The following is a 72,089-nucleotide window of genomic DNA, read 5'->3' as shown; positions in this document are numbered from 1 at the left end:
CACCAGCAATATAAGGCTAATCTAAGCGTTAGGTGTGAAGATTACTTGAGAAATCACAATTCACATTTTGGAACCTAGTCATTATGCAGTAAGAAGTAGAAACAACACCTGTAAGAATCAGAAAATCAACCACAGACCTGAGTGTCTATTACTGAGCATCAGCCCCCAGAGGCAAGAAACTGCCACTTGCAGTAGCAAACAGCTCCAGAAAACAGAGGTTTGGGTCTTTATCTTGTCACCTGAAGAGCTTGTTAACCCTTCAGAAAGCATGTTTTCCCCTCCATGAGAATTTGTTTTACAGGCTTTGCAAGTACCATCAGATCTAAATATGATGCCAATGACACAAGTATAAATAGCACGTAAAAAAATAAAACGAATGGACCTGGAATGGAAGACCTGAGTAGGGTGGAAGGGAATAATTGGGAATGACACTAAGATAAGTCACAAAGACTAGCACTGCTCAGATGAGAAGGGAACTGGGGATTTAAGCGAAACATGCACCCATCCACTATGCCACCTCTATCACAGAGAATAAATTATAGGGTAGAATGTGAACATCTCTTGGTCTTAAACCATTGATCCCATTCATTCACTCTGTAATCAAGTACTGATCACAAGTACTTGATCAGGCCAGGTTTGAGAAATACATGAGTTAAAAGGTGTAATCCCTGTCCTCAAACAATTCATCGTCTAGTGGCAGAAAGAAACAACAACAATGACAATGCAAACAAGATGTGACAAGAGCTAGAATCACACGAGCCCGAGGGACAGTGAGAACACCAAGGGAGAGTTTGGGTTCTAACAAGATTGATCATGAAAAATTAAAAGTGCTGCTTAAACTGAGTTTTGAAGAAGAACTTGGGTCCCCTGCAAAGGCAGGATAGGTGCTCATGCAAAGGCATCGTGTCCTCTTTGTGACTCTGCGTGTCGTCTAGGGAAGAAGCACAGAAAATACAAAAGAGCAGAAGATGGTAAACCTCAGGGGCATGGGCATCGCACACCCTCCCTTTCTTGTGTATCTGCTAAGCATGCCTAGTACAACATTTGACACATGTTACCAGGAGATGAGTAGTTATTATTAAACCTTATTTTATCTGTAGGCTTGATTTCCATGTGTGACAGAGCAGAATCCGAAATATACTTTGTCTGTGGTCCGACGATAGGATGGAAGAACTCTCAGACATGGCTCCTTTTTATCTTCCAGCCAAATATTATCTGATGATGTAGTGTTCCTTAACTTGACATCTCCCACTATTCTCTCAAAAACTTTGTTTCATTCAAATTGTAAAAGTAATATGTATATTAGAGTGATGAGCCTACTATCAAGTTCTACCATGCCTTTTGGTATTCAAGTTTTGTGTTTGTGGTTTTGAACATCTTGATACCACATGATTGGCCAAAGTGATAACTTTTCACTTCTAATTCAGTATTCTTTGGGATCCCCAAGTCCTCAGTTTGAGAACAACTTAGTCTGGTGCAATCCCCAAGTGGAAGACAAAGATATAGACACCGAGAAAGGAGAAATGGCTTTATAATGTACTCAGGTTGTCAGTAATGGGGGCTAGAACCCCAGATATTTAAACCAACGTTCGCCCTGTCTCAGTTCGGCCACCACCCTTACGATGAGGCATCTGCAAGCCCCATGACTTCCAGGATCTTCAAGTGCAGATCCAAGCTCATAATTCACAATGGTGCAAATTGCTTTTGCAGTCAGAGTTTCAACTTCCTGTCTAGCTTGGACAAGGTCCGTGCCTCATCTCTCTGGGAAGCAAGCAGAAAGAGTCAGGATAAATGACTCCTGCTTAAGATAATAAAAAAAAAAAGCTTTTAAAAAAATCCATACTCTCTGACCCTCTTCTACTTCACAATTTGTGACTTCGTGCATATAAGAGGGACTTTTCTTGTATTCTAATGCGATGGTACCATGAAACATCTGACCCTAAAGTAAGTATTGCTTTAAAAAATTGGTTTCAATTAGAGTATACACTCAATGCTATTTTGTATTAGTTTCAGGTGTAAGTATTGCTTTTTTATTCATTTAAAGGAGGTAGTAATTGCTTTCCTATTAGGAAATATTAAAAGAAGAGCAATCAATCAATTTGTGCTGTGCTTTGTATAAATTTGATACTTAGTTATCATTTATTACTTATTATTATTAAGTAATACTACTTATTACTGAATGAATAATAAAGTGATGTCACCTAAAACACCCATTCATGCAATAAATAGTCTAACTTGGAACTGGGAGGTGAGTGAACTACAGGGTGTGAAGGTTCATTGAACTTTTAAAAACCTGGCTCTTCAGCAGAATCACCTGGGGAGCTTTTGGACAATGCAGCCTCTGGAACCCCACCCCAGACTAATTGGATCAGTATTTCCACAGGCTGACACCCAGAATTCAACATTTATAAAAAGCTCTTCCCACATGAACTCTTGTCATATTTTTCAAAGCAAAAGATTTCTGAATTGAAATGATGGAATCAGCTATGGTAGTCAGTTATGAACTACATGAGATACAAGAACTTCCAGCATCAAGGTAACTGGGAGCAGTTGTCTCTTTCCTTCTTCTAGGTATTTCCTCTGCTTGGGATCCTACTTATTCATTTATTGAAAAAATAATGACTAAATGCGTGCCATGCTAGACCTGGAAATACAGTAGTGAGCACAATGTAAGTAGCCATTTGCTCATGGAGCCTGTAAACCCCCTCAGCTGAGTACTGCGGGAGTTCTCTCCAGGGCCCTTTCCTGGACTTATACACTTGACTTTCATTCCTTGGTATCTCCTTACTTCTCACCCTTGCTACAGGCAAGCCTATTTGGCTTTCCAGTCCAAATGATGGAAAGTAACCATTGTCAACAGCTCTGAGATTTACATCTCCTCCATTCAAGAGAGTAGTCAATTTCAAAAGAAACTCACGGTCTCAGTGTGGGCGGTGTAGGCAAAGGGGTCCTGGACTAGCCACTGCGGACTGGAGGAGAGGAATCCCATTGGTAGCTCCAGAGGAGCTATATCAGCAGAGAGAGGTCGGGGGGATTCCATTAGAAAGAGATAATGGACAGACAATTCGATACATTTCCACCACAGTTCTCTGAGGGCGATCCCTGCACTTCCGAGCTTGAATGCTGTGCCATTCATTTGGGTTACTTAAGAGTTTTGTTCTGCTTACTGCCTGAATTTTGGCTCTGTTCAGTGAATTAGGTTATTATAGTGAGTCTTTCATTGTTCACTCATGAAACATTTATTAGGCATTGACCTGGTCCTGGTCCTGAGGATTAGAAGAAACAAACATAGAGTTGTTTCTCTTGGCACCTAGAGTTTAGTGAGAAAGGGAAACATATAGATATATAATGATAATTTAGTGTGGTAGGGAAATCTTCACAGAATTCCTTAAATGGATCTTAATGCATACAAAGGACTTTTCTAGCTTAGATTGAGGAGGGAGGCTCCCAAACAAAACACACTATGAAAACAAAGTTAAGGTTTGTGTAGCAGAAGGAAGTTTCATGGTTGAGAGGTGAAGTAGTAACAGTGGCTAGAAGATTAGTCACTTTATAAGTGACTTCCCAGCCCTACCGCTAATGAGCTGGGTACACTTGGGCACATTGCTAAAAGTTTCTCTACTTATCTCATAGGAATGTTGTGAGAATTAATTTTTTAATGCACGTGAAGTGTTTAAAATAGTACTGATGTATCTTGAGTGCTTAAAAAATGTTTTATTATTGTCATCATCATCATTATTTCAAACAAATGTGCTACTCCTGAGTGTGTTTACTTTACTAGTGAGAGAGAAGAGCCCATTTTGTTTATCATCATACCACAGCGATCCTGACTTGGACTTGGCCCAGTGTACAAAGCAGTAAGCTGAAGGATTGCGTGCATTACATTGCTGACGAGGTCATGGTGGATCTCACAGGATTGGCAGAGGAAATTCCAGTGTAACCTCACTGCCCACAAAACTGCATGCTGCTTTTCAATCGTTGTATATTCTGATCATGAGGTGCCAATTCTACTTTGTTTGGGTAAAGACTCTTGCTGGCTACACCTGTCATTCAGCCCAGTCCCCACCATGGAGGCCATAAACCAGAACCCAACCACATTCTCCCAGAAAATTCTTCCAAAGCATGTGCCAGGCTTAAAAACACAACACCACATCACATGGACAGCTAAATTTCAACTTTAGAACTATTTCTTATACATTTTTAGGACTCTGGCTCAAAGGATGTAATCAATGCCCCACACCTCTTAGTTTTGGGTAGGAATTACAGAATTCTTTTTTTTTTATTGTTATTCAATTACAGTCTGCATTTTCTCCCCATCCCTCCACCCCACCCCAGCAGAACCCACCTCCCTCCCCCACCTCCACCCTCCCCCTTGATTTTGTCCATGTGTCCTTTATAGTAGTTCCTATAAACCCCTCTCCGCACTGTCCCCTCCCCACTCCTCTCTGGCTATTGTTAGATTGTGCTTAACTTCAATGTCTCTGGTTATATTTTGTTTGCTTTTTTCTCTTGTTGATTATGTTCCAGTTAAAGGTGAGATCATATGGTATTTGTCCCTCACCACCTGGCTTATTTCACTTAGCATAATGCTCTCCAGTTCCATCCATGCTGTTGCAAAGAGTATAAGCTCCTTCTTTCTCTCTGCTGTGTAGAATTCCATTGTGTAAATGTACCATAGTTTTTTGATCCACTCATTTGCTGATGGGCACTTAGGTTGCTTCCAGTACTTGGCTATTGTAAATTGTGCTGCTATGAACATTGGGGTGCATAGGTTCTCTTAGATTGGTGTTTCAGGGTTCTTAGGGTATAATCCCAGCAGTGGAAAGGAATTACAGAATTCTTTCTATTTCTTCCTCTCCTTTCTCTGTCTCTAAAATCAGATACCAACAATGAGGAAAGTAACATTGGAACCCAAAATCCATCCCAGAGGCACATTCTTTGCTACTTCTATTTTACATTTTCTCCTGGCTTGGCCAAGGATTCTAATCTTTCCAGGCTTGTTTCTTCTATATAAATAATGTTCTCGCTGGTACATCTGCCAGTCACCGTACAAGCGGTTGGAAATGCAGATATGAAGGTCATGGTCTTTGTGCGGTAGCGAAGTCAGACGATTAAAGATAGATCCACACAATGGGGTAGGAAGCAGCACAAGGCTGGCACAGAACAGGTGCTCAGCTGTGCATGTTCAGCTAATACCAGTTTATTTATTACACTGAACCATATGAAACTAGTGATATTTAGCTGGTGTGACATGAAAAAAAAGGCAATTATCCGTGAGTCAACCTAAGGTAGGTTCTGATAGGATTAAGCATTGGGTTGTGTGAGAACACAGGGAAATAGTTACACGGACCAAGGAGCTGCCTTTTTAAAATACAGCATGCCTTTTTTTTTTTTTTTTTTTTTTTACTGGTTAGAAAAGCACCTTATCAGAGAAAAATCTTGAAGAATGAATTCCGTTGTGCAATCTCTGTTTCCACTGACACTTCTCTTAACCAATTCACCATCACGTTTTACCTGGCTGACTCCAAGAGCTTCCTACCTGGTCTCTCCACTTACATTCTTCTCCAGCCTCTTTTTACACAGCACCCACATGAATGATCTTTAAAAATCTCATGACATAATGTTCCTCAGCTACTTAAAATCTCTCTGTGGTGACCATTTGCACTTTCAATAATATCCAAACCCCATCAAGGTACTCGTATGATCTTGCATCTGTTATCTCTTCTACTCTTCTCATGCCTCTGCCCCACTCTCACTCAAAGACCCCAGGACTCAGGCCTTCAGTTTCAGTCCCTCCAACAAGCTCTTCATATATATGGTCTGTGGCTCAGGCCTCAAAGGACACTTTTCCATTTGAAGGAAAGAAAAGTTTATAAAAATTTCAATTTCATGTCAAAACCTTAATAACTAGGAGTTGTTATCATTATTTATGCTGTACCAACAAAAAAGCAAAGAAACATGACATTTTTATTAATCTTATGATGACTGTACATTTTCCTACAGGTATTTTTACTTTCTTTTTTTTAACTGAATTTTGGTTTTGATTCAGTTTGGTTTTTGCCCAGAATCAAAGTGACAAAGGGCATGTAATGAGCCCTGAGCTGGTGTTATTTTCCTGCCCTACTCCACCTGTCTGACCTATGCCCTCATTTGGGCTGCTCCTCACCTTTGCACAGAAGTGATAGTCTTCCCAGACATTAGAGCTTTCATTGCATCTCCCTTGACCAGTACGACATCATCTGAATCAGTGAGTATTTATGGAAAACAGGAGAGGGTTCAACTCCAAACCATGTGTGTGGCCTATTAAGATATCTGAGATAAGGACCTGCCCAACAAGAACATTTAATTAAATGTGTTGGAGAGAGGTGGGTGAACATGCAAGAGATTATATAATAATTGGCCCAGCAAATATTTAGCACCTACAACATACATATGCAAAGGCCCAGGATAACCAGCAAGGACTAAAGTCTAACAGGGAGTTCAGCAACTATGGAGGAGAAGCATGAGTCTCAGCGTCAGAAGACCTATGCTTGTGTTTTCAAGAGAACAGGATGTGTGGCTTTCGTCAAATGTCTTTCTGAATGTGTCTCCTCATCTGTAAGATGTCCCTAACACCTACCTCCAAAAGCCCATGGGGGCTGGGAAGATTAAATGTATGTGAAAGAGTTTTCAAAACACCAAAACATTTGCTGTGATAATGCTGGTGAAGAGGAGAATGAGGATGATGGAATGTTTGCTACAGGGGAAGCACTGTGCTAAATGTTTTCAATACATTATTCAATACATCTTCACAGTATCTCTATGAGTAAGATTCTGTCATAATATCCATTTTACAGATGAGGTTGACAGAGGTGACAAATGATTCCCAAGCCTGTCTAATAGTGGAACTGAAACGGGAACTTAACATCTAGTCATTTCCATAGTTAATAGTCAACTACCATGCTATATGACCAATCAAACTCCCCTCCCTTCAGGAGGTACTTTTATTAAAAGGTCGATAACCCTGGGTACAGCCTGGGTCTCTCTCACTTATTTCATGTACAACACTGAGTGAGTCCCAATCTCTCTGCATTTTATGTGTTAAATGAGGAGATTGAACTCTAGTTTCTCTCAGGATCATACCCTTTAGCTTACTTGACATTCTATGATCTTTGTTCTAGTTGATAGGCTAGACAGAGTTCATTAGGTAATTAGCAGTCCAATTTACCTTGGCTATGTGCCAACTGAATGGAGCACACTACAGATACCATTGGGAAGTGATAGAGAAAAATCTACAAGGGCTATAGCAGGTGGAGAAGGCTTTCTGGAGAGGATGGGCCTTGAACCATGTATTACTTTCCTCCACAGTCACTATACGTACAAAGATTTTACTTTTACTTAGCTTAATGCATGGCATGGCTTGGAGAAAGTAAGCATTACAGCCCCGTCAGTAGAGAAGTGCAATCCTATAAGCCCCAGAAAGGAAGGAAGGAAGGAAGACAAAACTGATGGCTGCATGCTTACTGCAGACCAGCACAGTACAGGGACAGCATTTTGTCATTAGCTGTGAGCCCAAGAGTTGTTTGGAGTTGAGTCTTCTTTCTTCACTGAGGCCCGTGGGAGCCTCATTTATCTACACCATCCTTGCCGTTGTGAAAATGATCACAAAAACCAGAGGTTCTCTGGGCGGGGGGGGGGGGGGGGGGGGGGGCGTGACTTTTGTCCCCCAGTAGCAATTGGCAATAACTGGAAAGACAGTTTGAAGGTCATGACTTGGTTGGGGAGGTGGAGACAGCTTTGCCACTGCCACCTAGAAAGAGGGTGGAGACCAGAAATGCTACTAAACATCCTACAACAAACACTCCAGACAACTCTACTCCCCAACCCCCAACCACCATAAATCACCTGGCCGAAAAGGTCAATGATGTTAAAGCTGAGAAACCGATATGTGGGAACAGAAATTACAACAAAGAAAAAGGCAGCTAACTCACTAAGGGCAGCTATAAGTAGAAGCATATTATTTCCCGCCTTCCCCCACACAACATCAGAAGAAAAGAAAATACCTTACTTAAGTCACTAGGCCAACTTGCACAAGGTTTTGGGGTAGGATGGGAAAATCTTTAAACTGAGTATCAGGCTGATTTTTAAACAACTTTTATTTTGAATTAGTTTTTTTAAGACTATCAGGAGTTGCAAAAATTATAGTATGAAGTTCCTGTGTACCCTTCACCTAGCTTCTCCCAATAATACGTTACATAATCATAGTTCATAGTCAAAACCAGAAACTTTACCATGATGCAATATTTATAATACAATTAACGCAGGGACAGACATTATTTGGATTTTATCAGTATTTACATGCAATGCATTTTGTTTGTTTATTTGTTTGTTTTGGTATATAGCTCTATGAAATGTTATCACACATGTAGTCTCAAATAACCATTACCATCATCAAGTTATAGAACTATGTCATCACCAAACAAAACTCCCTCATGTCACCCCTTGAGTCACACCCTTCCCACCCCACTAATTTCTGATAACCACTGATCTGTTCTTCAGCACTATAATTCTGTCACCTCAATAATGTAAGTAGAATCATACAGTATCTAGCTCTTTGAGGGGTTTTTTTCACTTAGCATAATGTCCCTGAGAGTTATCCAAATTGGTGTATGTATCAATAATTTATTCCTTCTTATCAATAGAATGAATTCATTGTAATCCATTGGAGTATAAAGTAGTCCATTGTATAAATGTACCACAGTTTTACCATTTACTTGTTGAAGGACATCTAGGTTGTTTTCAGTTTGGACCTATTGTAAACAAAGCTGCTATGAACTTTTGTGTTCTGCTTTTTGTGTGAACATAAATTTTAATTTCTCTGAGCCAAATACCCAGGAGTGCAATAGCTGCATCATTCATTTATCTTTATAAGAAATGACCGAACTGTTTTCCAATGAATCTGTACCATTTTACCTTCTCATCAGCAATGCCTGTGAAATCCATTTATGAGAGTGGTATTTTAAAATGGAAAGTGCCAGGTTTTAATAACCCAAGTAAGACTTTTAATAACTAAAATAACTGAACAACATCTGTCTGCAATCATATGAATGGAAATCACTGCCCAGCTGAAAGGGAGGTTTCAAGGAGCACAGAAGGAAATAGTTATTAAAGAAAATAAAACTATTTATCTTTGTGTCTCAACAAGTACAAACTCCTCAATTAAACATTATATCAGTAAATATTATTTTCTTTGAAAGGGAAATTTCTGTTCCCAGTTTTTATTTCTGAAGGACATAGGTAATTTCTACTTGGAGTCTCTGCTCACCATGTGATGACTTATGGCATCGTTGAAATAAATTCCAGACAAGTGCAAAGAACCAGACTCCTTCACAAGTCTTGCTGACCTTGTATGAAAAATTAGTACTTTTAATAAATCTGGAACTAGCAATTAATGATCTGGGAATGACAACAGGTAAACTATTTAACCTCTTCAATCTATTGCAAACTGTAGAAAAAACACTTCCTATATCATACTATTTATGCAATTTGATAACATATGTAAACCATTTAACACAATCCCTGAGATATAATGAATACTTAATAAATGTTTAATATTATTAGGAGAAAATGTCATATAAGAGGGTGGAATAAAAAATGATAGAAGTTTTGATTCCTGGCGATTCATTGGATAGAGCATCCAAACAAAAAATCCAGGTGCATTCAATCAGATGGAATAAAACTAGTTTTGGATGCATAAGCCCTTAAATTTAATTATAAAAACTCAAACCCATAAAGTAATAATAAATTTGAAGAGCTAAGTGGGTATGTAAATATGATTAAGATACATATATCTGAGCCCCAGTGCATTCTACAAAATGGAGCTGTTGATTTGAATATTAAATATGATGTAAGCTCAAATATTGATTAAAAAAAATCAATATGGAAACATTGACCTAAAAAACACATCAGATTATGTGAGCTTAATAGATATGGAGAACATTCCCTCCAAAAGCAGCAGAATACACATTCTTGTCAAGTGCACAGGGAAAATTCTCCAGAGTAGATCAGAGTTGACCAGAAAACAAGTCTCAGTAAATTTAAGTTCAAAATCATTGCAAGCATTTTTACCAACCAGAATGGTACAAAACTAAAAATCAGTTACAAGAAGAAAAGAGAAAAATGACACTTGAAGACTAAACAACATGCTACTAAACAACCTATGGATCAATGAAGAAATGAACACAACGTTCCAAAATCTGTGGGATACAGCAAACAGTTCTAAGAGAGGAGTTCATAGTGATACAGGCCTTCCTCAAGAAACACAAAAAATCTCAAGTAAACAATGTAACTTTACACATAAAGGAAACTAGAAAAAGAAAAACAAAACCCAAAGTTAGTAGAAGACAAGAAGTAATAAAGACTAGAGAAGAAATAAATGAAATAGAGCTTTAAAAAGAGAGAGAGAGAAAAGATCAATGAAAATAAGAGCTGATTTTTTAGAAAAAGAGATACAGCTCTGGCTGGTGTGGCTCAGTGGATTGAGTGCCAGCCTATGAACCAAAGGGTTGCTGGTTCAATTCCCAGTCAGGGAACATGCCTGGGCTGCAGGCCAGGTCCCCAGTAGGGAGCACAGGAGAAGCAACCACACATTGATGTTTCTCTCCCTCTCTTTTTCCCTCCCTTCCCCTCTCTCTAAAAGTAAATAACTAAAATCTGTTTTTAAATTCTTGTTTTTTTAAAAAATAAGTAAGTAAATATAAAAGAGATATAAAACTGACAAACCTTTGTCCAGATCATCAAGAAAAAAAGATAGAGGACCCAAATAAATAAAATCAGAAATAAAAGAGAAGTTACAACTGATGCCACAAAAATACAAAATATCATAATAGCTACTATGAACACTTACATGCCAACAAATTAGACAACCTAGATGAAATGGATAAATTACTGGAAACACAGCAACTCCCAAAAGTAAATCATAAAGAAAGAGAAAATCTGAATAGAGTGATTACCAATAATGAGATTGACTCAGTAATCAAAAACACCCAACAAGCAAAAGTCCAGAACCAGGCAGCTTCACAGGTGAATTCTACAGAACATTGAATGAAGCTTTAAAACCTACCCTTCTCAAACTACTATTACAAAAATGTAATAGAGGGAATGATTTCAAACTCAAAATACAAGGCCTTGATACCAAAGCCAAAGACAACACACACACATGCAGAAAAAGTTACACGCCAATATCCCTGCTGAACATAGATGTAAAAAATCCTTGATAAGATATTAGCAAACTGAATTAAACAATACATTAAAAGGATGATACCCAGTAATGAAGGGGATTTACTCAAGGGATACAAGGATGATTCAAAATATGCAAAATCAACCAATACAATATACCACATTAACAAAATGAAGGAAAACAAAAAAAAATCATATCATCATCTCAATAGATGTAGAAAAATAATTTGACAAAATTTAGCATCCATTTGTGATAAAAAAAAAAAACTCTCAAGAAAGTGAGTGTAGAGAAAATTTACCTCAACACAATGAAAAACCTACATGGCAAACCACAGCTACATCATACTCAATTGTAAAAAGCTAAAAAGCTTTTCTTCTAAGATCAAAAACAAGACAAGGATGTCCACTCTCACTGCTTTTATGCAACATAGTGTTGGATGTCCTAACAACAGCAATTAAGCAAGAAAAAGAAATGAAAGGCATCCAAATTAGAAAGGAAAAAATAAAACTGTCACTATTTGCAGATGACATGAATGTGTGTATGTGTGTGTGTACTTAAAGACTGCACCAAAAAAACTGTTAGAACTAATAAATAAATGCAGTAAAGTTGCAGGTTACAAAATTAAAATACAAAAAAACTGTTACATTTCTATTCTCTAATAGTGAACTATCAGAAAGAATAAAATACCTAGGAATAAATTATATAGTCATTTATCACTGTGTTTTCCAAGGAATATTTTACAGAAAGGGAATGTTAAATAAAAGTATTTCAAGTCAATAAAAGCAGAATTTGAAATAGTATTATGATTTAATTCAAGTTCTTTACTTGGGTTCTTGAACTCTATGCAATAACTCTAAAATACCCTTATTCTTGACCCCATGTCTTCTGGCTCCCTCCACTGTTCCCACATTTCTTTATTATAAATTCCCTGAAAATTTTACCCTCTGACACCGGTATGAGTGAATGTATTCTTTATTTTTTCTAACTCATATTAAATCTAGTTCCAGACCCCAAATGCTGGCACTTACATTGTTTAAGAAGCTCAGGGTTTACTTGGTACTGAGGGAATTGAGAGAAGATTCCCCAACCTCACTTTGTAGCCATCACCTTCATTACTGTGAATCACTCTGCTACACACAACTATTTTACCATTTACCATTACCATTGGTAAATGGTAATTCAGCATTACCATTTATTGATTCTTCCACTTTTTCATGTGTTAAACTAAATGCAGTTTCTTACTCCTCAGAACAACCACATCAGAAAGGTGCACAGTCCCTCCATTTCCCATTCATTTGCTGTATAAGTTAGGGCTAGTCACTTGCCTTCTCTGATTATCAGTTTTCTCTGATAAAGCAATATAAAATTAGGTGGCTTTTTGCAACTGTGACATTTGATTATTCTCTTTCTTTACTACATATAAAGATATCATACAAGAGACTATAATAAAAGAGATGGGAGGATTCCATCCTATAAATTGGTCCTATTTTTCTGGACCATCCCTGTATAAACATTTATTGGCCTAAACTTGTTCTAGCACTTGTTCGACATACTATGATCTTCTCTGGACAACTGGGGAGCACGAGTACTTCTCTGGATACATACACACATTCAAGTTCTGGGATACTTTCTGATCACTCCAAAATCCTAGTTTCCAAACACAGTTTCTTATTAACGTGAATTAAGTGCCTGATTCCAGGACTAGGGCAGCAAAAGTGAACCTGGGACATCATTTTTGTGCCAGGAAGTAAGAATGTGCTCAAAAGTCAATGGGAATGTATCAAATAAACAAGAAGTCAGCTTGAAAGTGTTTTCATTGGTTGTGAAAGGCGGCCTGTTTCAATAAATCAGCATGTTACAATATTTGCCCACACCCGACCCCATAAAACCACAGGGTGTGTTGAAAGGGTGTCTAAACACTTCTAAATGTGACCTCCATGTCCTAGAGACCAAATGACATTCCATGAGGTTCAGCAAACCTGGGGACCATGGGCCAATGGTCTCATGAAACCACATGGTAAATCTACAGTGTTTTCCAACACTGAGATGAGACTATACTGGGTATGACTAAGCAAGAGGCAAAATTTCCATGAAGTTTTAAAATAAACCTGCTTTAATGAGTTACTTGAAGCATGACCACCAGGGCATGCATTTATTTTCCTTGAATATTAGAGAGTCTAGGAGAAAAATTTTGAGAAGTCATGTCCATCTACACCATTTTTGAGTTATCTAACCCCTGGCACAATATTTAATCTCTCTGACTCTGATTTCCCCTGCCTGAGAAATGGCACTAATAACAAGCTAATGCTAACAATAAAGAAATCATAGCATTTTATTATTATTATTGTTATTATTATGACAGTAGTAATAATAGCAACAATAAGAAGAAGGTCACTGGCAAACCTGAGACTCAGTCTCATTCCCCTGCTCATTCGTTCATGCATTTATTCACTTGATTATAACAAATATTTAGTGACGACCTAGGTCAGACTCTACAACAGAGTGATGCACTGAACACTCAGAAATCCTGCTCTCCTGGACCTTAGAATTTAATTTCCTCCTCTGTCTTCTAGCCCTCCTCATTGCTTCTTTGACTAGTTGAACACAGAGTCTTGGGTATCTATGTTTCTTTTTCAGGAATGGATCTCCATTTCTCTTTTCTCTCCATGAAACAAGGCAGTAACTGAGACCACAAGAATAAGCGATTTTGTTGAGTCTGTGAGATTATAAGGCCATGCTGCCTGACTTGAAGCCTGCCCATGACAGGACCAGAGCCAGCCAATCTCCGGCTGCCATGGAGACTAGCTGAGCTGGGAGCCTCTGTGACTAAAGCAGTCCTGCCTGAATGTCTGCATGGAGATAATGAGACTTTTCAAAGCCAAAGCACCAGGAGATAATTGGGGTGTTTTTCAAACCAACTTTGTCCAGAAACTATAAAGCAGCATTTCAGAACAGTTGCCCTGGGGAAATGGGTGTGTAATTCATACTGTCACTCCACTCACACAGAGCCAGCCAGGGTGTGTCCCCAACCAAATGAACCCTTCTGGAACCCCCATCAGCCAGTGATAAGAATAGCTACAATCACAGGAATTTAAGTAAATAATGTCAGGCTTCGAGGAGCTCAAAGCACTTAGATAGGTAAGTAGATAGGGACTAATCATACCAAGTTAACAGAAGAATCAAATCCCCTTACACTCAGTCAAACATTCTGCAGGATCCTGTCATTAGTGGGAATGGGTATGTTTTTCTCTCTGTGGCACAATGGGTCCAGTTGGAATAGTTCCCAGGGAGAACTTGACAAATTTTGCACTCTCTGTAAAATCACAATTATCATAGCAGATGTCTGCTTTAAAACCATACTTCCACCTCTGTTATCTCTTTTGAGCCTCACAATACTTTAAAATACAGGCAGAATAGATATCATTATGCCCAATCTAATGGAAAAGGAAACTGGGGTCCAGAGAGGATAAGTGACTTCAATAAAGATACTCAGCTTTTAAGAAGAAAAGTATAAAAGAGGCATGATCAGTTCTGTCAATGCCAGGACCAGAGCTTGCTCACTCTTTGTGCTATTTTCAAAGTGCTTCTTTCTTTATTAGTAGAGTTTTCATCCCCAGCAACAAAAAGTAGCATAGACTGTCACAGAATTTCTTTTTAAATGTTTTTCGTTGTTACCTAAGAGAGCAGTGCTCTGGTTTTGAGGACATGATTATAGAATTGTTCATAACAGGGACCTTTCTCTTGGTTTATGACATTGTGGAGCTGAAGAACGCTCATGTCTTGATTTAGAAGCAGACAAGGAGCCTCCAAGGGGTAGAAGATGCTTCAGAAAACCAAGACTGTGAGAAGTGTGAGGAGGAAACTCAACCTGCTTCTTCAGTCTGTGGTCTGTACTTTTGAGCATTTTTTCACTACTTCAGTTACTGAAGTGATACATGCTTATCTCTTTTTCTTCTCCATTTGACTGTCTTCCTACTTCCTTTAAGAAACAAAAGGTATGTGCTAAGTGAAATAATCCAGTCAGAGAGAGACAAATACCATATGATTTCACTTTTATGTAGAATTTAATGAACAAAGAACAGACAAAATAGAAACAGACTCATAGACACAGAGAACAGACTGACAGCCGTCAGAGGGGAGAGAGGTTGGGAGGCTGGGGAAAAAGTAAAGGGACTGAGTAGGGCAAATTGGTAGTTACAGAGTAGCCACAGAGACACAGATTGCAGCATAGGCACCATAGCCAATAATACGGAGATGACTAAGCACGGGGCCAGGTGGGTACTTGAGGCAGCGGGGAAATAACTCTGTAAAGTACACGATTGTCTAACTACCTTGCTGTCCATCTGAAACTAATACAGAATCATATTGAACATAAACTGATTTAAAAAATAGAAAACAGAATTATGGTAAAGATGCAGTACCTGGCCATAGAAAGCACTGATCAGCTATTTGCTATAGTTGAATAACATGCCGACTCAGAGATAAGAGAACAATATGAGTAGCTAGCATTTTCACAGACCTTAATACATGCTGAGCACTGTCTTAAGCTCTTTACATGAATTAATACATTTAATCTTCACAAAAGAAAATCTATGAACTATTCAGTATTATGAGCATCATCCCTGGTTTAGAAAAAACTGAGGTTAATGCACTGAGCCTCACAGAGCTAGAGGCCAGAGTCCTGGATTTTGAACTCTGGAAGTCTGACTCTCTAAAAGAAACTAAAAGCTTGGGGGAGGGGGGGTACATTTTGTTTCCTTGTTTTGTTTTCAGCATCTCTTCAAGTGCTATTCATCTCTCATCTCCAGGTTATTTAGCATGACAACCAGAAAATAATAAATTTGTTGTAAACCTTCAATAAATTATGTACAGGGAAGAAGGTCCTTGATGTCAGGAGAAACTACTATGACACCTGACCAGCTTCAGGCTGAAAGGTAGGGGCGCTGGGATTCTGAAAGCTCTACCTTTGGTCTAACCTGTCTGGCCCCGGGGCCCTGCCCAGGATCTCCTGAGGAATTGAAAACATATATTCAAACAATGGGAACCCCTATTCTGGCTTCCTACAGAAAAATGAGGTAAAAACGTGCACTTTGTTTTTTAAAGGCAATAAATTCCTGGAGAACAATGACAGCCCTTTGGAAGCTACTCAGTACAGGTTCAGGTTAATTTATAAATAAATGAATGACCCACCCCCACTGGTAAAAGATGCTAGCTTTTCAAAAAGCCCCATGCCGATAACCAGAGACATTGAAGTTAAGAACAATCTAACAATAGCCAGAGGGGAGTGGGGAGGGGACAGTGGGGAGAAGGGTTTTCAGGAACTACTATAAAGGACACCTGGACAAAACCAAGGGGGAGGGTGGAAGCAGGGGAGGGAGGTGGGTTTGGCTGAGGTGGGGTTGAGGGGTGGGGAGAAAATGCAGACAACTGTAATTGAACAACAATAAAATAATTAAATTTTTCTTAAAAAGCCCCAGGCAGAATTGGTATTCTAGAATCCTGTCCTCACAAGAAGTCATATTTGTGGTCAGAACACTCTTCAGCATTACCTCTGAGATGAGGCACCTCATCTCATTTACTGCATTTCCCCAGGAAGCGTTAGAACAGGATCAGGAAGACACTGTTGCTAGGGAGGAGTCAGCTCACGATGAGGCTAGGGTGCACGCCTCCGAGTCTGGGACAAATCTCCACACAGCCAACACATACTCAAAATCTGATGGACTTGCATCCATTTTGAAAAGGAATGTTTATTGAGAGACAAGTATGATAAGGACCCTCTAGTCCCAATACTTTCTGAGCTTTGCACAAGAAGCGGGAGACAAAGTCGTGCCCAGTCACCTAATTTCAAGAGGTTCTGGCCCTCAACAAGCAAAAGCTCATGTGCTCTCCATCTGTGTCAAGGCCAGAATGGGAACTAGTTCTAGGCTGTCCCCCAAAACCACAGGAGGGCCCTCTAGAGAGGGCATGTTCATGCCTGCTGGCCGCCAATACTTTAGAGCTATTTATATATAGGGAACTGTTCCACATGTAGCCCAGCTCCCACTTGGAAAAGCCAGTGGGTTCGAGGTCCAGAACCCACAGGACCCACGCCCATGGACAGGTTTCCCCGTGGGAAGTCAGGCCTACATTGTACCTAGGCTGCTGTGAGACTTGCTTTTGCTAAAACTCCCCCACCCTGAATTGAGGCAGCAAGTGCTTACCACATATCTTTAAAGTAACTTCCTAAAATCTGAGCTAAACCTCCCAAGTGTGGAGTGTAACCGGTTAAACCACTTTTCCCTTTACATTTGCAAATATCCTTCTTCTTTGATGTAACTAGCAACATCCTCTCCTTTGTTTTCTGTAAAAGGTAACCACCTACAGCAAACCTGTGCATAGTAAATGAGAGCCATTCCCAATGTAACGTGCCCAGAAAAGCAATAAAAACCTGTCCAGGCAGGGGTCGGCTTTCTCGGGGGCTCTCTCTGGCCCTCACGCCCTCTCTCACTTAGACAGCAGCAGTGCCGTCCCTTTTTCTCTATAGGGTATCTGTAGTCCGTGTGAATTTGTGCATTGCTGCCCCAACACGCAGATCCCCCGGGCTGGGATCCACATCATTTATACACAACCTACACAGAAGCCAGTTGTCACATTCCCCAATAAAATGAGATCAGGAAAGTTTCCCTCACCTTTTCGTAGACTATTAAACTCAAAGCATTGTTGGAGCCCTGTCAATTTCAACTTCCCATGTTACATATGAGGAAACTAAGTCCCATCGAAGGGGCAAGACAAGCAGTTAGCTGGGGACGAAGCTGGGACCAGCATCCTAGTCACCTAGTCACTTTTTACCACTATAAGAGGTACTTCCTTTCTCTACTCCATACCACTTCCTTCTTTATCTACTCCCTCTTTTTTTGTCTCGTTTTATTACCAGCTGAAATGGGCCCCAGTCACTTGGTAGGTGTCAGCCAAAAGAACATTCCAAGGAACCTTATTGCCAGCCAGCAAGCAAAGAGTACACTGGGGGTCATTCCCTGAGCAGTGTCTCCCCAAGAACAAAAGACCACGTGGTATTACAGGGCTGTTGCTTACACCATAGTGAAGCAGGGTGCAGCCAAGAGGAGGGCCCCAAGAAGGGATTTGTAATGGGGTCCAGGACTCGGGGTGTCCAGGAAATATTAGAAAAATGTATATAGGATGTCCTCATCCCCACAGGCCTGAGCCAAGGGGGATGGGACACATGGAACAGGGCCATTCAGAGCTGTTTTGGGTAGCAAGAGCTTTGCAGCTAACCCCTGGCACGGTCATTTAACATATCTATAACCTTTAACTGGTTTCATAGATATGTTAAATAGCTGTGGCCCTGCTTTGAGCCAGGGAGATGGGAGTGACTTCCACCCAAGATTGGTCTAGGAAGCAACTCCCCCTGGTTACAGGGCCTGCGTGAGAGCTTGGAGATGATTGGCTCCATGCCATGGGGCCACACCTGCCCAGACTTACTATGGCAGCCCAGTAAAGCTGGAAGAATACAGGGATGCTGGCAGGTGTAGCTGACTGTAGGAGGAGTCAGAAATGGGGCTGCAAAGGAAGATGGGCACTGGGATTTAAACCTAGGCCCGGCAGCCATAGAAAGGAGTAGACCATGCGGCTCTGAAGTAAACAGGGAGAACCACGAGGTTCTGAAGCAAGTAGATAGATAGAGGTCCATGTGGTTCTGAAGTGGGGGAAAGGACCGCACGGTTCTGAAGGAGAGTAGAGAGGACCATGTGGTTTTGGAGTGCTTCCTCTTGCCACGCGGCTTAGGCAGCAGGAGAGACTTTGCAGCCATAGAAAAGGGGAGAAAGGACTCTTGCTGGTGGGCCATGAGAAGGTGCCACATGGCTTTGGATTAACTGGAGATTGCAGCAGCCGCACAGCTGATGGTGCCGGGAGCCTGAATCACGGACTTCTACTTCCTTTCCTGAGACACGGTACCCCGGACTGGGCACAGGGAGAGGGAAGGACTGTGCATCTGTGGGTATTCTAGAGGACTTTAGTATCTTATTGAAGACATTAGGTCATTATTCTAAGTTTGTGTAACTTTTAAATAAACAATTCCTTTCCTTTTCACCAGTCTCTGGCATTGAGAGACGTCTTTCCTCTGGCGGCGGGCATTGCGAACCTAGCAGGTGGGTGTGGGGGAAGGAACCTCCAGAGACAGAAAGGGGGAATCCTTTCTGTAATAATTTATCGTGAAGGAACCACCCCCCCTCTGCTCTGTAACAGTAGCATGTTAGGTATGTTTAGGGTGAGCATGCACAGTAAATGGACATGAGTAGACATACATCACATGTACAGAAAATGATGGGAATGCCCTGCCTTGGATGGAGATTTTTGCATTATAATGAGGGCAATGAGGAAAGTTTGCACTAAAGCCACCAAAGTGTCCTCTGGTCCACTTCAGCTGGTCTCCAGAAGTTTTCTAGCAGCCTTTTTATCTATACCTTCTAGCCCTAAAGGAAAACATCTCAGGCAAGCATCCTTAGGAATCAGTCAATCAAACAAGCTTAGCAAATATTTAGGTAATTACATAGGCTTTCTCCTAGTTCTTAAACCTCCGCACCAGCTGGGTAGGCCACAGTTTCATTCACATTTATCCATTTCTTCTACCATTTTCTCTCTCCCCCTGCCCAGCCTCTTTCTTTCTTCCATAGAATTGAGTAAAACAATGAAATTACAGTAAGTCAGTTTCTCCTGAAAGAAGATAGAGCAGAACTCCTAGCCTAGAAAGTCCCAGATGTGTCCCCTTTGTTTTGAGGGTCAAAAGGTGGATTCAAAAGAGCCTCACCATCCACAGTCGAATGAATACCTCTGGTCTCTCCACCTGGGCTTTAACAATGGAGATTGTTTAAATAACAACATTGCTTTTAAAACAAATTTTTAAAAAGTGAGCCCAGGGACCTGAGAAAATAACTGACAGACACAGGTGACTACATTATAAAACAAAATTAACAATATGTGCAATAACAATAACAACAGCTGTCACAGCAACTACACACCTCCAGGTATTAGATGCTATGCTAAACTCTTCCTACATATAATAGAATCCAACCCCCTTTGCAAATTTAGGAGGATACTTCTGTTCACCCCATTTTATAGAATAAGATAATTACAGCACAGAGATAATAAGAATCTTGTGCAAGAATACTCAGCTTAGATAATTCTGGCCCCAAAGTTTGTGTTATTTACAGGATTATAAATAGCCCCCTGGCTGGCAAAACAAAACAAGTACAAATGTTTTAAAGAAATGAGTAGCTATCTTTATAAGTCTATTTGATATCCAAGGAGGCACGACTCCCCTTGGCAACCCCCCTTACCTGCTCCCCACAAGCTTGCAACTAGATTGTTGTCTTCTAACCTCACTTATACTAAAATTCCAGAGCTATTCTGAATTTACATACATAACTTCCAAGTACCAAATGTACATATGTTGGATTTGTAAAACTCCCACACAGAAATTATCGAGGGTTTCTGTAAATACCATAACACTTAGGCTAATTTAATGTAATTCTGAGAATTGTGTTTATTTTTTTTTCATTCTACAGATGGGAAATTGAAAGCCCAAAGAAGTAAGGTAATTCGCATGATGTTGCATAGCTAACAAATGGTAGAACTCAAACATGGCCCTGGGCCCGTCTAGCTCCAACATGCATTTTCTTTCTTCAATTCCTTATTTTAAAAACAAAAACCTGTTTTTTCTGAATTATAAAACTAACATGTATTTATTTGTAGAAAATTTGGGAAAGACAATACAGACTAGAGAAAAAATCTTTAATAATGATGAGAATGCCAATGTTTTAGCATTTTTCCTTCCAAGCGGAATATGATAGACTAATTTTTTACTTGTTACACTGCAACATCAGTCCATGCCCTTAAAATATATATGAAAAACTTATTTTTAACACCTATATAACATTCAATACATTGAAAATCAGTTTTCTTTATTGTTGGACATTCAAGCCATTTCTAATTTTTAACATTTATAAATCATAGTGGAGTAACACCCGAGTACATAAATCTTGGGCATTCTGATGATTTACTTAGGGCTCATTTCTAAATATGATAATGTTTTTTTCTATTATTTCATGCCCCCATTTTTAATATTAATATCCCCCACCACCACACTGTAATCTTTGCCTCTGACTCATTTCTAAACCACTGTGTCGAGTTATTATTGTACACGTCTAGACCCTAGGTTCAGAGAATCGAAGGGAAAGAGTTAGGGATTTGGAATCAGAAAATCTGGATTTACTTCTCACTTTGTGGCTCACCTTACCTGAGGTGTTCAGTCAGTGTTACCTGAGGTCAGTGTTACCTGAGGTCTTCAGTCAGCCAGTGTTGTCTCACCTGGCAAATGGGACACTAACAGTACCTCCCTCAAAAGATTAACGTGAGGATTAAACAGATAAAGTGTGAGCTGGGCCTTGAACATCATCAGGTGTCCTAGTAAATGTCAGTCACTGTTACACTCAGGTGTGTTGACAGATTTAGCCAGCTTAAGAGAAAAACCGGCTTACTATTGATATGCTTTTTTTGGTAGTTATAAACCGTTCTCTCTCTTTTTTTTTTAAGTCTTTTTTAAAAAGTTTAAAAGCCCTATGGAGAAATAACAGCTGTCAAAAAGAGCATTTCCTAAGTGCACCAAGTATTCCTTCTTCATAGCTGTCATCCTGGAGATTTTGAAACTTTCTGCTCACATACTCAATTAACAAATCTGAATGTTCCCATTCACAGGCAGGTCAGAGAGGTAGGAACCCAACCCAGCTTGATGCAGAGCAAGGAAGTTATGTAACAGAGCCTAGCCCCTCCTCCCTGGGGGTGGGGCCACAACATTGTGCCAGGCTGCGATTGGCCACAACTCTTTACTTAGGGACTCAATGATGAAGGATGCTGCTAAGAGTCCATCTGCAGGGAGAGGAGAAGTGAAGAGATAAAGGTGGTCCAACCTCCATCAGGGCAGAAAAGATTCAGGACAGGCAGGAGTGAGAGGCTGGGAATGTGCTCACCATCAGGTTTGTGAAGAGGTAGATAATTGGGCTAAAAAAGAAGTATTCTGAGCAGGCATCTTACTACAATGGAATAAAAGGGGAAGAAGAGTTAGTTTATTGCCTAATCGGAGGTGAGGATTAGAAGTTTCAGGAGTCAACCCAGAAACCTCAGGGGTCAGTGATGATGAAGATTGAAGGAAAGCATGCAGGCAATGGAAGCCTTGTAGGAAAGAGTCAGCTCTACATAAGGGAGAAGCATCAGGCAAACCACATACCAGCATCAAATGGGAAAGCTGAAGGCTTTGTAAAGCAGGGGGCAGAAGGGAAGGATGGCGTGCCCAGAAAGAGCCTCAACTTGTACAGCTGGCAGGAGATCCAAAGACACAATCAGGAGGCCGACCAGTGGCTGGTGATCAACCGCAAGGTGTACGATGTTACTGGCTGGGCAGACCGCCATCCAGGTGGGCGCCGGGTCCTCAACCACTACGCTGGGGAAGACGCCACGGTAAGGAGCGGAAAGCTATGCCCTCTCTCTGTTCCAGCTACTGGGTGGTTGGAACCTTGGCTCTCTTCCCAAAAGCAAGTCAAGTACGTGCTCAAGCCAGTGATTCATCTATTAGGCATCAAAATGTTAATAACAGTGATGAAAACCTTCGATTGCATAGGTTTTTAGGCTTTGCAGAGCTCTTTTCCTTCCTTGTAGCTCCTTCAGTGTCACACAGGTACTACAAGCCACTTTTATGGAAGGAGAAATTAGAATCAGAGAGCATAGCTAACTTGCCAAAGTCACCCCACAGCACAGCTTAGATTCAAAGCCTTTATATTTCTTAACTTCCAGTCTTTCCATTTTTTTTCACTGCTTCCCCTTACCACTCTCCTCTACCAAAACAGCAAAGGAAAAAATTACTGTGACATTTATTGGATGTCTAGAATACCTTAGACACATTCAAATGCATCACTTCACTTAAACCTCACAGTGAGGAAGCTGGATTATCATCCCCGTATTAGCGATGAGAAAGTTAATGTTCAAAGAGGCAAACAATACACACAGCCAGCAAGTAACATTGTCAAATTTTGAAACCAGATAGGTTTCTAACCTTTGTAGCTGAGTTCTTACAAATAAATTTTCCATTTAACATCTGATAGGAAGGTTTCTCAAACCGTTAAATCATTTAGGAAGCCCATGCAAAATATCTTACAAGGAAGTTTGTTTTATGCCAATTATGAATTTCATTGTTCACATTATACAGATGAAGAAACGAGATTAAAAAGATCTAACTAACCCAAAATCAAACAGTTAATATGTGGAGCAGAAATTGAAACCCAGGTTTTTTTCTTCCTACTTTGTTGTTTTATTGTTTCACAATGTAATATACAAATTCTCCAACTTGTTTCAAAGTATGAAATTAAAAACATTGTTTAACTAAGAATCACTCTATAAATCGTGCTAATAATAACAAAATATGCAAGCACATGGCAAATTTGCAAAGTTAAGCAATATTTTATCTTTTGATACTATCAACATATAGTATCAAATTTCGTACCTCAATTTCGTATCTCCCTTCTCCAACCAGGCTCTTCTTCCACCATCTTCCTATTTTGATTCTGCAGTCAGGTGAATACCTTTTTGAACATACCTTGCTACTTCCTCTCCACTTCCATCACACCTGATATTTTTTAAACAAAGGTCAACTTTTCCTTGAGAAAATGAACATGTGCTTGTAGTAAAGGGTGGGAGTATCCTGGTGTTGGGGAGACTGATGCTGGGTAGGAATTCAGATAAATGAGGGTAGAAGATGCGAGGTAGAAAGCAAGTGTGCAAGAATAACAGAAGAAAGGGAATGAAAAATAAAATAGATAAATAAATTAAATAAATAAAATAAATACTACAGATCCCTATCTAGCCCATCCCCTCACTCCCACAACCCAGAATATGGATGATGCTTTCCTAACACAAGTCATAGAATTTAGCTCAGAGGATGTGTTGGCAAAGATGTAGGTCTCAGCCACCCTGAAAACCACACAGATAGACTTACTTTCATATTAGCATTGTTGTGAAAGTCAGTGGAGATAAAGTAAAATGTTCCTTATGGTGCATGGCACAGATTCACTACTCAAAAAATGGCAACTCTTGGGCTTTTTCATTTAGTTCTTCTAAGAAAGGTTATAAGTGTCTCCAAAAAAACTTTACCAAGAAAAATAAGTCCATAAAACAAAATTGGCACATCAACTACTGTTATTGCATATGTGAGTTACCTGATTGTTTTCAAACTGTATAATTTAAAACTAATAGCACAGTACAGGTAACTAGAATCCAGACTCAGCTCTGCTCACCTAGAAAAGCTCATCTGGGAAAAGCCAGAAATAACTTGTAAGACCAAGAAGGACTAATTATATAGATCACAATTTATCTGTCTGCTGGGTTATTTTGCAATCATTAAGATGAGGATTACAAAGCATATGATAACAGGAAATGCATATGAATAAATAGCCACAAGTTTTAAGACAACAGTGTTGCAGGCTCCACAAAAGAAATAAGTGCAATCTTGTGATGCATGTGCATGTATGACGTGTCCTGAACAAAGAGAGCAGGTGCATCATCCTGTGTGCTGGTCATCCCACTCCTTATCTCTGGACACCTCGTTCTGAGAGAGACATCGAGAAACGCAAGCTCTTTCTCATGAGAGTCAAAGGAATTGATGACAGGGAAGGGATGACAAAAACTTAGAGGAAATACAGCTAATTCTATTTCAACTATTTGGAGGACTGCAGTGTGGTAGAGGAGAGCACTCCCAGTGGCTTGGGATAAGCAGAGCCAACAGAGGTGAGACTGGAGCCTGCGGAAGAGCATGTGCACCAAGGTGGAGTACAGATATGACTCAGATCATGATTAAAAGCTCAGCCAGAATGGGCATCCCACACTTCCTTTGTCTTAGCACAATAATGTCAGTGACTGTCTTGGAATGAGAATGAGAAGAGGAGAAAGAGGAAGAGGAGATCAGTAAAGGAGAGAGATAGTGGAAGAGATAAGAGAAGGAGGAGATGGAGAAACAGTCTTGATGCTGAGCTAAGGACTCTGCATTTGGCCCCCACTGCATGTCTTCCTCTTTCCACTACACATAATCACACTTCTCTAGCACAGCAACCCTCCCAACCCGCAACCATGACAACAAAATCAAGCAGGGCCTTAAAGCTGTTGGTGAAAGGAGAGTAATAATCAGTAATAATTGCATCTTCTTTAGGTTGACAAAATGTCTTAAATAACCCAGTTCTCATTTAAATAATGGGTGGAGGAGTAGCGAGAGAAGTGACTAAGTGATAATAAGTAAAATGGGTGAAAACTACCAGCTCAGCAGTTGTGTGAAGGAGGAAATTGAGAAAGGTTCATCAAAATGAAGGAAGGAGTCCAGGTAACATCTTGGAGGCTTGAACAATGCATTGACAATAGGAATAAAAAAAAGAAATGAGTGCCATGGATATCTAGGACCCATGAGTGACTGGATAAGTAAACAGGATGTAGGAGTCTAAACTGTCTTACGGACATCTGGCTCAGATAAGTAGGTGGTGAAATCCATTATGGGACAGGGAAGCCAGGAGGATGAGCAGGTTTGGTGGGAAGAGTAGAGAGAAAGAGATAGTTTGGGCTGGAGCTCAGCTGAAAGTAACATAGAACAAATCTCAATATGAGGAAGAGCTTTCAAATGATGAAAGTTCTCAAACAATAGAATGAGTTGCAGCGGAAAAAATAACCCTCTGCTTACCCCTGAGTGTGAAGAGAAATTTATATGACTTCATGTGATGTAATATAAATTTCTACTGATTTCATATAAATTTGATCATACTGATGTCACATAAATTTCATGTGATGTTTTCTACTCCAAAGTGGCTCTCTCCCAGGAAAGGGGCAAAAACTGCATTCTCCCCCCAAATTGGCATATTCAAAATATGGTGTGACAAGTTCCATAGTGTAATGGTTTGCACTCTGGACCCTGAAAATAGGAGGTGACGTGTTCTAGCCATTGCTTTGCAGTACATGAGATCTGAGTGAGAAAGGTGAGCAGAGGAGAAGTTGCCAAAAGATGTGGGAATGGGTGTTGGTGAATGGGTAGTGACTATTCTGGTGAGCTTTTCTGAGGTGAGTAAATGCAGGTTCTAATTACTTGTTTTGTGATTCATACATATACTTGCCGTTGGTTCTTCCTTTTCTGAATTTTGGAAATTCTCAACCTACCTCAGATGAACTAAATAATATAAAAATGAGTCATTTATTGTTGTCTGATTCCAAAGCCTAAGCTCTTGCCCACTAGGCTAGATCTTCAATAGGTTTGGAATGACTGAATAAATGAATAAAGGAATTAATGGGCCCATGGGGCAGACAGGGTAGTATTATTATACACATTGAGAAAAAAAAACAAAGGTTAATAAATTAAGTAATTTGACCAATATAAAACAGCCTGCTCCCCTGCTCCCCTGCACTGTGCCTCAGTCTGAATGAGGAAGGCACACTCTTTGGGTGTTGCAGCTGAAGAGTTGGCAAGCAGGAATGCCCACTGGATTTCAGCCCATACATTCCCTCCTGGCTGGGTGACTTCACGCAGGGCATCTTCATGCAGCTCATGACCTGGATCTAGTACTGAAGCTGCAAAGGCAGGATTTTGTCTCAGACCCTATGTACTTTTCTCACCCACTAAGGGTCACGCTGCTATTACAGTAACACACATCTCTTCATCTCCCATTAAAAAGCAGCACAAAATTATCAGGATTTCCAAGCTAGTTGTGAAAATCATATTTTTCTAGTGTGATACTGTTTTGGAAACAATTGATTTTGAGCTGAGCTATGATAGAAATTTATAAATAGGTTAAGGAGTAGAGATGATGGCTGAGAAGAAAATCAGGAGGGTAACATGAAAATGAGAGAGGCTGAAGCAGCAGAAAGGTCAGAAAATGAGATGCTGAGGGTAGGGAGGAGACAATGATGCTAAAGATCTGTATCCTCTGAGTTTGACACTCTGATGAAAAACCCTATATTTACTTATTCATGCACCCTCTCCCATGTTCACTAGGCATCCATGAGCATTCGCCATGCTCCAGGCATGCTGATAGATGGTGTGTGTGATGTAATCAACAGGGCATAGTCCAAGTCTTCAAAAAACTCAAAAGACCACTAGAGAAGGGGTGAAGACACAGATTCCTTACAACATAGTTTGAAAAGTTATAGGAATGAAGTGTTGTGGAAGCCCAGAGGAGGTCATGCATAACTTTCCTGGGTGGGTTAGGGCAGGCAACATCTCATCTGGATCTTGAAGGGTGAAGAAGAGCTTTTATGTAGAGAAAAATGGAGGAAGGCAAAGGGAACAGTGTGTACAAAGCTTCAGCACCATGAAGAAACATGGAAAGTTTATGGAATATGGAGAGATCCAGTGAATAACATGGTGCAAAACCAAGCCTCAAAAGGTAGGTTGAAACCAGAGGCAAAGTCATTCACAGGATTACAACCTAAGGAGGAGAGACACCATTACTATCTGCTCAGGAGATACACTCTGATCTTTGCACCATCCCCAAACAATCTGGTGTTGCTCCTCTCTTAAGAGGCCTTTAAAAAAATGATACATGTTAAGGCTGGAATAGACCTTTATAGCTTCATGGCTTTAAAGTCACACAGCCCTGAGTTCAAATCCTGACTCCACTATTTACTGGGGCATTTGGGACGAGACGTTTCTCCCCTCTGAGAAACAGAATCAATGGAAGCTCACAGAACTAAAGTGATAATTACAAACTGGCTCATAAATCACCTTGTGTATAGGATACACTCAATAAATGCTGGCAGTATCCCTTCTCCCCTTCATTTTCTCCCCTTTCCTTCCTTCAGCAGGAACATACTTGCCCAAGAATGTTGATAACAGAACTCGTTTCTGCAAGAGGGGATTTCACAACTGACTCAGTTTTCAGTCTCATAGGAAATTCTTCTAAATCATATATTCAAAGACTATCTAAACTATTTTATTGTACTGCCCATAGACCCAATGAAGAGTTCCACAAACAGGGCAATGCCTACTATTCCAGAACACTGTTTAGGAGGCCTTCAGTATCTGTTATCACAGTATTGACCTATGAAACTTTCTGGGGATCAGAAAAAACAAGGAACCCAGAGGAATGTCATTGTCAGCACACTGTTTCAGGACTCTGGATGGCTGTTTGGACTAAGACAAAATTGTAATAGCTTACCTTTCCTTTACCCCTGATCTTTATCAATCAGGCTGCTTTCCATCCTAAGTTGCTCCCAAACAACAATCAGAACGTGATTTTTCAATATGGATCATCCTGAAATACTTTAATCACCTTCTTAATTATTGAATGACTCTCTTCCTGGTTTGGGAAATTAAGTTTCAGAACTGTCAAATGTGACAATTAAAAAACACCTTTGAGGGGTGGGGTGGAAGGATGGGGAGAAAAGGCAGACAACTGTAATTGAATAACAATAAATTTTTTTTTAAAAAAAACACCTTTGAAATCATACAGGTAGGCATTTCCAAGGGGTCAGAGGAAGTGTGCAGAAGCAGAATGGACAGTAGAGCCTGAGCTGGTTCTAGCAGGTACAAATCTCTTCACATCACTGAATCTAGGTTAAGAAAGTCCAAAGAGTTGGTATTGCACCTTTCCAATTAACCTCACTCACTATATAAGCACCTTCTTATAAGTAGGCTCATGTGTGGTTTTTGGCTATACTCTAAGTTGCTTTACTATTTAAAGATAGAGAAGTTATCATATTCACTAAAATAATTCAGAGCTGACACAACATTAGGCATTAGGGTACAGGAATAAAATCTCTGAATTGTTGTCTTGCACAGAAGCTAAGTAGTAAGTCCTTATCACTGGAGTTATACATATGAGAAAGAGCTAAAATATATTGAGAGTCAAATTCTAATTAATTCACTTAATCCTTATAATAACTTGGTGAATTGAATAGCTATTGTCATCACCTTCACATTAGAAAAGAGAAAAGAGAGGCACAGCCAGGTCAAGAGACTTGTGCACAATTACACAGCCAGGATTGAGATGTAGGATGGCTGCTCTGGCATCTACTTAATCAGTACTATGCAACACCAGAACTCAGAGTAATGTGTGTGGTGTCCACGTATCCAAGTTACAATCTCGGTTGTATTTCTTAATTTTTTAATCACTCCCATCCCCAAAGCCATAATAGCAGAAAGTCCAGCATCTTCCTCTTGGAGAATCTCCCTGCCCCCAAAGCTGTTTAAATCCCCAAGAGAATAGAATATCTTTCATTTCCAAATAAAAACAAGATATAGGAACCACCGCCACTCCTCATAGCCACTTGGAATTTCTACTTAGGCTGGGATATGCGATGGAAAAGTAGAGTTGGTCAACTCAGTTCTCTGCCCAGCTGTCACAAGCCCCTGCAGACACTGCTTTAGTGTTTTCTAGAAGTGATCAACAGCTAAGAGTGTGATACTACAGACAACCCAGAGCTCAATGGCTGTGCTCCCACACTCTCTTCTACCTTTGGCTTGAGCAACCATCATCAACTTCATTCTGTCTTTTTCGGGGAATCACTTAATTCAAGGGCCTCATTCCCCTGGTCTTTTGCTAAGAACTGCATAGATCTTTTGCTAAGATCTGCATAGCCAGTCTTGGTTGCTGTATGCCTCAGATAGTGTAAGCAACTGCCACCCCAGGCATGATGTTGGAGTTTAAAGATTTATCATAAACTTAAGCCACTATTTCTTCTGGTTCTCAATAAAATAAATAGAGGTCTCTCCAGTGTTTGGGGATAACCTGGCTGCACTGGACTTCCCTAGTGAACCAGTGCATTCAGTAGGTGGATCTCCAGCTTCCATTGATAATTTCCAAGGGTGATTTTGCTCGGTCAACTTGAAGCATCATTTAAGATTTGGAAGCAAATTATCTTAACAGAGTCTATGCTGGTTCTCCAGCTGGGCACAGGGTGAGGTCAGGAAGGGGACTAATCTGTGGAAAAGCATGTCTCTTCTAGGCTTCTAACAATTCTCTGGTTTCCAGGATGTCTTCAGAGCCATGCACCCCGAGCTTGACATTGCGCGACTATACCTTAAGCCACTGCTCATTGGAGAGCTTGCCCCAGAAGAGCCCAGCCATGAGAGAAACAAAAACGTGAGTGAGGTCTCAGGACTCAAGAATATGTGGAGGTGAAGGGATTAAGCAAAAAACCATATATATATGTATATATGGTTTTATATATATATATAAATATATATTTATTTATATGCTAAAATATATGTAATATATATTTATATATAGAGAAATATATATATGACACATGGACACAGACAACAGTTTGGTGATAGAGGAAAGGCGGGTGGGGGTAAGTAGATGTGGGCAAAGTGGGGATAAACGGGGGTGGAAAGAGACTTTGCTCGGGGTGATGAGTGCATGATGCAGTGTGCAGATGATGTTTTGTTGAGGTGTACCTTGAAACCTGTATGGTTTTATGAACCAGTTTCACCCCCAATAAATTTAATAAAAAAATAAGTAAATAAGTAAATGGCAAAAGAAAAGCATATGTGGAGCAATGGGGCTAAGGTACATTTCAGGTCCAATTTATCATGTTTTGTGAGAAACCAGCATCGCGCCTGGGTGGGCCTGCAGAAGCATAAATGAGTGGATTCCACGTATCTACAGACAATGTCGTCTTCCCACTCGGAACTCTGACATCTCTGAGAAACAAATGAGTGGAATTTTGGCCCTGCACCAAACAGCAATGCCTTGTCTCTAAACACCTTCTTCATGCCAGGCAACTTATACATATAATTTTTTTCAGTGACTTCATGTGATTATTTGTTTAATGTCTGTGTCTGTGCTCCCTGGCAAACTTATTTCCATGACAGCAGAGATTGTCTCTATTGGGCTTATTCCTGTGTCCTCAGGACTCTTCTACACAGTACAAACTGCACAAATAGCTGATGGATGAAAGATGTGAATGTATTCTAACTACAGCCCTTTTGAATTTGGGGGAAATTAGAGTCCAGGGACAATAAATTACTCCCTGAAAGCCCCGCTGCTGGTGTGTTGAAGAACTGGGACTCCAGGTTATTTCTCTGGCCCCAATCCTTTAGGAATTTCAAGGAAGGACATCACTCTTTCTCTCTGTAAAACTTTGGCTGCCTGAACAATTTCCTCCAAAGGACGGGGTCTTTATAAGACTGAGCATTCACTAGGATGATTTTACATAAGGCTTAAAGAGATTTTAGCTAATATTAAGCAGTTTGGGTTTTTGCAATTTATTTTTTAAACAACTTACATTTTTATAATTCTTCAAAAATAATTTGCACAAAGTGCTGATTCATCTTTCACCATGAGGCAGATAGAATGAGGGTTATATTTCCACTTTATGAAATGATGAAGCAAACTCACAGAGGAAGAGGGCATCTGAGGATACAGAACTAGTTACTCGCAGACCAAAGACAAACACAAGGTCACCCCTTCTGTGGTGATGCTCATCCTGCATGGCTGTGTGCCGGAAGCGTGGTTCTGTGTTCAGAAGGGTGGACTCTGAGGCTGGAGAGCTTGGACTCACAACCCAGTCCTGCCACAGGTTGTATGGGCTTAGGCCAGTTACCAAACCTCTCTGCTGCTCAGCCTTTCTCTCAGTAAAATAATAACAACAATAGAACCAACATCATAAGATTTATTGGAAGATTATTGAAAGAGTTAAAGGCACTTAAATGCTCACGCCAGTATCCATAACACAGTAAATGCTCAATAAATGTTATATTTTTATTGTTGTTCAAGTTCAGTTGCCTCCATTAAATTTTAGATGCTACTGCTATCATGAACTCCATGGGGGCACAAGTAATGGACCAACCCCAGATAAGTCCATGTTATTTAGGGCAGGGGGTCCTAGGTTAAAAAAGGAAGATCGTGCAAGCTTTAATTGTTTTTCTTAAAAATATTCTTCAAGGAAAAGAAAACCCCATTGATGGTTAAAAGCTTTAAAATAATCATTCATTGTCTAAAAGAGCACTCACTGGTCTTTGGAGGTAATGAGCTACCATAAATTTTCTTTAGTACATCAGTGTGAATATATGTATATGTATATAAAACTAAAGAAAATTTATGGCTACCCCCAGAGATCAACACTCTTTTAGACAATGAATTGCTATATTATATTTACCTAGATACATATGTAGACAATTAGTATTTGACCACAAAACTGGATGTCAGGAAACATAAGTTTAAGTCTGGCATCTGTCACTGACTCGCTGAAGATTTCAGACCAGTCACTCCTCTGGACTTTGGTGACTTTGTCTCTGTACAATAAATGGGTGGGAAAACATGACCAGGCCCTGAGCCACTCTAGAGATGACCTATTAAAAGTATCTGTGGCCTCCAGAATTTTAGGGTTCATGGGAGCTTGAGAGATGAGCCCATCTGGATTTTTCCAGGCAGTGGATCAATTAAAAGTTGCATCAGTGAATTTTTAAATAAAAATTTTGACTTCTAGAATTATGTTCATAACTCTTATTTCAAATTTCTCTCCTTTCTTACATGTAAACAATCCTGTTCTCTTTCTTATACTCTGGTTATTTTCTCATGGTCCTGGTTTCAACCCCATTATAGTCATTAAGCTGAGAGAGATTTCCTCCCAGCCCTGGCCCTGACTCTCCAGTATGGCGCGACAAGCTCATGAACTGATGCTAGCCTTGTGCGTACACACATATGCACATACGCTCAGTACACACTCAGAACCAGGACCCCCCCAACCAGCAGATGCTCTAATGCCACCAGAGACCCTGTCTTGTTCCTGGGGATCCACTGAGTACAGCTTACAGAAATTTATACATTGAGCTAATCTAAGTGGCCTACATTTGTTTATGTTCCTCATCTCCTATGAGCCAGCCCTTTGCACAGGTGAACAACCAACAATGGCAGCAATCACTTTGTAAACTGTACCAATATTTATGGTAACACAGATCTGTATGCATAATGAAGTTCCCCAAAGCATAGCCAGAAATCAATACCTGAAAAAGTAACGATGGTTTAGAACACAACTGTCAGACTTCTGTACATCTTTACTGACCATGACCACCCCTCAAAGAAATGACATAAACTTTTGTAATAATTTGAGGACAGCCAAAAAACCTCTACTCATCTTTCTCTTTTCTAGTGAAAAAAAATTGCAATATTTTTCAAATGTTTTGTTTATCTGTTGTTTGTTGTTTTTAATCCCCCCTATTAGATTTCTTAATGCTAATGAATTTTTATGCATAAAATTAACTTAATAAGTTAACAAAACAGATTATTAATTATGATCATTTGTGCACCCTTTCCCCTGAAAGAACTGATTTCTTCCTTGAATATTTCACAGTCCCAGTTGGTGGAAGACTTCCAAGAACTGCGGAGGACATTAGAGACAATGAACATGTTCAATGCCAACCTGGGGTTCTTCTTCCTCCACCTCATCCAGATCCTGATTTTGGAAGCCCTGGCTTGGCTAATGCTGTGGCGTTTTGGCAATGGCTGGTCAATTACAATATGTATTTCCTTTCTTCTTACAATTTCTCAGGTAAGCAATATCCTAACCTCAGGCAATGGCTTTGGGGGAAGGCTCAGAATTTCTTCTTCTCTCTTTAGATTAGTGTCAGCTGCTGCTTGATACTTCTTGGCAAGCTACTCATTGGTGTCTGACACCAGCAGATTATCAAACTTTACTGGGCCCAAGTTATTGTCTGTAAAATGGAGGTAACAAATTTTATGGAAATATTTTGAGGAGGACTAAACAAGCTAATGTGTAAAACACCTAGCACAGTGACTAGCATAATGTACATATTTAACTTATGACAGTTGCTACTCTTTGCCCAATTTTGGCACAAAAGTTCAGTAACTGAAAGTTCTGTTTTCAGCCATGTAACACTCATTTTTATCTTTAATTTATTAACCAGCATGTATGAATGCATTAGACCATGAATTCTTCAAGAGCAGAAAATACATCTGATATGAGAATAAAAAGGTCTGGATTCCTCTATAAATGACAATCAGCACTTGGCACATAGATCTGATAAATCTTTGTTCAGTAAAGTGTGGGTCTCTGCATAGCCTCCTATGAGCACATCACTGTTGTGGACACTAAGGGAAATGCACCTGACCGCTGCCCTCGGGAAATGAGCCATCCAGTGAGGGAGATGGTCATTCAAACATCTGAACATATGCCATGACAGAAAGACATTGATGCCAAGGAGAGTAACAAGCATGTGCTGTTAGGGAAGAAAGAATCATTTAATTTTGATTGGGACAATTGGGGAAGAGTTTATGGATAATTAATATCAGTGTTAATTCCAGAATTTTTTATGTTAACTATTTTCTTTTTTTTATTGTTGTTCAACTAGTTTTCTTCCCTTTCCCCCCACCCCTCTCCACCACCCCAGCCCTCCCCACTTCCCTCCCCCATTTCCACCCCCCTTGTTATTGTCCATATGTCCTTTACAATTATTCCTTCACCCTTTTCCCCCATTATACACTCCCTTCTCTCTGGTCACTGTCAGCCTGTTCTCAATGTCAATGTCTTTGGCTATACTTTGCTTGTTTGTTTGTTTTTTGATTAGGTTCCTATTAATGGTGAGATAATACGGTATTTGTCTTTCACCACCTGGCTTATTTCACTTAGCATAATGCTCTCCAGTTCCATCCATGCTTTTGCAAAGGGTAGGAGCTCCTTCTTTCTTTCTGCTGCGTAGAATCCCATTGTGTAAATATACTATCATTTTTTTTATCCATTCATTTACTGATGGGCACTCAGGTTGCCTTTTGACCCAGCAATTCCACTGTTAAGATTATATCCTAAGAACCCTGAAACACCAATCCAAAAGAACCTATGCACCCCAATGTTCATAGCCACACAATTTACAATATGTTAATTATTTCCTTAAAAGATAACTTGCACCATTGCTTGAAAAGCGACTTTGGAAGCAAACATTTGTTTGGTACTTAACATAAGCTGGGCACTTTACATGTGTTTACATCGCACAACAGCCCAAAGAGTAAAGTGCCATTATCCCTGCTTATCAGATGAAGAACTGAGGTTCAGAGCTACAGATAAGTCACCAAGAGTCATGCAGCTCAAAAGTGGTGAAGAACAATTTAGAACCCAAATCTTCCTGACTCTAAAGGCCATGCTGTTTCTATTCTGGAACACTTTAACAGTGGCAAAGAGAGCATGGCATGCTGAGAGAACCACCTGCACAAAGGCTGGGAAAGAATGCCACACGTGTGGGACACAGAAAGTGCAGTTGGCTTGTGGTCAGACAAGATCTCCCACTGTTCTACTCAAAGGGGCTTTGAATCAACTAGTGGCCACATTTATTCATTTCTTCTTGCCTTCCCAGCTCCTCTAACAACTGCATCTCTCCTAGGCCCAGAGTTCATTTCTGCAGCATGACACAGGCCATCTTTCCATATTTAAGAAGTCCAAATGGAACCGCCTGATGCATAGATTTGTGATGTGTCATCTCAAGGTACCGTATGTTCAGGGAGGATGATGGGACTCTTGAAGGTCATTTTCTAAGGCAATCATTCTTACTTGTGCACTCATATCAGTAAGAAATGTTTCTGCATGCCCCACAGAGAAATGTAACTATACTAATAATGTAAATGTTATGTATATATGCTCATATATACTATTATATTATAATATATTAAAATTAGAATTTTAAATTTTTATGAGGAAAGGGTTTATTTTTATTTAAGAAGTTCTAACATTTTTTTCTTACCCCAGTAAACTATTTGGCCTAATCTCTGGCATTGTTAAGGAACTACCTCCCAGAAGAATTGTACCTTTAAAAATGAAGATATGACCTGTAAAGTCATGAATGAGGCTATTCTTAGGAGGGCTCTGAACATTTATTATGGGGGAGCAAGGGGGGCCCAGTGACACTGAGTAGTCCTGCAAGGGTGAAGCTGTGAAAAAATAAAGGAAAAAGTGCAGGAGAAGAGGTAAAAGTGAAGAGAAAGGGGGAGAGTGTAAAAGGAAGCTCAAATGAATCTGTTCAAGAGCTGAGGGTTGCAAAACCCAGACTGTTGGAGAAAAGCAGGTGGGCAGGATTGTGGCTGGTTTTGTCCCCACTAACATAAGCTCCAGAAGGGCAGACAACAGTGTTCTATGCACCATTGCAATGTAGCACCCAGCAGAGTGCCCAGCACATAGTAGGCCTTTGATAAGCATTTGTTGAATGAATGAGCCAACCAAGGGATGCTAAGAATGACTTCTATTCCTGACTCTGAAAATGTTCACTGTGTGACCTTGAAGGAGTCACAGTTCTATCTGTGGCCCTCAAGCGTTGTCATCTGTAACGGAAGTTAAACTGGACCTCTGCTTTTCTATGACATTCTAGGATTTGGTAACTATATACCCTGGCCCAATAGAAGATGAAATGCCTCTGATCTTCTCACTAAGCCAAATCTTTATGCTCAAGCCATGTCCTCTTAGGAAAAACTCTTGATCACTGACTCAGAGTCTAACTTGCTTTTTCTTACTGAAGTGATTATATATTGACTTGGAAGATACTGGGTTAGAATCACCATCTAAATCTGATCCTACCCTGCTTTTGGTTGAGTAAACTGAGGCTTAAATATATCAAACAGACAGAGAGTTGCATCAGGATTAATATTAGAAACATGTCCTCCAAATGGTTAGAATAAATAATGTCATTTTATGTGACGGGTTTAACAAGAAAATTCCTGTAAGCACACTTTTCTGTGCTTTATCCACTGGGGTTAGCTGAAGTGTTTTTAAACTTACTCAGAAATCTTTAACACAGAAAGAGGGAGGCGATGGTTTCTTATGTGAGAGTCAGGTGATGATGGACACTCTCGCTCTCCCTCCCCTACTCTGAGGAAGTCAGAGGAAAAGCCATCTGCTCTGGAGATGATTGGCAATTGATTTGGTGCCAGTGTGTGGAATATTTCAAATCAGCCCCACCTTTGCTGGTATGTTTTAAAAAACCACTGCTTTCCCGTTGGTCCAAATTTGTACAGAGCTCTCTTGCTATAAATTGTGTCTCCAGAAACAATTTTTTAATTAGAAAAATGATGATGATATATATAGAGAGAGAGAGGGAGAGAGAGAGATAGATAGATTTTAGGGAGAGAGGAAGGGGGAGAGAGAGAGAAAGGAGGAAAGAAGAGAGAGGAACATTAATGTGAGAGAAAAGCATTGATCGGTTGCCCTCAATACACACCCCAACCAGGGATGAACCTGCAACCTGGGCACGTGCCCTTACTGAGAAACAAACCCACAACCTTTCAGTGTATGGGACGATGCTCCAAGCAACTGAGCCACACTGACCAGGGCCAAAAACAATTTTGAATATCATCTTGATGACTTGTGACCAGAGTAAATAAATGGGAAATGTCTCTAAAAGCAAATCGGGTGCACTCTGTCCTTTTGCAGGCAAAACTAGCGATTCGTGAGCAAAATTAATATAGGCTTCAACTATGTACGGGAGAGACAGTTACCTGTGGGGAGGAAAAGAGGGTGGGAGGGAGGTAATGAAGAAAATTATCCTATAAACAGCAAGCATCTCCACCTTGTATGTGCATGACAATTCTAAATTTCAAAACTTGATTTCACATAAATTTACCCTCTTCTCCACCAGGAAAAGGCACAGATATTGACAGATATTGAGATTCCTTGGAAGTTGCATCCACTAACTATGCAAAAATATATCCATTCTGGGTTTTGCAAAGTTCACATAAGAAAACAGCCCTTCTGAAAATAAGCCACGGAATGTCTGCACACATTTTGGACTTCTCTGCAATGTGAAAATCCAAATGGACTCCCTGTAGCATATTTTCTACCTCCAGTGTGCATATTTTGTAAACTATAAGCACCAAATGTTATTATAGGGAAAAAGAAGTAGAATAGTTGAAATTAAGACCCTCTGAAAATCTGGCCTATATTGTTTCCATGACTGCACCCTAAAACATTTTGGGGGAGGAAGAGTGTAAAGCATGTTATTTCCTATAACCCTTCTAGTAACCTCAAGCATTTTACAGATAAGGAAACGGCCCAAGGCCACGCCTGAGTAGCAGATCTTTAGATCCAGGATGGTTTCAGTCCAAGCCTGGATACTGTCCTAAGAACCTAATATGGAAATGAGGAGTGACTTAGGGTGATTCCTATATGGAGCTTAGTGCAGGGTAGCCTGTTTTTGCAGGTACTTGATAATCCTCACTTTCCCGTGGGTCACTCTCTCCCTTGTCTCTGGTAATTGTGGCTTCCAAACAGAGGATCCAGGGAGGAGCCAGCTGCATTAGATCACACCCTGACCACTCTGACCATTGTTCTAAGGTCCTTGACCTTGAGCAGATGCTCTCTGACCTTCACAAATCAAAACCTGTCTCTCATATTACCAATTTCCAGAGACAGTCATTGGTTTAAGGGTATAGTCAGTTAGTAGAAAAGGTCAAGATATTGGCTCCCAGAGGATTAATTGAAAAAGAGAACCATTGTTTATCATAGTGCCCTTGTTTAGCTGTCTGCTGCTCCCGATAGATTAAGTTTCATGAGTGTGGGAATACCGTTTTACCATGTCTATCTCTGTATTCCAAATACTGCTTAGCTCAGTATCTGACACACAGCACACACTTCAAAGTAAATAATGAATGGGTGAATAAATGAGTGAATACACAATTATAAGAGTGAGTGGATGGCAGAAGAAATGCAGAGTCCGTGGGAGCCCCAGAAGGAAGACTAGAAATTGATGAGTCCATGTTGAGTCCCCCACCCCAGAACTCCGCCATGAGACACCTAAAAGGAAATGTTGGAAAGTGATATCGCCCATTCAAGCATGACACTCAGGAGAGAGAGCTGGACTGGGGGGAGAGAGAGAGTCCACTGGAAGGACACTGGGGGATATTAGAAGTAAGAAGACTGCACCTGATGGGCTGAGGGTTTAGGGAAGACTGCTAAGAGAAAACTGCAGTGAAGACTATGGGAAGACAGTATTAACAGATTTTTCAAACAAACCCATCTCCTGTACCATAGATGTATAGTGTGTAGACCAACATAGTGCAATAGAAATATAATGAAAGTCACATTAAAATGTCGTAAGTCATTATAAATCTTCTAGTAGCCACATTTTGAAAGGTAACTTCATTATTCTATGTATTCAAATATCATCATTTTAACAAGAAATCAGCCTAAAATTTATTAAGATATTTTTACTTGTTTTTTAATCGTGAATCTTCAAAATTCAGCCCATCTTAATTTGGTCATATTTCCAATGCCCAACAGACACGTGTGTCTACAGCTACTATATTGCACAATAAAGATCTAAAACACATATAGACCAGTGACTGAGAGATGTCAAATACACAATAAAAACCTACTGCTGCTTATTCTTCTGTAAATGATTAACACCATAGGGGAAAGAGAGGATATTAACTATCTCAGTGTGCCAACATTTTGCATACAGCATCTCATATCTTCCCAAATGGAGGGGAGGTAAATATCATTATACTATATATACTAGAGATGAAATTGAGCTTTAAAGAGGATGGGTAATCTGCCCAAACCACACAGCAATATTTATTCATCTGATATATGAAACTAGGTTGGTGTGCCTCTAAATCCTTTGCTCTGTTAAGCCCTTCAGACTTTAATTAAGAGAGATAAAATCACAAACCTAATCAGGGATGATTCAAGCATGGCATCAGCTAAAATATTTTTGTAGTATTTTAAAGAGAGAAAGAAAGGGAATCAGAGAAAGAGAAACATCAATTTTTTGTTTCATTTATTTATGCATGTATTGGTTGATTCTTGTATGTGCCCTGACTGGGGACCAAACTCACAACTTTGGCTCATCTCTAACTAACTGACCTATGTGGCCAGGGCTAAAGTATTTTTATTCTCATTATTCTTATATGAGAGCACTGAAGCCTGAACATGCAATGATCTGAGCCAAGCTCCCCTAGGAGATCACATCAGATACATGATTCTTTGAAATATTCATTGAAGTAGGATGCCTGGGGCTATTTCCAGCCCCCCCCCCCAGAAGTAATTAAAATCTTAAAGCTGAGGTTTCTTTTTTTTTTTGAAAAAAAATAGGAAAAATACTCTCTGCCCCACTTACCTCCAGAATTTTTTAAAAATAAGAATCAAAAAGGAAAGATGGAAAAATATTTAATTTCAACAGGTTCTCATTATCAGGAATTGTTGGAGCCTGAACTTATGTTCCTAAATCACATAATTATTTGTCCGTAGGCTTCGAGAGCCGCTGTCCAATGAATAGTTCTGTGACTCGGCAGCGGGTGCCAGTTTGAGAAACTCAGATGTCTTATTTTGACTTGGGAGATGCATGCAGCAAACTCTGATCATGGAGGATATTTCGAAAGAGAAACCTCACCACGACTAATGAACCCCCTCTTCTCCTCAGGGCCTGTCAGCAAATTGGTGGAATTACCGACACTTCCAACACCACGTAAAACCAAATATTTACCCAAAAGATCCAGATATTGATATGGGCCCACTTTTCCTCCTTGGAGATTTGCAACCTGTCAAGGTATGTTCAAAAATCCTGACCACCAGAAGTTCTTAGAAGTGGTTCTTAGGAAGGCCTATTGACTTGTCTTGGAAAGATCAGACTAGAGGTCCCAGCTTCATGCATGTCCTGAGAACATCTCTCTTTTTTAGGTCCAGAGTATAGATTTGAAATAACTGAATCTGGGGATTAAATCTCATTCTAAAATGAGAACATGTGGAGTGTATGACTCTATGTCCTTCAAAGTTATTCAGTATTACCTCTTAGCATAACAAATATAATCTGTACCACTCTGCTTGAGCAAACCTGGTGACAAGCAGATCCCTGTGTAGTTCCTGCCACTAGCTCTGAGGCTCTGCTAACGTTAGATAGTAAAACTAGGTGTCTGCGGTTGGCAATGACTCTGCAAAGACATGGAGACATTCACTCAGGGAAGACAGGTCAGTACATTCAATAAGCACTAAAGCACAAATATCTAAGTCTAGTTAGTTCAGCTAATTCTAACTCAGTTAGAAGAGACTGTGCTGCTATTTGTAGTTCATGTTCATCTGGGTTCATTTCTACATGAACCACAGCCCAAATGTTTCTTAGACACTTTGAGATCCCACCCCTAATTTGTACTGCTTAAATGACAGGAAAGGGAAGGGAAAAGTCAGCTCCAGAATTTCTCACTTGTTGTAAAGGATGATCGCCAAGTTTCTTAGAAGGAAGTCTTCTTTGAACAGAGGAGGTCTAAAGTCAGGTACTTAGGAAGAAACTGCTATCTTCTTCTAAAAGTATTTAGGAGGTTTATAAAAATAAGAATGTAGTTTTGTCAGTTGCTTCCTGGGCCTTGTGGTACATAAACCAAAAATTGTGCAACTTTTTGAAAATAGGTTTTCCCAGCTTTGGGAGACAACTCACCCTCTTCCCTGACTAAATTAGGAAACAAATTCTCTTGCCCAGATTTTGAAAAACAAAATCCTTGCCTGTGACAGTGAATCAGTTGCTTTTGACCATGGCTCCACCAACAAACTGGACCTCTCTGCTGTTTGTGAAATTTGTGCCCATCACTAAAATTGTGACACTTGATTTCTCTAATTATCCCCCTGACAAAGCAAAATTTGTCTCAATGAAGTTCATGAAGCAGCTCGACCTTCTCCAGAAATGCCTTCTCTAAAGCTTTACAAATGATGGAGGACATCTCTCCAAGTTTCACAGCTGCTCTTGGGACATATCCTTTGGAATCTATATACATAGGTTCAAAGCTACTGCACAAAAAATTACTTAAAATTATTTAAAATCTAAAATTCAGTCATTTCACATCAAAACTAGTTCTGATGAGTCCTGAATATTTGCTTTCTCTCACTAAATCTTCTATAACTATAAATAGACATTATTGCCTCATCATCATGATGTTTATTTTTATTTGTGATAATATGAGATGGAAGGATCAATCCTACCCTCCTAATAAGAGAATAAATCTATACTTACATAGGTGGGGAAGTATTAAAGGAATGGGGAAAGCAAGAGCAAGCACTGCCTATAGGGTGTCAAACTCATTTTCACTGGGGGCCACATCAGCCTCACAGTTGCCCTCAAAGGGCCGAATGCAATTTTAGGACTGTATAAATGTAACTACTCCTTAACTAGGGGCAAGGAACTTGGTACTGCCGCTGGGTAGAAACAAGGTGCCGGGCCAGATAAAACAAGGTGGAGGGCCGGATTTGGCCTGCGGGCCTTATGTTTGCCACCTGTGGCCTACAGTGTAACTGAATGAATATACAGCAAAAGTATACAGTGGGATGTGAATTACCATTAATGTATTCATTCCTCCAGTTAAACAGTTATTGCTTGTCTGCTAGTTACTGGAGATATAACCATTACTTCTATGCCTGTTTTCAAGGTATTTACTGTCTTCATGCACTGAGAAAAAATTAAATTAATGAAGAAGACCCCTAGAAAAGTAACCAAATGCCCAGTACTGAGGTGATATAAATATCACTGTGCTTTACAAATAGCAAAATATAGCATGACATCCATGATCAGAATACAAATGAGGAAAGATGGGAGAGATAGGAGGCACCATGCCTATATCTGTAATCACATGACCACTCAATAAATACCTGTTGAATGAATGCATATAGATGGAGACTGGGCTGCAAGCAGAAATGTAAACATCATAATTAAAGAAGAGCTAGAAAAACTCATTAGAAATGTGCCTTTTTAATCACCACTCCACTCTACATAAGGACAAAAACATCTTTAAATAGCTTCCATGGGAATAAAAAAAACCATGATTACAATCCCCACAGTCAAATGGAATAAACTATCCATGCAAAAATTGCCCACACTTAATCAAAGCAAAAAGATGCCACTATATTTCCTCCCATTCCAGTTCTGCTTCTTCTAGTGCCTCAAGTTCAACAGCCAATGAACTCCGATCAGATGGCTCTTTCCACAGAGATTTTAGACACACACAAACATCCTTGACTATAATGACCAGAAGTATTGTCTCTTATTTAAGTTGTATTCTCTCTCCATTCAGTATGGCAAGAAGAAAATCAAATACATTGACTATGAAAAGCAGCACCTGTACTTCTACATGGGTGAGTCTCCATGGAGCCACATTCCTTATCATTCATTTCCTTGAAGTAAGCAGTAGTCAAGCCGGAAGGCATGACTGCAATCCTCTCACAGGGAGGATTCCCATGTCGTCTTGTAACTCAGAAAGGCAGCATGTCTTATTTCAGACTTTCTGGGGTGGAAACTTGAAAAAGAAAGAGAGAAGCAAAAAGGAATTTTTAATAGGCATCTCATCACTCTGGGTATTGGGCCAGGAAGGAGGTGCTCCAAGAAGGGTGGAAGACAGGATGTCAATAACGAGGTCTTGCATCTGGGACCCTAAATATAGGAAAACTAAACACCTATCAACAAGAAAAGAATATTGGCCTTGGGGGAGGGAGGAAAGAAAGATAGGAAAAGAATGCCAAGGCATTGACAGTATGATGCCAGAAAAAGTGGAGGCCCAGGAATAAATGACACCTATAGAGCTTCTGCATGAAAGAAAGCTGGCCGTTTCCTTGGCTTACATATAGTTGTAGAAGAAGTTTAGTAAACAGAGACAGACAGATAACGATAGATAGGTAGATATATCGATGATAGATGATGATGATAGATAGATAGATAGATAGATAGATAGATAGATAGATAGATAGATAGATAGATAGATAATAGGTCTAAATGTGGGATGCGGGTCCAGACTTAAAGAAAAATAAGGTAACTAAATAATACTGATACTAATAAAAAACACCAGAAGAAAAGTGCTTTGCTCTTAACCAAAATCACACCCATGACTGATTACAAAAAAGGTTTCCTGGAACCCCAAAATATATTCATCTAAAATATTTGAGAAATAAACCAAAATCAGGGAAGGTTCCAAACATTTCCTGTAGATCAGTGGTTCTCAGCCAGAAATAGTGTTGCTCCCAATGGAACATTTGGCAATCTCTAGAGACGTGGTTGGTTACCACCACGGAGGGAGAGGAAGGGTACTGGATCCAGGAGGTATAAGCCTGGGATGCTGTTAAACATCCTACACCACACAGGACAGCCCCCAACAACAAAGAATTATCTGGCCCAAAATGCCAACAGTTCCGAGGCTGAGAAACTGTTGCAGATTATCTGATTTGCCCAAATATTGGCTGCCAGTGGTCATCTGTAACATACCTCACCAGAGGGCCTGTGGGCCAATTTTTAGAGACATAGGGATTAATTTTGCTGCTGTCCCTTCCATTGCTGGAATGTTGCAGCCCATCGTATGGTGGTCACCTGCTCCTTCTCTTGCACAACCAAAAAGAGAAATGAAATTGGTGTCCCATTTTGAAAGGTAGCTTATCCCCAACCTAGCTACATGTGTGTTTACATAAGAAAAAGCTTTTGGGGTTTCTTTTCTGAACTCTCTTCCCATCTCGCATGCAGCAATATGCCCTTAGCTTTTGAAAAATGAATTAATGGTGTGGACTCACTGCAGAACCCACACCCCCTACACATATACGAACCACATTGCCCTCTGGAGCTGTTTCATTGTGTCCTTTCTCTTCAGAAAAGTCATCCCAGGGATGTGGCTGTGAGCTGCTAGAAACTATGCTAGTGTTTGTTCAAGTCCCTTAGTATGTGGGATGGATGAAACCATTTGTGCTGAGAGTTGGCAGAGTTTGAGCGTGTGCAGGCCAACACAAAGCCTAGTCTAGAGGAGGACTCAGAGTACCTGACTGAACTGTAGTCAAACAGAGTCTGTCAAAATGCAAAGGGTCCCTGTAAGACTTGTTTGTGCCTTAGCCTCACTGATCCTGGGGGAGAAGCAGGTAAACAATTCTCTGGCCAGGAAAGTACACCTTCTTTATTTCTGCCATCTTGACATGTTATGACAGGGTCCAATCCTAAAGGTTGTGACAGATGGAAGAATTCCATAGACTTTGAGATAACTTGAAAGCCCACAGCAGAAGCTCTTCCAGGATGCCTCCATCAAGAATGACTCAAATCTTGAAAGCTCCCCTAGTCTCCTTGAGGAAGTTTGCACCAAATTCCTGATTCAGCCTCAGAGACTCAAAACTCCCAGCCTTGGGTTTCAACCTTGCCACCCTGCTCAGAGGCAACATTGCAGGCGGCATGTTAAGAAGAGAGACTCTTGCTGACTTGCACTGAGGTCACATTCTAGTTATTTACTCACCATCTTTTTTGTTGTGTTTTTTTTTTTTTCAGTTGGGCTTCCCCTCCTTATGCCTATATATTTCAACCTGCAATCCATGCAAGTGATGTACCTCCGAAGGTATTGGGGGGTGAGTAACTTCACTCATTCTCAGAAGCCAAACCAGGTAGAACAGGGGAGTGAAAATGTTTGTTCCCTCCTAGACAGAACTTCCTCGAATAACAAGACATAAGATTTGGCCAATACATGTAGGGACCCCAAGCCAATGGAGGGGAAGTGAAGCTGTGTTCAGAGCATCTAACTTTCAAGCATTTCTGTCTGCAGGATATTGCCTGGGTCAGCAGTTTTTACATCCGCTATTTCATCACATTTGGCCCTTTCTACGGAATCTTTGGAACCATGTTGCTCATATATTTGGTCAAGTAAGAAAGCAAGAATGTCCGCTTTTTTTCCATAACCCTGGACAGTCCTCTTACCTTCCTTATCTAATCTATTTGTGGTTAGCATAGGATTATGACACCATGCCCCATTCTCTGTAACTGGGACATTTCCAAGACAATATAAAAAATAAATTAATTAATAAATTGAAATAGTTAAGTAAGAAGAACTCCCTAGAAAAAAATTTTTACTCAATCTACTTTTTCCCCACTTGCTTAATTCTCAATTGCAGTATTTCACCTGATCCTCAAATCTTTTAAAACTGTAATCCAGTTAAACATCATAATCTTTGCCAAAGATGATGGAACAGAAGAAATTTTTTTAAGTTATTTTAGGACTAGAGATTTTCCCACAATCAAAATGGCTTCCCCTGAATAGTCCTCTTCCTTCAACTTCCCAATTGATTCCCCCCTCATGATTTCACTTTATTATTCTATATCCTACCTAATAATATGGATAATGTTAGTTAATATGCATTAGGCACTTTTCTGAAGGCTTAACATGCATTATCTTATTGGTGTAATCCTCCTATAATCCTGTAATGTAGATAGTATCATCTTTATTTTCTGCGAAGGAAGCTGAAGCACAGAGAGATTAAATTACTTGCCCAAGGCTATAGAGCTAGCAAGGTCCAGGGGCAGTGCAGTAGAACTTGAACCCAGCTCTCTCTGATGACAAAACCCTGGCTGTCATTCACTTTGCATATGCCCTTAAATCACCTAAGTATCTTTTGATCCTTGCACCAATGCTACAGCAAACTTTGGGGCACTGCTTCTGCACACTACGCAGCAAGGCAGTTCATGTGACCAAATAAAGGGCCTCCAAAGAGGAAAACAAAGGACTACTATTTTATTAAAACCTTTGAGTCCCTTGCACTTCCTCCAATGCTCAGTCAGCTCTGCCAGCAATTATGCAAGCCCAGTAATTGCAACTGTAACACCCCAAGGAGTCATCGCTTCCTCCTTTTATTCTCCAAAAGGTTTCTTGAAAGTCCCTGGATTGCGTGTGTTACGCAGATGAGCCACATACCAATGAAAATGAGCAGAGAGGAGAACAGAGACTGGCTCAGTACTCAGGTAATAACGAAGTTCCTGGGAGAGGATCTTTCAAAGCATTTTAAGCCCAGACAGTTTGATTTCAGAGCCTTTGAACCACCTGTCAGTAAACTACAGTCCCAGGGTCAAGTCTGACCCACAACTTATTTCTATAAATAGTTTTCTTGGAACACAACCATGTTCATACATTTTTATATTATCTATGAATGCTTTCATGCTACAATAGCAGAATTAAGAAGCTGTGACAGAATTAAAATATTTGCTGCTTGTCACTTTATAGAAAAGATATGCTGACCCCTATTCCCACATGACACAGCCTTTCAAGTGAATCTGAGATGCCTAGAATTACAGAATGAATTTGACACCAAGAAGGCCACTGGAATGCACCTCATTTCTTTGTACAGGTAGAGAGGCTCACTGAGGAGACATGACATGCTCTCCATGCATGGTGTGAGTGATGTCAGAGCTGTGACTGGTGCAGCACACCCCGCCCCCTCGGCCTTCTGCTAGCTGTGCCATAACTGACTGGAGAACCCAGTAATCATTCTACTTCCTTCTCCGAGCCCATTTCCAAATTCAGTGGACCTTCCATAGGGCGTAGAGTAACAGTTCTCATAGTGTTTTGGTCACAGAACTGCTTAAAAGTTACTGAGAGCCTCAAAGAGCTTGTGTTTGTACAAGTTATTTATATTCTTGGATATCTACTATATTTGAAATTAAAACTGAGAAACATTAAAATATTATGGATTAATTATGAATTTATTATGAATTAAAATAAGAATCAAACCCATACATGTTAGCATCAGAGTGATGGTGCCATCCCATGTTAGTAGCCTCTGGGAAAATCCACTATAGAAGCATGAAAAAGTGAGAATGAAAAGGCAAAAAATGTCTTAGAAGTATTACTGAACTAGTTTTGACCTTGCAGATCTCCTGAATAGTGTCTTAGGGAACCCCAAGTTTCTCTGAAGAACATCTTGAGAAACGCTGACATAGAACAACCCAAAATAACATTCAAAAGGCAACAACCCCAACTAGAATTAAGCCTTAGAACGGCATTGAATAAAATAACATTCATAGGGGATCTTATTCTTGGCAGTCTGGAGAAGCCGCAAATTCCTCAGGATGATACTTTGTCAATGCAGAAAGCATCAGATTACAAAGGAAAGTACTTACATTGAATGCACTTCTATGCCCAGAAACCCTTGGTTAAAATCCTTGAGTGCCTTGTTCCCCATTTGGAAGCCTTTAAGGTCCACTCTATGGAAATGGTATTCTAAGCCCTACAGTCTCTACCAAAATCCTATACTCTCACTTCCATCTGTCAAGGCCCTCATTTGTGACACCTTAGTCTTCTGTACCCAAAGACTGATGATGACTTAGCCCCTCAAGTCCTATACACTTTTTTATATCTATTGCCATATATATACTTCTTAGAAAATGTCTTATTGGCAGTTTAAATTGGAAGTTATTTATCTAGGAGCATCTATCTTTTTTATTTCTCATAATTTCTTACACAAAAGAGGTACTCAATGAGCACTTGTTGAATGATCGAAGAAAAAGAACAACGAAACATTGTTTCTGTTTGACACTTGAGCTTATTTATATCTGATGCAAGATTTTTCTTTGCAGGTCTTGGCCACCTGTAATGTTGAACAGTCCTTCTTCAATGACTGGTTCACTGGGCACCTGAACTTCCAAATCGAGCACCAGTGAGTGATTGAAACAGTCCATGATAGGGGTGTGGGCTCTGATGTATAACAGACCCCATACAGTCCAGAGCAGAGCCATAGGCTTGGGATCTCCGAAGGGGAAAAACCGAACCATAATTCTCTAAAGGCTTCTATCTTTCTGCTAACATCAATGGTAAGGAAGGAAAGAAAGAAAAGAAGGAGGTATTACAATCATTAGTAAATAGAGTGAAATCTTGTAAAAATGCCAGTGACTCGGTTTCCAGATTCTTATGGATTTAGAAAGTGTCAATTGGTTTCTTTGCATTTGGCTTTTTGGGAAAACCCAAGAAAAATCACACCACTTGGGTAACCAAGTTGTGTTGAAACTTGTTATTTATTTATTTATTTATTTATTTATTTATTTATTGGGGTGACATTGGTTAACAAAACCATACAAGTTTCAAGCATACAACTCAACAAAACATCATCTGCCCACTGCATCATGCACTCATCACCCAAAGTCTTTCTGTCCCCATTTTTCCCCCTTTGCCCACCTCAACCTACCCCCATCCCCTTTCCCTCTAGCTAACGCCACACTGTTGTCTGTCTTGTGTTATGTATATATATTTTTTGATCAATCCCTTCACCTTCTTTGATCTAGCTCCCCAAGCCCCTCCCCTCTGACAGCTGGCAGTCTGTTCCATGTATCCATGTCTCAATTTCTGTTTATCAGTTTATTCTGTTCATTAGATTCCTAAATACCTATCTGTCTATATATTTAGGTTACATAATAATCAATAATGAAATTCAGTCTCTGCTGCAATTTCCAAATGGTATCTGGAAATACTTTACCAATGGGTCAGTTAGGCGGACATGTCCTAAAGAAAGAACAAATTATAACCGTTTCAGAGTTATTTCTCCAGAATATTCAGGGGAGAGACTTCCCATATCCTTTTGTCTAAGCCATTTCTGTGATAGTTAGAGAAGGAAAGAGATGTTGTACCTATTCATAAGATTTTCTCATCCTTTCTTTCATGTTAGTCCTTTGAAATCCCAGCAAAACAAGACAGTATTTTTATTTACATTTCATCAAACAGGAGGCAAAAGTCAAGAAAGTCATCTGGCTAATTAGTAAAACCCTTGGATATAATCCCATCTTTTCTCACTTCTTATCCCTATCCTAGAACTTTTCTCATAAGCCATGACTAGAATTTACTGACTACTCATCTATTCACGATGGAGGAGTCAGATGGATAGAGAGAGACAGACACACACAGGGAAACAGAGAAGGAGGATGGCTATCTCCAGCTCTCTGCATAATTCAGAATGCTAGAAAACTCCATGCTTTCAGAGGAGCTGGCCAAATACTAAACATTTCTGATGGAGCTAATATTTATTTTCTTAGCTTTTCCCAAACATTGCCACCCACAGGGCTCACAGAAAGTTAAGAGATAAGAGTATTTGGTGAGAGTTTTTTTTAACTTCCAAGAGCAGAAGTATTGTGCAAGGTCAAGGTGGGGTCTGAATTGCTGACGTAATTTTATTTAGTAATGGGGAAAGAAAACTCTTTCATGTTTCTCTGTCAGTCTGTTTTATATGCCTCCTTTCTGTTTCCCTAGTCTGTTCCCCACTATGCCTCGCCATAACTATCACAAGGCGGCACCTCTGGTGAGGTCCCTGTGTGCCAAACACGGATTGCAGTATGTGAATAAGCCCATGTTGAAGGCGTTTGGAGATATCGTCAGGTAATAACAGAGTCTCAATTCACAGCTCTCATTTTCCTTCACTGCCTGTCCCCAGACTATTCACTGGCTTGTGACTCATTCACCTGATAACCATTTATTAAGGGGCTCCCAGATGCCCAGCATGGACATGAACAGCAGCAACAAGAGCAATGAAAATAATAATTCTTAACATTTACCTTCTGCCTTCTAGGTACTTCTTAATGAAAATGCCTTTCTGTCCTACTAAATTTCAAGCTTCTTGAAACCAGGGCTGTGTACTATTTGTCTTTGTATCCCCTAGAGGGCCTTTGAGGGTTTGAGAACTTAACTGGGAGGGATTCTCAAATCATCTGGTCCAGGGTTGCAAACAAAGATGCTTGCAAGGTCCAGCGGGACATAAATGTGTGAATCAGGCAGGGGTAGACAGACCCCAGGGGGGGACTGACCAAGAATGGCGAGGTCTGACGGAACTGAAAATTCATACTCATCCTGAAGCATTCACAGTTCCCTAGAGACCATTGTGCTGGTCAAACTAAACAGCCAGTGATCTGGGTTTGATAACTTCTTCTCCTTTTAGAATTGGGGGGAAACAAGCAAACAAAAGCGCAGTATCTTGAATGAGGAAAACAAGGTCAGGGCAGTTCCGGTGTGATCCCTGACTTGTGTTCTAGTTTTGGACTCTACCACTCTCTTCCCTCCCTGCCCTCCAGATATCCGGCCTCCCTTCATTTGTTGCATTAACCCCTGCCCCTTGCCATTTAATTTCCTTCATCCCCTGTTCTTCTGCCCTGACTGTTCTTCCAACCTGCCACCAGCCTTATCACTTTATCAATTTCCATTTACTCTCCACAGCTCCTCTCAAATGCCTTTTCCTCCTCAATCTTCCCTGGTCCCTATGACTAGGTCCCATGCTTTTGCAGCACCTGGTTCTCTTCATTCATGACCTTTGTCACAGTCATGACTAAATAACATGTTGGGTAATAAATTCTAGTATCTCCTACTAAGCCAGGAACTCCATGTGGAGAGGACTCAGCTCTCTCTGATTCATTGCTGTATCCCCAGAGCCCAGAACAGTGTCTTTCACATTATAGAATAGGATGGGTAGGTAGATACTGGATGAGTTGGTAATAGTTGTATGCTTTATCTTGTAAAATCTCAGTGAAGCATTTGTTTAATACTAGAAAAAAACGTGGGTGATGGCTTGGGGTTCAGAAGAGAATAAATGAAAGAAAAACTCAATCTCCTCCATAAAGGAAAGGTGACCTCACTTGCTAAAAAAAAAAAAAAAAATTTAGTGTACTTGACTTCTTCCACTGGGCAGTAAAGACATTTTTCACATATGGCTGAAAATGACAACATGGCCTCACACCAAGTGAAAGAGCAAATGTGTCATGGAGTAGCAACCCTCACCTGAGACTCTCACCTCCTGATGATCTTGTTCACTCCTTCCACAGGGCACTGAAGAAATCCGCAGCCCTCTGGGTGGATGCCTACTACGAAACATGATGCAGAACTCCAGCCTTGACGTGCATACAATTGTATCTCTCAAGGGGGGCTGGTGAATGTGCAAGAACTCTTCCCACCTGTCAATGCCACTGGCATACCCTTGGAATGTGAACTCTGAGGACACACGATAACCCCTTCCCTGAAGTTTTCCTCTGCAAACAAGAAGCAGAGGGAACACAAGATGGCTTTGGCCAGGCTAAAAAATGGGAGATGGGACCCCTATGTTTTTATTTTTTCAAAAGGATCTTGAACTTAGTCCTACCAACAGACCTTAGTCAAATCATCTCAGTCACTGGGCATAAGCACAGGAGCCATGGAGAAGTTTCGCTGATGACGTGGACATTGAAAGGAGTGGGCCAAGTAGAGACCCTGAATGGAGCACTTTTTGAAAAACAAAGCAGTTGCTCTTAGAAGAAAATCATGTATTTAAGAAGTTCCTGTTGAAGCACAAATGTTTTGCTTATTCCTTTTATAAATGTTGGAACTTTTTCTTTAAATGTTGAGTGTAATTAACATTAAAATCTCTTTAAATATTTCAATATTCATTTCAGATTTTCATTATTGTACTGCATATGTGTAATTGGTATGTATATATTTCTTTCCAAGTTATAAAACTTCTGAAAGGCACTTCCTACATTCAGTCCCAACAGCAACTGATAAGCAAGCTAAGTTCCATGCTAAAGGTAACTTGTGCTCTGCCTAAGAATAGACTGTCATGGAGTCTAAGGTCTGTTTGCCTAAACCCTACCCACCAAACAGAACTGCCAAACCTCATCATTAGGTGACTACTGAAAGAAAGGGATTTGTTTTCTGTAAGGTAGACCCTGGGCTGTGTCACCAAATTAAGGCTTGGCACCAAATTAAGCATGTCTTAGGACTAGACAGTTTCGATGTTAGAACGATGAGTTGACACTCTCAGTAGCTAGCGTACTGATGTTCAGTGTGTCTGTGCTTTTGCTCATCTATTCATGGGGGGCAGCTAACAGATGACTTTGGCTGCAGGGAGAGAAAACAAACAGCACAACCTCCCTCCCCCACTCTATGCAAGTCAGCACTAGGGGTTTATCTGTTGTCTGAAATACCACCAGGAAGCATTTTATTCCCTTCTCCCAAACTCTGCAAGATATTTGGGGTTCTTTTGGTGTCTTATTTTAATCCCTGAGTTCTAGAAACCCTGTGGCAGAAAAAGAAAGTGTGGTGACTTGAAAGAAGCCACTGGGGCTGAAGCTAAGGGAGCACAGGTCAGAGAGTGGCACAAGGTGGGACAATGACGGAAAATACAGTAAATTGCTCATACCTCCTAGGGGTTAGTCATGCATGCCAAAACAAAGAAAATAAGAACAGGCTGTCTAGAAGGATTGGGCATTGAAACGGTAGTGATATTCAGTAAGGCAGTTGCGTAGGGAATGAAGAGGAAGAAAAGTTTGGTTGACTTCATGATTCTTCATAATGCAAGCCCTAGATGGATCTGACAAAAGCCAAGATTCCTCCTGTGGGTGGATCTATAGATGATTTCTCCTGCCTGAAATCAGGGTTGCAAGTGGGAGTGGAGCACAGTGATTGGTTTTCTCTGTCTCCTGTGGTCCAACTCCCAGCGATGCTCAAGCATCATTTGTTCTCCGGCTCACTAGAAATAGCAACCAGACCTCCCCCTGGACACACGTACAACCTCAAAGTGCTTCTCCCTCAAGGTCAAAACTAGCCCACATGGCAGTTCTTCAAATGGAGTTGGTTACTGTGAAACTGAACAAATCTGGGAGATTTAGACAGATCACTTAAAGGAAACACGTAAAATCTGTTCAAAAATGTTCTAGGTAAGGACAAAAGTTTATAATAGAGTAAATATTAACTTTCTTAGTGCTAGTCAATAAAATAGTCCTTTTCCTAAATTCAGTCTCTCAATTGATTTCTCTCTCGTATTTGCACCCGTGAGGCATGTGACTATATTTCTATTACTTGTTCAATAAGCTTCCCGGAGAAGGAGCACAAAGGCCTGTTACTTTGACAATTCCCCAGCTCTCTAACCACTAAATTAGAATTTAGATGATCCAGTCTGCAGGTCATTCCATTTCTGCTCTCCATACTGTAGTGTTCTAATGATTCCTGACTGTTATATTACAGTTCTACCTAAAACACTTCAATAAAGATCAACCTGGAAAGCTCTGGGAATAAAGATCAACCTGGAAGACTGCCAACATAGTCTGCCTGCACTGGCCCTTCCCCGTGCACCCTGCCCCACCTTGTACCACGCTGGCCTATGCTCCCTCTGCTGCAGCCCCAATGGCTTCTTCTGAGATGTCACAGTGCCTTCTGCCATAGGGTCTTGGCTACTAAACCCAGTGTCAGAACCTCTGTGTCACTCCTCTGCTCTCATTCCTTCTCACCTGGTTAGTTGTCACTCACTTGCCGATCCCAGGGAAAATCTCCACTAAGTCACAGCCTCCTATGATGTGCTGTACAGCAATTACTGCAGGTATAATTTTACATTCATTTGTATGATTCCTTAATTAATTTGTCTTCCCTGCTAACCTTCAATATCTGTGAAAGTAGGGCCTGCCTGATATGTTAAAGTCACTCAATAAAGATATACAGGAGGAAGAAAGGAAGGGAGGAAAGAAGGAAGGAAGGGAGGGAGGGAGGGAGGGAGGAAGGAAGGGAGGGAGGGAGGAAGGGAGGAAGGGAGGGAGGAAGGGAGGAAGGGAGGGAGGAAGGGAGGAAGGGAGGGAGGAAGGGAGGGAGGAAGGGAGGGAGGGAGGGAAGGAATATATGTAAATGTAATCCTAACTAGATAGAAAGATAAATTTTATCTAATATGGGAGAGGCACTTTCATATTCTAACTCTGAATTATTAAAATTCTTACCAGTACTTAAGAGTATCTGCCAAGCAATTAGTACTGAACTATACCCTTCATGGGCATTATTTTATTTAATCCTCCCAATAATCCCATGACGCAAGTCCTATAATTAATCTCATTTTATAGATGAAAAACTTGGGACTTAGGGAGGCCAAGCAACTTGCCTGATGTCCCAGGCAGGAAGCGGTGGAGTCGAGATTCAGATACGAGGATATATGACTTCATAGTCGACGCTCATTAATTTCCATGCCAGGAAATTCAAAGTAAAAGGGAATTAAGTGGCATTTGGAGACATGACAGTTGGCACTTCCGGAATATCTCTAATAGTTTCCCAGAAGCTGATGGAGTAAGAATTGCTACCTGAGCAAGAGCAAGTGCCCTGGAGAAGGAAAGGCGGAGGAGTATGTGACAGGCACAGTGGCAACTTGGAAAAGGTCCCTGTGATGAACTCCTACTAACCAATCCTAAAAGAGTATCCGGCTCAGAAAAATTTCACTCAGGAGTAGTGAAGCTGAGATTGAACTTTTAACCACATCAAACATTGAAGAACAGGATGAAAACATGGATTTGAGATGTGGTGACTTAGTGTGATTTCAACCCATGGAAAATTCACCATCTCTGTCTTTACACGGACTGAACCCTTTCCTTTAAAGCTGTACTCTTCCTGGCAAAATTTGCCTGTGAGAAATTGTGTGTTTTCAGTTAGGCATTAAGGAAGGATGACTGGATTAGAAGTCAGGGACTTGGATTCTAATTTCAGCTTGCTAATTGAATACTCTACAATGAAATTGGCCAGGTCACTCATACACTTCATACCTGAATGTGCAAAACAGGTGTGGGGCATAATATTACCTGGCCCACATGCATCATAGCGTGGTCAGGACAATCAAATGAAGTAAGGCAAATGGCATAGTTTCACAAGGCGGGAACACCCATCTGATGCTGGTTATTATTATTATAACAAGGGTTCCTCCCATCCTGGACCCACCAAAAAAAGCAAAAGAGGCCAGAGAGTCACACAGACCCACAGATTGAAAAGGCAGTGAATCATTTTAACAACGACAGTATGAGAGGCTTTCCCCAGATGAGAGGCTTATGAATCACAAGCAAGAAAATGACTTCTCCTGTTCCAACAAGTAACACCCAAGAGTCACCCTCCATGTCTGACTGAATTAAATCCCCTGAGACAGGCACTCAGAGCTCAGGCTGAAGGAATTATAGAGAGCCAAGGGTTCTAGTTATCCAAACTTCTGGTTAACTACAAGAGTACACAATTCTCTTGGTTGAAAATTATGCCAAATATAAGTATACAAATTAAGCAATAACTGTTGTGTAAATCAGTATAATATAAACAACTTTCTTGACTATTTCCTTGCTAATTATCTAATCATCTGCCCTAAAGATGCAGGAAGTAGAGGAGAATGAACTTAAACTCTACAGAAGGCAGGAATATACTCAGGTAATTTTTTCTTTCTCAACATCATTTATGAAAGTTTGCAAACAGACAGCAACAGTGAACATCAGCATAGTCATCACCGAAATTTCAACTTGAACATCTTAGGAAACTTTTCTCATTTAATATCCATCCATCTGCCTATATCTCTATTCATTAATCCCCTCATTTTTATGCATTTTAAAATAAATTTATAGGGGGCTAACTTTTAAAAATAAACCTCACATTAGGCAGACAACAAAGTATATTTCTTCTTTCAGGAAAGAATTGGTGAAAATTGTGTAGCCATTTATTTCATCTTTGGAGAAATTTAAGGGAATTTTGCTATTTTGAGGGACTATAATAGAGTTAAATCCCTGCAAAATCAATTGTTACTGAAAACAGAATAAAGCTTCTCATGCCAACATTAATCTTTCATTGTCTTTTATTTATGCTTATATATTTATCTTCATTATTCTCTTTCATTTGTCACTTACCACCTATCATTTATGAAGTGAACAAGAGAGGCAGGAGCCAGCCTCTTAGAGCTTACAATCTACTGGAGAAGACTGTCAGTAAACAAGTAAATGGAAGAAGAAAACAGATGATTACAGGTAAAGAAAATAGAAGGGTGTCATGAGAGAGAATGATGAGCGGGGGTGTAGTTTGGATAAGGGGGTCAGGGACAGGGGAATGTGAGAAGAATGTGGAGGAGCCTGCCCTGAGATCCGGATGAGCAGGCGACAGAAGCTAGGCCCTGAGGCAGGAACTAGGTTGTGTTCAAAGAACAGAGTGGAAGATGTGTATGACCCGCAAACTGACTGTCATTTTCTCTGAGAAGTCTTCCCAGTCTTACCTGACCAGGTTAATTCTCCCTTTATAAGCTCTTGTGGCCTGTGCACCTCACTGAGTCAATTTACTTCTGCCTGCACACCCCCTAGACTGAAAACTCAGAGGAGGGGCTGTTGGGCCTGCTGTCAGCACAGTCCTCAGGCTGGAGATAAAGATATCAGTCACCACAGTATGGTGGTTACCAGAGGGAGAGGAGGGGTCAGGGAGGGGTCAGAGGGTAAAGGGGGTCAAACAGTTGGTGATGGAAGGAGATTTGACTGGTTGGTGAACACACACAATGCAAAATACAGATAATGTATTGTGCATTTCAAACCTATATAATCTTAGTAACCAATGTCACCCCAATAAATTTAATGAAATTAGATTAAAATAGCAGTCACATCCATGGCACTGGGAGCCTTTCTGCCACTGGAGTGCTGCAGGTGTTGTGGACAGTGGAGTGAGCCCTTCCAGGCTGAGGCTTTGCAGGATAGAAACCCCATTCTACATTTCCTCTCCTCTACTCCTTACCCGTCATGCATTGGGCCACAGATAGAAAGATTGAGTCTACAACATATTTTGTAACAAAATCCCTTGGTGTGTAGAAATCATGAGGCATCAATCATTTTGGACAACAGAAAAATCCAGTAAAATTGTATCACAGTACTGTTCATAGAACTATATAAAGGATCAGGGTGATATCATTAGCTTAGGAGCAGACCCTATCAAAAGATATTAGGAATTGAGGGTCAAAGCATAGGGTTAGCTGACATGAAGGTGGTGACAAAAAAGAATCAGAGCCATGTGTCCAGGTAAGCATCACCTTCTTGTGCAGCAGGGTGGAGTGGTGACAAACAGGGAGGCGCTTCAGGTGAACAGGATCAATGTACCCTAGTTATGCTGTCTCCATAACAGACTATAGACCGTCAGAAAGGAAGGGATTTGGAGGCCAGCTACTCCCGCTCTCTCGAAGCTATTGACTTCTTGTGGGGTACCTGCAGGAGGCTGTACAGGACTCAGCTGACCTCAACCTGCTGGAGTCCAGCTGGCCTTCCCCTCAGGTAGTTTAAGCCACTAAGGGGCCAGCTGGAATTGGAGCTTGGCTTGCTTGTTTGGGTTCTGTTTGCCTTTACAGCAAGCTCTCCACACCACCACCTGCCCCACGCTGCTGAGGGGGCTCCATGGGATTGTTTTCTGTGTGACTCAGCTATTGAGTTCTCCAAAGAGGCCCAAGGAATCCAATCTTTATCTCCTTAGACCCCGCTGTACCCCTGTTAGCAGCTTTTCACCATTTTCAGTTTTGACAAAGTCCTTCACAAAAGCTTTTGAAACCGTTTTATGTTTCAGTTATACCTAGGATTGTTTCTGTAGGGGTTTTTTTTTGTAATGTCTTATGTGATTCATCTGCACTTTATTATAATCTACTCAGTCTTCTCAATCACAGTTAAATGGAACCACCATTCACACAATTGATTGGAGCAAATATGTAGGAGTCAAACTTCATTTCTCTCTTCCTTTCACTATCTAAATTCAAACCAAAAGCAATCCCTTTAAAGGCTACCTTCTCAAAATAGTACAATTAAGTATCATTATCTCCATTTCCCTTATACTACCCTTGTCAAGCCACTATTATCTCTCAATCAAAAAACCACAGAGTCTCATACACGGTCTCTCAATGTCCATTCTTGCTCTTATAACCTATACCCCGATCAGCAGCAGGAACCATCTGTCCAGCGCTATGGTCTCCTGTCACTTCCCCCACTAACCGCAATGGCTCCCTATCATACCCCGAGGCCTGATATGGTAAGATCCTTACTGGGTCTCTGACACAATGTGTGACCTGTTCCCCCTCAGTTGCTCCAGGCTGCTTTCTTGTCTTTGGAACACACAAGCCACACTCCTTCTAGATGCTGTCTTTCCCTCAGGTGGGTTTGCTCTCCCCACTGTGCCATCTCTATAAAGCATCTCCTGACTGAGGCGGTCTCCTCTCAGGCAACTTCACTCCATGACATTTTATTTTCCTCATAGCAGAAATATTAGGGAAGAAATATAATATTTGCTTATTAGGGAGGGTTTTTTTGTTTACATTCTGTTCTCCACACACACCGGGATGCAAATTCCATGGGTTATATCCATATGTCCCTGTTTCCTATGAGTCCCAAGTGCCTAGAACAGTGCCTCACACATAGTAGGTGCTAATAATACCTATCACCTTAACATAGAACACTTAACGTAGAATCACCAAATGTATGTGTTTCCTCGAGAACACAGAAGATTTTGGTTCTGTTCAAACTTTGGGTGTGGCTCAGCCCGATGACTGAGATCTTAAATTCTGGATTCAAACTGACTTATTTGAATTCCATGTTCATCTCGTACTATTCGTGTAGTCATGGCTGACTCATTTTGCCTCTCTGAGCCTCAGATCCTTTATCTATAACATGCAGATAATAGCAGTACTTATGCCATAGGATCACGTGCAGATTAAACAAGATGTACAGGTGAAACCTATCAGCCCTGTGCCTTGAAATGGCAAACCCTCAGTAAACATTTTTACTATTACTGGCATTGGTTTTGTGTTTTGAATAGTCACCGCTATAAAATAGAAGGGGTAATTTCTCTACTAAGGTCTTGCCTTTCATTCACATACATTCATTTATTTATTCCATGAAGATTTGGATACAAACTAGTTCCAGACTCGGTGCTAGGTATGGCCTACCCAAATACAAAAAAGTATGCTTGCCTACAAGGAGCTCACCATCCACAGGAAACAAATGATTCAAGTAAGTAATTAGCACATAGATACCCACAGACTATGGGAAGAAAAAGAAAAAGACCTAAATCGCAGGGGCTGGGGAGGAAGCGATGCCCATTTCCCTGAACCAAGAGTCAAAGGATGAGAACATGTGTGTGCACATGCTCTTCCAACACCACTGAGGCAGCCACGTCTGGTTCGTCAGCTCTATATTACAGATGGAGAAACTGAGGTTTGGAGTAAGCACAAGAGCCAGTATGCAAAACCAGGTTTATAAAATCAAGATCAGCCCCAGGCTGCCACAGATGGTCCCTAAGCTCATGGAAGCAAATAAGACAAAAAGTCTCTAAAGGACAGAAAGTTGAAAAAAAAAAAGTTTTTAATGGTCTCAACTGGGACGCTCAATACTGTGCACTCAACCCGACCCACCGTGTCTGAAATTCTCATGGGAATAGGTCTTAATCCCACAGCCCTCAAGAATAAATACCCCATTTGTAGCCAAAGCAAAAATATCACCTTGCAGCAAGTGTAGAAAAGGATTTCTATCATAAATGTGACTTTTTAAAAAAGTAACCCTTGGTATATTTTTCTAAGCAGACGTTTGCTGTAGCCTCTGGGAGGCCAATCCAAGCTTGGAAGCCAGAGAAATACACCAGGAATTTTATCTTTGGTTCTTTTCAGACTCCAGAAAATCCTACTCCAGAAACTCAAAAGCGGAACCAGTAGCAGAAGCTGCTGAAGTGTGAGTAGGGAGAACTTGGAACATTCAGGACCTAAAACAATGCCTCAGATATTGTCAAGGCTTTGTAGAAGTTTTGCAAATGGAATTATTCATCTCAGTTACCAGCTAACACTTTGGGAAAGGGAGAAGTCAGGTCTACACTCAAGTTTTACTTGACTTGAGGATATCTCTGAGTAGAATGGAGGTGGCCAGGGGCCAGGGTATGGGAAATGAGATCTTTGTCAGAGGGTACAAACTTCCAGTTACAAGATGGATTAAGTTGTAAAGATCTAATGTACAGCATGGTGACTGTAGCTAACAGTACTATACTGTACTCTTGAAAGTTAGGGTAGAGTTTAAATGTTCTCCCCCTGACAGCAACATGGTTACTGAGTTAGGTGAAGGATGTGATAACTAACCTTAATATGGTAAACATTTTGCAATATATTCATGTATCAGATTATCACAACACACACCTTATACTTTCATAATGTTAAATGTCAATAAAGCTGGGTGGAAACAGAATATATCCAAAAAAAAAAAAAAGGAAAAGTTTGTTGTAGTTTAATATAGAAAATACTGCCAATTAGAGCAACACCTCTTCATTGTGTATACTGTGAGTCCCTATTGCCTCTTGCCCTTAGCTTATTCAAAGCACTTTCTCTGCTTGGAGTTGCCTTCCCTAGCCACACAGATCGCTCCCTTACAATCCCAATTTTAAAGTTACCTGTTTCAAGGAAGGTTTCTATAACAAGGTTCTTCTAACAACATGAGATCGTTCTCTAAACTACAGTGAAGCAGCATTTGGTTCGCACAGATCCTTTTGGGCACTGTTAACTCTGACTTTTGTCTCAGAGAATCACCATAACAATGGAACTTGAGGACTATGGCTATAACTACAGTAATTCACCATTTTTTACCCTAAACATTGTTTCTAACAACTGAGATGCTCAATCTTTTTCCTTCGAACTTACTTGACCTCTTTTAACCTGAATTAGTAATATCCCTTGTCTCTGTAATATCTTAGGTGTGGCCTTGATTTCATAAACTGGCAGCATTTTTGACTTGCTGAGAGATGGTATGTCTGTGACCTGTGCTTAACAGCAATCTAAGGGGTAAAAAATACATACAAAATTAGTCAATAATTACAAAAAGGTATAAAAATATACAGTGAGTATGTGCAACCAACAAATGGAATATCACCAATACCATTGAAGTCCTGGTATTATATGTCATGTAATCAATCAGTCAATAAGCTCTTTTTCTCAACATTATGTTTCTAAGCTTTGGGTTAGGAAATGTAGCTCTTGTGATTCATTTTCACTAACGCATAAGATTCTATTCCTTTCTATACCATTATTTATTTAATTGTTAGTTGTTTAATTTCTTTTTAGTTCTTGTCTATTATATAATTGCATGGCTTGATTCACATTTTTAAAATCCAATTTGACAGTCTTTGAATTTTAATGATGAGCTTAGACCATTTATATTTATTTTCCTTGCTAATTTACTAGATTTATTTATGCCTTCTCAGGTGATTTCTATTTGTCTTTTTCTATTATTCTTTTCATCACCTTTATTGGGTTTTGTATATTGAATGACCTTAAAATTTTATTTATTCTCCTACACTTAAAAAAATTCATGTTTATCTCTTGTAATTACTGAAAATATGTACATATAAGTAACAGTCTAAAGCACGAGGATTTTAGAGCACTGTAAACCTAGTGAACCCTCTAATCTTATATACTAGCGTCAGCTGATATTCTTAGCTTACACTTCCCCATGAACCATATTATTATTTTATACTACCTCTATTTATTCCAATTTTCCCACTTATTTACCAATTCCTAAGTTCATCATTTCTTTTGACTTTCTTCAGAGATCATATTCCTCTTTTCTGAATAATCGTCTTTAGAAGCATTTTTAGTGCACAGCTCTTTATGGTCAACTCTCTCCATTGTTTTTGTATGAAAATGTTTTTATAATCTATGTTTTTATTAGATTCTTATTTTTAAATACACAACTTTCATAATAATTAAAATTATAGTACAAGGAACACCAATTATTTTTCTTTTCATTTTGCTTTATCTCCAAGTGGACAAGTTTCAGGAGTTTGAATCAGGATTAAACTGATAAATGACTAAGATAAACTATAGATTGTTGAAAGGGTCCAAAATCACGTTTTAATATTACTTTACAAATGGGGACCTGTTTAACATGGCGAAAACAGGTCTTAATCTATGTTTCTTAGACTCACACATATTAGAGGTCAGTCTTCTGTGAAATCTTCTTCATTTAGAAAATGAATCCATGGCTCACATATTACTTTTGGTGTATTGGTTTCTTATCAAGAAAATAGAACTATTTGCAAAGCAATAAACCCTGATGTGAATGTTTGTCTGAAAATCTAATTTTAAAAAAGGAGGGGACATGAAATGCCAAAGGCTTTTTTTTCTTTGAAGAAATCACAAAGATTTTCCTTCTTTTCTTTGTCCTCCTCATGGTCCTTTCTAGATTTTTGGTAGCCATGACACAAGGAAATAGCACTGAAGTGACTGAATTCTTTCTGCTTGGATTTGGTGCCCAACACAGGTTTCGGTATGCCCTCTTCGTTGTATTTCTGGTCATCTATGCTACGTCCATGGTGGGTAATATTGGAATGATTCTACTCATCAAGACAGATTCCAGACTTCGAACACCTATGTACTTCTTCCTACAAAATTTGGCTTTTGTTGATATCTGTTATACCTCTGCTATCACTCCCAAGATGCTGCAAAACTTTATAGTAGAAAATATTTCAGTATCATTCAGGGGCTGTGTTATACAATTACTGGTTTATGCGACATTCGCAACCAGTGATTGTTACCTTCTGGCAACGATGGCCGTGGACCGTTATGTAGCCATCTGTAACCCACTTCAGTATCCCATTGTCATGTCCCGAAGAGCCTGCATCCACCTGGTCACTGGTTCATACATCATGGGCTCCATCAACGCTTCTGTGCACACAGGCTTTACATTTTCACTGTCCTTCTGCAATTCCAACACCATCAATCACTTCTTTTGTGATGTTCCACCAATTCTTGCCCTTTCATGCTCCAACACTGACATCAACGTTATGCTGCTCGCTGTCTTTGTGGGATTCAACTTGATGTTCACTGTGCTGGTCGTCATCTTTTCCTACACCTACATCATCGCCACCATCCTAAAGATGTCTTCCACCACAGGGAGGAAAAAAGCCTTCTCTACATGTGCCTCCCACCTGACAGCAGTCACCATGTTCTATGGAACCCTGTCATACATGTACCTACAGCCTCATTCCAGTAATTTCCAGGAGAATATGAAAGTGGCTTCTGTCTGTTATGGTGTTGTGATTCCCATGTTGAACCCCCTGATCTATAGTTTGAGGAATAAGGAAGTAAAGGAAGCTCTAAAAGTGATAGGGAAAAAGTTCTAGATTGGACCCAAACTGTTCAATTCAGCACATCAAGATATCCAATAGAGATGTTTGATCACTGTATAATGTTTCTGAAATTGAAAACACATTCACATCTTAAAGCAAGGCTATCTCTTTTAATAGATAAGTGTGCTTAGAATGTGAGAAATATAGAAACATGTCATGGGACTAATTTTCCCTTGAGTATAGTTTGAGAAACATAACTCATACTACCCATGAAGAAGGGCTTTATTGAAATTATTTAAAATATTAAGATGTATGCATGCACTTTACAAAGCACTTAAATGTTTTAAATATTTTAGCTATGTTCTTAAAGACAGGAAAACTCCAGTTTTGTAAATAATTAATGTTAAAACTGAATTGATTATTTTCTATTCCTTTTAACAAGTTCCCTAAATTGTTTACAAAGAGGGTCCTCATATGTTCTGTTTCAATTATTGCATAAACCCAAATATAAAATAAACTTATTTGAAAAACACCTTATGAGTCAGGCTATTATGCTTTCTACTTAAAATTCCCCTTCTCATTGCATTCTCTAGCACTTAAAACCAAAATTCTTATGTGATGTTATGTATTTTTACATTACTTACCCTCTTTAATCTGAATTCATCTCTTTCTTAGATAAAATAAGAAAACTTCTGGAAACATTTTATAGCTTTATCTCCACTAGAGATAGAAAATCTAGAATGTAGATATATTTAAAAACCTCAACAATGGTCATTTATTTATGAAAGGAATACAAATCATTTTAGTCCAGGCAAATAGTCTAAACTATAGGAATTCAATGAGAAGTTGAAGGGAGGCAAAGAGCCCATTGAATCGGGAAGACAGACTGTTGACGGAAGCCCTTTCGTAGATAGACTGGAGATAGAAACCCTCACGTGAATCTGGAGATGCCAGGCCAACTAGATGAAAGAGCAAGTTTCACATCCAATAACACCAACCAGTCTAATGGACTCGCCAGAAAAATGTACAGTTAGGTAACAGCACAGGAGAATTGGACCAAAAAAAGAAGGCATATTTTTCAAATACACTATCTTACTTAAATTCTAACAGAAGATAAAAAAAATAATTAACCTGAAGTCAGTGTAAGATAACTAGAATCTCCCCAACAAAGACTCTGCCTTTATGAAGGAGTTGATCTACTATCCAGGGCAGGTCCAAATATCCCAAAAGCCAGGCCCAGGGACAATAGCTGGATGATCATCAGAAAACAGACACAGAATGTCCTGAGGCCCTGGAGGGGAAAGCTGGAAACCCATGTATAGCATTGTGACTATAGTTAAAATACTCTACCATGTTCCCTTAAACTGTGCAGTTTGTTAAACTTTTTGAAGGGGATTATCCCAAGCAGCAGAGAAGGAGGTGGAAGAGTGACATCTAGAAGAACAAAAGCAAAGCAAGGATGGATAACTTAGCTGGCTTATCCTCTGGGAACTGCAACTCAAGCTCACAGGGGACTTTGATAAGCTATGTAGAATGTCCTGTGGAATTGGTCCTCTGAAGGACAAGAGGTTATGATACTTTTTCAGTTCCCCTCCCCCATTGCCAGGATCTTTCACAGCTCCTGAGCTATTCCTGAGGCAGAGAAACAGAGAGATAGCATCGAAAACCTGCCACCTGTAGCCCAGACAATGCTGTCCACCACAGATGCACAGAAATCAAGTGCTGAGGAATGTGGAGCAACACCCAGACTTTTCTGCTGCTCCACACAGCACAGTTCTAGCCAGTGAGATGTGAGTAGAAGTCCGCTGGGTTGGAGGAGAGCTTTTGTTTTCCTGATCAGGAGTATATGTGTGGTTGTCACCCTACCCTCCTGGATCCCTTCTCCTGCCTTGACAGACAAAGTGACACCAAGCAGCACAGTAGACAGGTCAGACTGTGAGACAACTAGCATATGGCGAAGACCAAGCAAATCACAAAAGTGTGGGTCTCAACTTCCAAAGATCATTGTGATGGAAAAATAAGTCCCTGTCTTTAAGCCAAAGTTGGGTTTTCATCCACTACCGGGGAAACCCATTCCTAACTGAGACATTGGTCAGACAGCAAGTACCGCTGTCAGTCAATTCACCAGCATTCTGACAATGTCTCCTTCATGGATGTGTTGGTTAATCAAAAAGCTACAGACTTAACCTAGCTTTCTCCTTTCACTGATGAAATCAAAGCTTTAACCGTAGCAGCTTTATAGCCAAATAAATCAAAGTCTCTTATTCCACGACTGTTATCTAAAATATGAGGCCTGTCCAGGAAGTATCCAGCCACCTACTATGAAAAATAGAGACATTTAGTGAAGAAGATGCAAGATACAAGAAACATTGTACATAGGACAATGACACCTCAGTCCCCTTCAAAGTAGGCCCTTGGGACCTCACACAGTTCTCCCAATCGCCATCAGCTGTCCTGTTGTATTTTCTTGAATCTCATCAATGGTTTGAAATTTCTTCCCTTTCAAAGGTGATTTTAGTTGGGGGAAAGGCCAGAAGTTGCAGGGTGCCAAACCTGGGCTGCAAGGAAGCTGAGTCACCTGGGTGATTTGATGTTTTGCCAAAAAACTCTGCATGGGACGTGATGTACGAGTGGGTGTGTTGTCATGATGAAGCTGCCAATCACTCAATGCATCATCCTCAAAAGCCTTCTCAATGATCTAATAGTTTCCACAGAGGAGTGTTCAAGCTTAACAGAAAATCTGGTGCAGATTTGTTGCCCTACTCATGCAGTCATTTTGAATGCAGCAACCACACAGTGCAACACTCACTCAAAGGCATCTACTGCCCCCACTAAATAATAAAGTTGTCATTGTTCATGCAAGAACATTCCAGTCCACACCCGTTGGCTGCCAGGTTACACCAGTGTTGCTCAAACCTTTCTCTTTATATTAAAAATGGCTAGACTTTTTCCAGACAGACCTCAGTATTCTGAAAGTGTAAGGTGCAACTGGAAGAAAGCTATCTTTATCCAGGGCTGATTTTTAAAATATACATATTTTTAGGAAAAAAAATAATCAAAAGTAATTTTTTCTTTAAATAAATAGACAATGGTTAAAATGATAATATAAAATACGCTCAAATAGTAGTTAACTCTGTCACACTAGGGACCATATGCTCTTAAATTAAATTAGCTTTGAATTTATTTATTTACTTACTTTTGGAGAGCCCTGCTGTTTGCTAATTAGGGTGCTTAGGTCAATTTTCTAGACCTAACACAGATTCTTAGACCTATAAAACATTCTCAACCTGACTCAAAACAAGAAAAAATGTTAAAGGAGTTATTCTTTAAGAAGGCAATACACATGGAGTCCCTAATGACAGTAACATAAATTAAATGTATCCTCTATAGAAAGCTTAAATGCACTTCAGCAGAAAACAACTACTGAACATTGTTTATTCTAATTCCACCTCAGCCCCAGGAACCTCAGGTTCTCCAGGGAGCAAGTATTGATCCCTCAGGCCCCACCTATAAACTCCCCAATTAGGAAGGAACCACACAAAGAGACCTTGGTGAGCAGTCAGCCTGCACCAGTTGTAGAAAGAGAATCTGGAGGCAACTCTGGTGTAAGTAGAACAAAGCCAATCCCATTTCTCAAACAGCCGTATATCATTCCAGGGTGTGCAGCAAATGGGGGAGCAAAAGGGTCAGAGCCAAACATCTAGCAAGTTTCACCCCAAGACCAGGAATCATCACTTCAGCCCTGGTGACATAATGGAAATGGAGTGAGGGAACTAAATTGGCTAAGTGTAGCCTGGGAATGGAATGAATAAACACATGATTGAAAGATTGGATGGATGGATGGATGGATGGATGGATGGATGGATGGATGGATGGAAAAATGGGTGGAAGGATGTATATTACGTGTCTTTAGGTGTATCATTTGCATGTGTTATTATAACTAATTTTGAGTGCCCATTCAATGCCTGGTCCTGTGCTGAGAAGTTTACATAAATCACCCCTTAGTCATATCATTACAAAGCAGATTTTACTTCTTCCCCATCCTTTTGAAAACAATTAAGCTATTTTAAAAGAAAAGATGAAGAAGTTCATAAGTTAAGGCATTCTCTCCCCACTCTCCTGCCCAAGGATAACTATTAAACATTTACTGTGATTCCCTCCTGAGCATTTACATGGGTAAATAAAGAAAATGAGGAAAAGAGAGTATGGGAGTGAAACAAAGTTTTATTTTTAAAGGGGCCCACATTTTACATATCATTCTCCCACTTGTTTCTCGTGTGACAATATGACATGAGCACCTTTCCATAAGAGTATATCTTTATCTCGCTCTTTTTGGAGTATGTATTGATCCATAGTAAGAATCTACTCTGGTTTATTTAACTCTATTTACAAAGTTTTGGTATTACAAAGAGTGTTACGAGGACAATCATTACCTCCTAAGTAATTCTGTGATCCAATTTTACAGCAGTTGGAACTGAGGCCCAAAGGAAGTACATCCTTTGTCTCCATGAAGGGATGGGACTGGAATTCAAATCCAGGTCAGCCTGTTTCCTTTCAGTTACATCATGCTTAATATAAATAAAACTTCAGAAGCACCAGGGTTCAGTCAAAGTCCAGGATGTTCAAAATACTTGGGCACTTGTCACGCATGCTTCTGTGTGTATGTGCATGTGTGTGTGTGAGAGAGAGATGTCTCTTGTACTGGTTTTCTATAGCTTTTGAAAAAGGTCCCCTAGTGGGGACAGTAATGGACGGAGACTTGACTTGGGGTAGTGAACACACAATACAGTGTACACATGAGGTACTGTAGAATTGTGCACCTGGAACCTGCATAATTTTGTTAACTAGTGTCACCCCAATAAATTGAATTAAAAGGAAATAATTAATTGAAAAGAAAAGGGTCTCCCAACATATCATACATTTTAACTCATAACGATTAAGTTGATGTGGTAAATGTTATCATCATCTTATCAAGATTCTAGTTTAAGCATTCCATTTGAGATATTTATCCACAAATATGGTGTAACACCAATTTGCTGAATATCCAGTGATTTGTTTACATTTTCCTACAATGAACAGTGCTACTATGAACATCCTCCTGTATGTGTATTTTTATGTACACATATCCATACACACACTTACATGTCTGTGTGTGTATCCTTGTTTTCATGGTAAAAACATGTTCCAGTATACATACCTCATATGAAACTTCTGGACCATAGAGAGACGTATATTTAATTTTACTAATTATTCCAAATTTCACTCCAACATGGCTGAGCTAATTTACCTTCCCACCAGAAATACGTGACCCCACAGTCTAAACAAAACTTTACGTTTTAGACTGAGTATAAAATTATATTTCTATACAGTATGAATATATAATTACCTTATTGCTAGTGAGTTGTGTATATTTTTTATTGACTATTTACATTTTCCCTTCTATAATTATCCTGATCATATTTTTAATAAATTTTTCTACTGGGGTAATTTATAGAAATTATTTATGTGTACTGGATACTAATTCTTTTGACACCTATATGTAGTATAAACAAATTTACCTGAGTAAATTTCCAGCCAATATCCGACCTTCTTTTTCATAATGTTGGTATTTTAAATTTAGATATAGTTGAATTGTCAGTGTTTTATTTTTTGTGCATTCATATCTTGTTTAAATATTTTTTGCATACCTAAGTCATGGATATTCTGCTGTTTTACTCTCTCTACAGTTTAAATCTGTAATTCATTGGAATTGATTTTTGTAAAATGTAACATAGGAATACAATATTATTATTTCATATGTATAGGCATGTGTAGCACCACAGTTTAATGGGTGATAATTTATTGATGTGCATTTATTGTTTTCATACATTAAGCTTCCAGAGACTTGTGGCTGTTTGTAAGTTCTTTTTCTCGGTCCCATTGGTCTAAGTGTCTGCCCTCACAGTAGTAGCACACTGTCATCAGTAATGCTTCATGGCAAGTTCTGATAACTGGTAGGACAAGGTCTCACCTTGTTTTCCTTTGAAATTCTCTTAGTTGTTTTTAGCTCTTTTCTCCCCCGTATAAATTTTGTAAGTTTGTGGCAGTGCACATAAAATTCCCTCAAGCATTTGATTGAAATGAATTTATAAATTAATATTGGGGAAAAATATAAGGCTGACATAACTTGGTCTTGATTGCAGATGGAAAATACATCTTCACCTGCTTCTGATGTTTCTTTCTTGCAAAGGACCTCCATTTGTGTAATTGGTGCTCCCTCTTCCCATTTGGTCCCCTCAGTTCCCAGAAAGATGGAGTAAAGTAGCTCACTGGCAAATCTGAGAGCCACCTGTCACGTTCTGCTCTGCCCTCATTCCCTCGGGATTAGCCAGCCTGGTGAAGCCCGTGTTCCCCTGCATTCCAGAGGCATTTACCCCAAAATGTTCAAGAGGCCTCCCTCATTCACAGCCACCAAAACTACCTGAATAAGCCTGTCTAGTTATAGTGTTCACTGGCAGCAAATAACTTGACTAATGAGATCTCTCCCCAAGTGTCTAAAAGTAATATTATGGTCTCCACATAGATACTATCTTTATTCCTCAACTTGGTCAAATCCTGGGAAAATAAGAGAGTAGCTATTTCCTGGAAACTCCTTTGAGGCCCCAGCCATCATTTCTTTCATACATGGATGATTTTTATTGTAAATATGTATTTTCAGCTGTTTGCATCTATATCCAGAAGTGACATTGGTTTCAATTTTCTTTCCTCAAATTTTATTTATTTTCTTGTCAAGTTTACATTAGCTTCATGAAATGGGAATGTCTCTTTTTCCAGTTATGGAAAAAGATTGCATATTAGAATTAGTTGTGCCCATAAACTGTTTGGTGAAACTTTCCTATAACATAGTTGGGCCAATTATTTGTGTGAGTAAATTTTAAAATAACAAGTCAAATCACTTAATGGTTTAAAAATATTTAAATATTTTGCACACACACAGACACACTGACTACTCTCTCTATGCTTTAGTCTGTTTTCTTTCTCAAAAAGTAAATATTGGAAAACACAGCAACGTTTTTCAAATTACGTGCATGACATAAAGTGTTTATGGTGCAACAAACACCGGTGCCAGCACACCAGTATAATAAAGAAAAGAGTTTTAGTATTGCTTTTTATGCTCCTGGGGTAGAGAACTAGGGAAAGGAATGAACCTTGTTCAATTATGTTTTCAAAAGAAAGAACAATAAGGCAAAAAATGATGAATTGTTATTTCAAATTTAAGGATTTCAGCTCTATAAAGCATATTATAGGCAAAATTAACAGAACACAGAATGTGAGAAAGTCTTTCTCAAGTCAACAGCTAACAGGAAATTCAAATCTGGGATAAAGATTCAAATCTAAGACAAAGAACATCTAAAAAGTAACTTAAAACAACCTGACAAAAATGTGGGCAGGCAATTAACAGAAAAATAGAATCCCAAGATTCTTTAGAAGAATATTAGATGATGATCAAGTTCATTTGTAATTAAGGGGGGAAACATATAAAAATGCTGTATCACTGTACAACTATTTTCCTAGTCAAAAATAATTAGAAAAATGTTTAAAGGAATTTAGGAGATGGGAACCCCCCACAATGTACAATTGGAAGGAATTTATACTGGTGCATACATTATGAAAGGCAGTCTGGGAAATCTTGGTTAAATTAAATGTGTGCATACCTTGGGACTCAAAAATTTTGTCCCTTGGAATACACTCTAAGGAGAAAACTTGAAACTGAGTTATTTACGGTGGAGACAAATCGTAGGCAATCTGCTATCCATCACAAGAAAAGCACATTGGTAGATGACGATGGTTGGACATCATAGAACATGATACCCAATGTGTGGACCAGGGACCAGCACCAGTGGAAACCTTGGACACGGTTTCCACTTTATGATGAATAACTATAGAAAATGAAGTTGAGCATGTAAAACTATTGTAGAATGTTGACAATGCTGAGACCTTTTTGTAGCTTTTTACAAAATATTGGTTCACAACAGGTAGGAAATATTAAAAAGAAAATGATTCTTGCCCTGGCTGGTGCAGCTCAGTGGGTTGAATGTGGGCTGTGAACCAAAGGGTCCCCAGTTCAATTCCCAATCAGGACACATGCCTGGGTTGTGGGCCACATCCCCAGTGGGGGCCACACGAGAGGCAACCACACATTGGTGTTTCTCTCCCACTCTTTCTCCCTCCCTTTCCCTCTTTCTAAAAATAAATAAAATCTTTAAAAAAGAAGA

General features: G+C 39.9%; 3 protein-coding genes across 6 annotated transcripts in view; all 3 read left to right on the top strand.

Moving 5' to 3' along the window:
* Positions 1 to 22,126: 22,126 nt before the first annotated feature.
* Positions 22,127 to 52,374, top strand: LOC112320325 (fatty acid desaturase 2-like protein FADS2B). 2 transcript variants are annotated; one of them, XM_024577792.4, is made up of 12 exons: positions 22,127 to 22,729; positions 30,265 to 30,375; positions 33,590 to 33,787; positions 35,631 to 35,732; positions 40,653 to 40,778; positions 43,285 to 43,345; positions 45,501 to 45,577; positions 45,772 to 45,869; positions 46,865 to 46,961; positions 48,573 to 48,652; positions 50,233 to 50,358; positions 51,792 to 52,373. In XM_024577792.4, the coding sequence occupies exons 1-12, from the start codon at positions 22,406 to 22,408 to the stop codon at positions 51,841 to 51,843; spliced, it is 1,452 nt and encodes a 483-aa protein (XP_024433560.2). In that variant the 5' UTR covers positions 22,127 to 22,405; the 3' UTR covers positions 51,844 to 52,373. The 2 variants fall into 2 exon arrangements, with proteins under 2 accessions (XP_024433560.2, XP_045041589.2); XM_045185654.2 differs by lacking the exon at positions 50,233 to 50,358 and having other exon boundaries at positions 51,792 to 52,374.
* A 7,884-nt stretch (positions 52,375 to 60,258) lies between these two features.
* Positions 60,259 to 64,252, top strand: LOC112320288 (putative olfactory receptor 5AK3). 2 transcript variants are annotated; one of them, XM_053925085.1, is made up of 2 exons: positions 60,259 to 60,455; positions 63,027 to 64,252. In XM_053925085.1, exon 2 carries the CDS (start codon positions 63,076 to 63,078, stop codon positions 63,886 to 63,888), a length of 813 nt encoding a protein of 270 aa, XP_053781060.1. In that variant the 5' UTR covers positions 60,259 to 60,455; positions 63,027 to 63,075; the 3' UTR covers positions 63,889 to 64,252. The 2 variants fall into 2 exon arrangements, with proteins under 2 accessions (XP_053781060.1, XP_024433516.2); XM_024577748.3 differs by having other exon boundaries at positions 62,949 to 64,252.
* Positions 64,253 to 67,382: 3,130 nt separating this feature from the next.
* The window catches only part of LOC112320290 (putative olfactory receptor 5AK3), a 6,360-nt gene continuing 1,653 nt past the window's right edge, over positions 67,383 to 72,089 (top strand). Inside the window, exon 1 of one of the 2 annotated variants that reach the window (XM_024577750.4) lies at positions 67,383 to 67,439. The gene's annotated coding sequence lies outside the window, so the exon portion shown is untranslated. Of the gene's footprint in view, positions 67,440 to 68,315; positions 68,373 to 72,089 lie in introns of those variants that run through there. The other variant, XM_045185659.3, reaches the window with a different exon arrangement.

Source organism: Desmodus rotundus, chromosome 5 (genome assembly GCF_022682495.2).
Source record: "Desmodus rotundus isolate HL8 chromosome 5, HLdesRot8A.1, whole genome shotgun sequence".
In the NCBI taxonomy this organism is placed as follows: Eukaryota; Metazoa; Chordata; class Mammalia; order Chiroptera; family Phyllostomidae; genus Desmodus; species Desmodus rotundus.
Note: the sequence above shows the minus strand (reverse complement) of the source record. Positions and strands in the feature narration are given on the sequence as shown.

What these genes read in the sequence shown, in the direction of transcription:
- LOC112320325 (XM_024577792.4), top strand. Translation starts at nt 22,406, where the DNA reads ATGATGAAGATTGAAGGAAAGCATGCAGGCAATGGAAGCCTTGTAGGA. An exon ending in GCACCTGTACTTCTACATGG is followed by an intron (nt 43,346 to 45,500) that starts GTGAGTCTCCAT and finishes TTTTTTTTTCAG; the next exon opens with TTGGGCTTCCCCTCCTTATG. An exon ending in GCGTTTGGAGATATCGTCAG is followed by an intron (nt 50,359 to 51,791) that starts GTAATAACAGAG and finishes CTCCTTCCACAG; the next exon opens with GGCACTGAAGAAATCCGCAG.
- LOC112320288 (XM_024577748.3), top strand. Translation starts at nt 62,962, where the DNA reads ATGACACAAGGAAATAGCACTGAAGTGACTGAATTCTTTCTGCTTGGA.